This window comes from Neofelis nebulosa, chromosome 2, assembly GCF_028018385.1.
Source record: "Neofelis nebulosa isolate mNeoNeb1 chromosome 2, mNeoNeb1.pri, whole genome shotgun sequence".
Taxonomy (NCBI): domain Eukaryota; kingdom Metazoa; phylum Chordata; class Mammalia; order Carnivora; family Felidae; genus Neofelis; species Neofelis nebulosa.
The window spans coordinates 43174760-43246848 of NC_080783.1; the positions used below are offsets into that span (position 1 = coordinate 43174760).

A 72089-nucleotide genomic window follows, 5' to 3' on the forward strand; every position below is an offset into this window, starting at 1 on the left:
GAAATCAGTCACTTCACTTCGATAATTATGGTCTTCATCTCACTCTGTGCAGTGAATGAATGCAAACTCTGTGGGCCACACAATCTTCTCAAGACCCGTTTTCTCCCCTCTCCCCCACCCAGAATCCTCCATTTCAGACAAACAAGCCCCTGGAGATTCCATGCGCCTGGCTCTCTCTCCCCTGACTTCCTATCTTTCCCAAGAAGTTTATTTTATTTACTTAACAGACATTTATATCAAGTTCTTTGTCTGTGTCGGTCCTGTTCGAAGTGCCTTAGGCAGGTTAGCCCATTTAATGCTCATAACAACACTCATGGGTAAAATTATTATCAGCTTACAAATGAGAAAACTAAAAGAGAGAGAAGTTAAGTGGTTTACATAACAATTTCAAGCCGAGTGGCAGAGAGAGGATGGGATGTGGGCAACTGGGTCTAGAATCTGTGCTTAACTGGACTCTGCCTCCCCACGAGTCTGTCTGTGACGTGTATTGATCTGCCTGAGGCTCACTTAAGCTCCGTCAAGGTCGGAGCACGGCTCCTCTTATATCCCGAGCATCTCTGAAGCAGTTGTGTTCAACACAGGCTTCGGTAGCTGGTGACCCACTCGCATGGGAAAATAAATAATAACTCGAATTTATTGAGATGAGTTTCATGGACCCTAGTATTGCTGTATTCCGTGAAGAATGTAATTTTTACACCGATACTCCTGAACAGCATCTGAATTTAGAGATGTGAATGCATGGTTTCAATGTGAAAGGAAATAAAGAAGAAACCAAAATAACACTACAAGCCAGACTTGTAACTTCTTTTTCTTGTGGGGAAAAAGCATAACCCGTGTAGGAAAATACAGAGGGAGACAATTTTACAAGAAATGAAAATGTCCACGTCCACTTCATAACCACGTTCTTCTCTTACACTAACCTCTGGTAGTAAAACCCTAGAAAGCACCCAACAATTATACAGACCTTCTATTTTGCCAGTCCAAGTATTTTCAGCTGTAGACTCTTACATTGTTTTTAGTACTTCATCTTGCCTAATAAATTACCAGCAATGTACTGGCCTAAAATATTTATAATCAGGAGCACGGAAAGGATGGCAAATTTCTGTCAAAATAACTCACCCCCATCGATTTTGCATGAAACCAGGCCTTGCCTATTATTATCTGGCTCTGAAAGAAAAAAAAAAAAAGGAGAAATTTTTAATCTTCCCCAGTGTCTCTATTCCACCCACCAACAACCACTGCCTGTTTCTCAAGGAAATCCTCCTTACCTTCACCACTGTCGCAAAAAAAAAAAAAAAAAAAAAAAAAAAAAAAAAAAAAAAAAAGCATTGTGCCACTCAAGAAGCAAATTTTCTCCAAATGAGTAGGAACTGAATATTAAAGCAGGTTACTTCACACCCAAAAAATGTAGCTTAAGTTTTCACCTCTCAGAGACTCAAAAAGTTAAAAACGCAAGATCGGTGGACAAAACATGATATATTTCACCTTCATCATTTAAGTATTTTCCTAAATGTTGGAAAATATTTTTTGTTGAATTGCTGGAGCATATGTTTGAGTTATAGCAGTTGTCGTGTCATTTAATTTCTTCTTATCAATAGATGAAATAAAATACTTCTCATATATCTTATGCCGGTCCTTAAGAGATAAGATCGATAAGACGCAGCCTGTATCCAAGGTATGGTTGTCATTCAATAATGCAATTGCGAAGGAAGGAAAGGATACACCTCAAACACTTAATTTTATAGACACTGTAAAGTACATTCGTACATGATCAAGAAAGAACCACAAATAATTGTGCGAGAAAGGGCTCACTCTCTGTTGGACAAACTGGCTACACAGGGAGAGGAAATACCTCTGCCTATGTCCCATATCAAAATGTACACATATTTCCCAATGCACAAAGGGGTTATATTCCAACAAACGCATCCTAGGTGAAAACAAAAATGTGCTTAATACACCCAACCTCCTGAACATGACAGCTTAGCCTCACCCATCTTAAGTGTGCTCATAACACCTCCATTTGCCTATAGTTGGGCAAAATCATCTAACACAAAGCTTATTTTTATAACAAAGTGTTGGATATCTCACGTAATTTATTGAACATCTCATGTAATTTATTGAACACTGTGCTGAAGTAAAAAATAGAATTGTCGTACGGATACAGAATGATTATAAATGCATCCGTTGGTGACCCTCGTGACCATGTGGTTGACTGGGAGCTGAAGCTCACTGCCACTCGCCCAGCATCACAAGACAGTACCTTACCGCATAGCACCAGCCCAAGTAAAGGTCAAAATCCAAAATCCTACGTATGATTTCTGTTAAATGCATATGACTTTTGTGCCACTATAGTCAAAAATGGTAACTTGCACCACTGTAGATTGGAGACCATCTATATTTAGAAATACATAGTTTAAAAATTAAATGTAAGAATGTCAAACATATATAAAATACCCCCCAAAAATATAATAAATACTTAACCCCTGAGTAGGCAAGAAATTCATAGCAACAGAAACAAATATGGATAGTAATCATTTTACTAAATTACGTTTAATCTTCAAATGTTTAAAACTACCATTAGCATCCTAAGAATAATATATTGGAAAAAATAAGAATATTATCTGACAAAATTCTTGTATACAAAATGTTACATGGAGACTATTGAGAAAGCTTTTCTTGAGTAAGAAAAATAATAAAATATTACTAAGACAATGAGCAAAGAACATGAATAAATATTCATAAAAGAATAAATACAAGTGACCCGTTGACACAAAAGAAAATATCTCCTTCTCACTAAGAATCAGAAATACTTAGTAAAATATGTCTGCCAATTGTCTTATTAAAGGATTTTAAAAATTAAAAAACTCAATCGTAAGGACTATGTGGGGAGAAAGCGATCTCAAAGACTGTGCCATGTGTATAAGTTGCTGTCATCTTTTTTTGAAAGCAATTCGGCAAGAGAGATCGAGGACTTTGAAAACAATTAAACATTTTAGCCCAGTAATCCTCCCAATGAGAATCTAGCTAAAGGCATTAAGAGACACTTATATGCCAGATTGTTTGGTGTAACGGTACTTTGTAACCAATTTTCTGAAAACAAAGGAACAGTTTTAGAATTTAGAATTCTAGTTTTAGAATATCTATGATAAAATACTATGCAACTATGTTTAAATTTATAATTTAAAGGAATATTTCGTAACTTGAAGTAATGTTTTCAATATATGAATGAGCCAAACTAGCAAGATATTACACTGTACATAAAGTGATCTCAATTTTACATAAAAAATAAACACATATTAAGGCATTTAAAAGGCCAGTATTTTAATAGAGATTACCCATTAGTGATTAGATCGTAAATAATTTTTATATTTTTCTTTATACTTTCCTGAATTTTCTATACTTACTATGAGGAAAAAATAAGATCTTATGTATACATTTATTGATAGAAATATACTTAAAGGAAGAAGACTAGCTCTCTGGGATGATTTGAAAAACTGAAGACAGACCCTAGCATAAATAAAGTACATGATTGCCTCTAGTAAGACTAAAAATTTGCCAGAAACAAGTTCCTGAAATGATGTCTCCCAGTCCTATTGATCTGCAGTTATTGTTGAGAGACAAATCTCCCTGGGTCTCTCGTGTTTTAGCAGGTGTTTATTCTTGCCTATCTTCTTAACTATGTTTGCTTAGTGAAAAGCCTTGGAATATACAGTGTCTCCATCCAGAGGAAACAGCAGACACACCTACTGCCCATTATAAAAGATTTGGGTTCACTACGTTCTGGATTCCCCTCCTGTAACACAACCCACTGTATGTGCAGGTGTCACTCGACCCCCTTCCCACCACTCTGTGAGAATTACGACCCATATCTGGCTAGTAATACTACTGTGAGTAATAAACAGCCCTTTGTCACTGACCCTAGGGTTTCGTATCTTCTGCCAGCATCCACGAAACTGACAGGCTAACATGTTAGTTTGCAAGTAGGGTAAAGTCTCAGACTTTTCACAGATCTTCACAATTATCGGATTAAAGATGCGTATCTTTGGTTTTAAATTTTTTCTATTAACATTAACATACATTTATGAAGATAGTACTTAAATTTCTTCATCATTTATAACCTATTAATATGAAAGAATTTATAACATTCTTTGTTATAAACAAGATTCACAGAGAGGAGGATAAGAATGTATCATGCATCATTAATAGTTGAGCTCAGTAGATAATGGTACACACAAAACAGGAGAACTCTTTTGAAGGGGAAATAAGGAGAAGCAGACAACCAGGGAATAAGGTGATCATGTAATTTATTGTCACTTTGGAGTATGAAAAGGGTGTTACAGAACAATAGAAAAGGGTATTAGATTTAGAGCATATAATAAACTACAAAATCACTAAAAAGGGTGTTCAGGCTACTCTGTACCCCATGCCTACTTTCCCACACCTAGAGCGCTTTCAACACTGCAACAGCACAATGTCAAGTTCAATAACACTGATTGATTGACAAATGTGGGACTTTGGGGCAACCTACCACAGAGACTGGAAAGATTGTTTTTTATAGTCTTTGACAGGATGGTTTGGAACTGGTCACAATTTGGATTTTTTTTTTTTTTCAAGGAGGACAGAATATGTTTTTGAGTAGAAGGTTTTTCCCAGTGGAGAAATTTACAAGAAAAAGTAATAAGGTCGACTTGAAAGCAAATCCAGCTCCACTTTTGTTTTCCAAGACTGAATGCTCTCTGTAGCACACAGCCCCACCTAGAGAGCCCTAGGACCACGCCTATGACGATTTCCAGCTCAGCCTTAACCAAGATTGATGGTAGACATGATTCCCATGAAATGCTCTTGCAGTCTGCTTCCCTAACCTATGAATTGTTTTCAGTTAAATTGTTGTCTAGGAGAGAAAAAAAAAATCAATAAATGGATTGAGTTTTTTATTAAAAACTCTCCAAGAAATCAGATTCAAATGATGAAAGAGTTAAAAAGAAATAAAGTAGCCCATTCAAATGGTTGTATCGTAGAGGAGTCATATTATTGTTAAGTGGTGACAAGTGGATACAAAGGTAGCAAGACACTTGAAGACTGAAAATCTCAATTCTTCAAAACTCCACAGGCTTCTCACCTTTCTGTAGTCTTCAGATAAGGGAAACTTGGGACCACTGCTTCTAAGAGAATTCTGCACTTCAGAAAAACTAATAAGTAAAATCAAATTTAATCTTGATGAAAATGACCTCTATTTGGATAGAAAAAAACGTTAGCTCATGGGACCAGAGGAGTCTATTAAAACATGTGGAAAACATCCTTCAGTTAGTACTGTTTTAACTGTAGTGCTCTATCTGCATAATCTTGGATAAAGCCAGTTATGATGCTGGATTTCCCTAACCCACACTGAAGCTAGCTAGCTCTATTTTCTCTCATCTCTGCTTCAAGGGAAAAAAAAAAAAAAAAAGTAAAAGAAAATAGGAAAAGCTCCTAGATTTCTTACATGATGTGTGAATCCACTTAACACAATTATAATGCCCAATTAATCTTAGCAACATGAGTGATGAATCATTTCTCCAGGTGTCTCTCCAAAAGAGAGTAAATTTAGTTCCAACATTTGACTATTGTTTTAAACCAACTGTAATCATGCCATATTAATCAGTAAACTAATCACTGAACTCAAATCCATATTTGAAAATACTCTCTCCCCAGGTACCAGCATAACAGCACCCTCACTAACTGTGGGTACCAATCTTTCCAGGTAATACAAGGAACAATAACTGAATTCTATCGTTTGCTTCCTTTTTTTCATCTTGATTTGATGGAATCTCCTGCCATCTACTGATAGATAAAAATAGATAAAAACAACTTTTCTGAATCATTTTGCCATCACACCATAGATGATCAATTGCCATGTTTTGCTTGAATGTGAAAAATCACCTAATCTCAACACCTGGATTTTTATATCCAGAAACTAGAATAGGTTTGTTTCTAGTGGGAAAAGCTTTGACTGCATTCACAACATTTTGCATTTAAGATAATTATCACGTAAGAAATAGTATCTCTGGCTCTGGGCTCTTGTGTTAGTTAGCCCATCCTGGGGCACAGACCTGATCTCCTCAACCTAGCTTCCTTATTCTAAAATTACGTTGGCAAGGGTGTTGGGGGGCAGGAGACACTTCTTTCCAGCTTCAAAATGCTCAAAGTCTTACAGGGCATCTGAGTTCCTGATAAACACACCTCCAAAGAACAGATCACTCACAGTTTTATATAAGGCTCAACTAAAAACGCCAGATTGCCAACTCCCTGTCACGGTCACAGTGTCCCTCAGCCACCATACCAGAAGGCTCCCGCCCATTTTGCCGATTACATCCAAACACCTCACTTCCAGCCTGCTCCCAGTAGGTAGCATCTTTAGGAGCTGTCTGCTGTCCTTCCTGATGCGGAAACAGCACCTTCTCTATGAAAGACTCCTCTGTATTCACTCAGACCAAGTCAGCATGGGAATAGCGATTATGCCGTTGACTTTAAATGGCTTTGCCACCTACTCTGCAGCTCACTCCAGCTCCCAATTGGGCAATAGATATATTTGATTGTTTTTCTAACCTTTGAAGAACGGTCAGTCCTATGACTCCTTGTTTATCTGAGTTCACTCATCTGGTGACTTCAAATGTCTAAGACACAACTGAGCAACAAAGATGGATGAAAAAAGGTCCCCTGAGAAATGTCTTTAACGGTCTCAAGAAGCTAAAATGCATGTCACCAAACTCATCTCACTAAAACTGATGCACTTGACTCGAGTGCATGTGTCGTCAAGACTTCCAAGCTTATCCATGTTGACTTTGTAGCCATTGCCATTTAAAAGCAGCAAATGAAACATTTGGAGAAAGTCTATTAGAAGCAGAATGGCAGGCATGAAAAGTGACAGCCAAGCATCTGACAGTAAACAGAAAAAATGAAAACATTACATTATCTTAACTGAATCTTTAAAGAAGGCAAAGAAGTGTGTAATTCATTTTGGGAAGATTAGCATTAAAATGTGTTAAAATAAAAAATGATTAAAAGCCTTAAAGGTGTAAGTTTTAAATAAGAAAAATTCTTGGGGCACCTGGGTGGCTCAGTTGGTTAAGCGTCCGACTTTGGCTCAGGTCATGATCTCACGGTTTGTGAGTTCAAGCCCCGCATCAGGCTCTGTGCTGACAGCTCAGAGGCTGGAGCCTGCTTCGAATTCTGCTCCTCCCCCGTTCATGCTCTGTCTCTCTCTCTTTCTCTCCTTCAAAAATAAATAAAAACACTGAAAAAAAATTTTTAATAAAAAAAAGAAAGAAAAATTCTCTGTATAGTTCTTTGCATTTCTGAATGATTTTTTACAAGAGGAAGTATTTTGGGGCACCTGGGTGGCTCAGTTGGTTGAGCGTCCTTTTTGGCTCAGGTCACGATCTCACGGTTTGTGAGTTTGAGCCCCGCATCAGACTCTGCAATGACAGAGCAGATCCTGCTTAGGATTCTCTATCTCTATCTCTATCTCTATCTCTATCTCTATCTCTATCTATCTCTATCTATCTCTATTTCTCTCTCTGCCACCCTCCTGCTTGTGCTCACACACACACACACACACTCTCTCTCTTTCTCAAAATAAATAAACGTTAAAAAAAAAAAGTTTTAAAAGATGAAGTATTCCTGTAGAATTGAAACAAGAGGGCTAACACTTTTGGGTTCTTCCATGGCCAAATTCTTTTATTCAAACTTAATTTCTCAGTGAATCTTCCCAGCTGGCTCTCTTCCCCCACACCCCAATTTCTAGATTCTTAAGAGCATAGTGTATGCAACATAAACTTCTCTGGAGAGTTCAGATTCTTCTCTGTTGACATCACTGGTCAAACCACGATGCCCTCAGGCTGCCAGAGTTGGAGAATTGTGTGGCCCTCTATAGAATGGCCCTAGGCCAGAGCACTTTTGCAGTAGCTTTGCCTGTTTTGTTCTGGTTTGTCTAATCAAGTCCAAGTTTGCTAAATGACTGGGATTTACAATTTAGACTGCGGCCTTCTTCCCTGTGGGGGCCTCTCCTATCACAAGTAGTTTTGCAAATCCTCAGCAAGACCTTCTTCCCCTTCTCGACCATCCTAATTCTAGCAGGAGTCTGGGTTTACCCCACCTGAGTTTGAACAGTCATGCAAGGCAGGCCAGGCAAGTGTCTCATCACTCTTGACCTTAGTTTCCACATTAGTACTGTCATGTGAAGCAAAGTGTGTCAAAAAACAATAATGTGTAACAGATTGCAAGAAAAAATATGAATATGCTTTTGCCTCCCTCGGATTTGCCCTTTTACTGTCATGCACTGGGGTGTGAAGAAGCACAGCTTGGGAGGAATTTGACCTACTCAGTAAAGGTCATAAAAGTTTCCAACAGAAAGTGATGACTCATGTTCCATACATCCTGATATTTCAGAGTGTTCAGGAAAAATGCAATCTAGTCCAACACGCCCGTTCTTTCCATCATTTTCTTGCCAGCTCACTGTACTTGTGAATTTCACTACAAAAGGAAGTTCAACAGCCAAGGTGAGGGAAATTGCTTAATGTGAACAAAAGTTCAAAAGCAGGGCAAGAGGAGTGAGTCCTCTCTGTGCCTTGTGTTTATGAAAGAGACAGGTTTCATCCAAACACACAGATCTTTCCCATACAAATATGTGGCTCAGTGTTTTGGCATCTTTCAAAGCAAAGTTTTAGAAGCTGCCTTTCCTCCCCAGTTCTGTACACACACATATGCACGCACACACAAACACCAGCTTTGAAATCGGCTGGTATTGTCTCAGAACTTGAAACACATCCAGCATTTGACCTTAACTTTCCAGCACTTCAGGAAGCAGGAATTCTCACACCCTAAGGCCTCTAGTTAAATGAGCCCACAGAAATCTCTCCCCAGAAATGCTTAATTGTACACACTGCGTATAAATCATTTTCCCTTCTCATTGAAAACACGCAAGGTCATACTCCAAATCTTGATTTAAATTCCTCATTTCACAATCAAGCAATATGGCTACATAACAAACATACACAACTTGTGAGATCAAATTGCCATCTGCATGTGGATCTAGGAAACAGGAACTAAAAGACTTTTCCTTCACGGTGCCCTGTAGTGAAACAATCAGCTCCAACTGTTCTCAATCCTTGTACCATTGTACTCAACACTCAAATTCCCAGGACAGAGTCTGATTGGCCAACTGCGGGTCAGTCCCCGCCCCTTTGCCTGGAAAAGCAAAGGATCTGTGATTGAGGGAAACACCAAGACTGCGTGCAGTGGGAAGGTGGACAATCAGAGAAAATGGGAGTGGATACTGAGTGGGCAAAATCCACAGGTCAGCTCCACGTAGGGGAGTATCAAGACACCAAAGCTCACTTAAAAATCTTAGAAGGTTATTCAGGCTAGAATGAGGACCCACGGATACTTAGCTGATGTGGTAAGTTTTCCTTAATATAGGATTATGTACTCCAAAAAAAGAAAATAACTCAAAAAAGGGGGGGAGGGGGGATATAAAACCAACTTTATTAAAGCCATGGAATAGCTTAGTTGGCTCAATTATCTTATCCTATTAAGGGATATAGGAAGAAAAAGAGAGAGACCTTTCAAGCCTTTATCAATCCTCTGTCAAAATGAAAACTGAACAAGAAGCTTCTAGTTCGGAATGCCATAGAAAAGGAATCTTCATAGGTCTGACCTAACCACTCTCAGCGCAGAAACTCTCTACAAGCTTCTGTAGCCTTTGTGTGCACGTATATATTCCACCATTGCATAACTCTAAAAAGTAGAATGGTCTTCCTTATATAGAATAAAAATCCATTTACTCATGAATCCCACGTACCGACTCTCGTTCTGCCGACTGGACCTACACGTGAAAAGAAAAAATAATTTGCCTTTCAGGCATCTGAATCACGGCCACTACCCCCCTCCCCCATGAAGTAAATAGATAAATAATGGTTCCCTCTAGGCAGAACACCTCCGGTTCTCTAAACAGTTCCTCATAGTGCTTTGCTGACCTCACCATTCTTGGAGCCCTCTTCTGCGCAGTGACTGGTGACGCACACGTGAACGTAATTATTTTTTTCTCCTACCATGTTCCAAGAAATATTTCTGGTGGCTGAGATCCAGTGTCAGTACCCCTTTAAAAAATATGATGCCCAAAACGCAACACAGTACTCCAGAGTCAGAAAGCAAATGTACTCCGTTCGGCACACTTCACAGATAGGCTGCCATATGTCACCGAGTGTTTCAGGATCTGCTGTCATTGAGGAGGAGGAAGCACAAGACTGCAGGGGAGTTAAGACAGAGTCCTGGGTTGTGTTCCAGTATCATTCAGTGTGAAATATACCCTATATAAGGAAAACAACAGATGTAATGGGCTGCTTGTCATACAAAACTCTTCCAACATGGGAATATCTTACCACAGTCACAATCTAATGTCGCCTCACACCCCCTAGGGGAAATTCCCCTGGGATGTGTTAGAAGAGGAAACTGCCTTGAAAGAAATTTTTCAGGCACATTAGAGCTGACAGAAATCAGTTCCGATGTCAGGACTAGGGATGGGTAGGGGTCTAACCAGGAACACAGCCCAGGTGCACTCGATGAGCCATCACAGCCTATATCGAAAACCACCTCCCAGATGCTCCTGGCTCTGAGCATTTTGACAATAGCTAATACAGGGGTAAGAAGGGAAAAGGGGAGTTTGGGAGGTAGGAGGTTGTCACCGAAGGCAGATTTTGTTAATGGGTTATCAAAAGCACATTTCACAAGTTCCACACATTCCCCATGCCTGCTAGAACAAACAACATAGAGGAGCCTCCTTTGATTTGCAGACAATTGTAAACTGTTTCTGTGTGATTTTACAACTGCTTCAGCTAATTCAAGAGATTTTAAAATCCAGTCCCGGGAGCATCTTTGTACATTCATGAAGCATCTGACAAATTACTCATTCTGGAGCCAGAAGACACCTTACATTTTTTCCAACTGTTGACTCACATTTGTTCTGTTCCCTAAGACACACACACACACACACACACACACACACACACACATACACACACACGCACACATACACACTGCTGTGTGTGTCCATGCTGATCAATGTCCTGTGTGTGTCAATGGTCTTCCTTTAATCCAAGCGTAGTGATTTACTTTTCAAATTTCCTACTGAACAAATTCAATTCTCTATGCTTTTTGTAAAGCCTCCTCCTAAACTTGTTCTTACCACTGAAAATAGTAAAATAGTAGTTACAAATTTGGGAAGTGTTACAGAGACCTATGTTTTATTTAGCTGTTTTGAACTCTGTAGTGTCAACAGAAAAAGAAAGGAAAACTCTGCACGGCGGCCCCGGCTAAGCTGACGACACATTGCTTATACAAACGCGAGTCGGGATTGTAGCATCTCACAACCAATGGCACAACCCTGCTCAAGGTGAAAGGTTTGTCACACTGGGTCTCTGGAAGAGCGTGGAAAGCTATCTTGCACATGCATTTCAAGAGGAGCCTGCCAAAGCCCGTTCTGTTTAAAAAGTCACCCTGTGGCGTGACTGGCACTTTTTTGGGAGGCGCGCAATTTCATATCTGACACAAACTGCTGTATCCCAAAGGCAAACTGCAGAGGTATCTGTAGGATGCAGGCAGGCACAGAAATCCACCTGCATTTTTATGTCAATGTGCTAAATGGAAAATAAGCCCCATGTTGTTTGTTTGTTTGTTTGTTTGTTTGTTTTTAGTCTGCCTTGTTGACTGATTTATCCCAAGCATCTGGAACAGTGCCTGGCACATATTTGTTGAATAAGTGATATGAGTGAGAATGACCATTCTAAGTTCAAGTGTGAGAACATAGTCTTCCTGGACCCCGTACTCTGCTCATAAATACTCAGAAGTAAATACTCTCATGCTGGCAAATATCAGCATTTGGATTAACGTGATGATAGGCATCACATGAGGAGCAGCCTTGGTAGAAGATAATATCTGAATCCGTGTAGACATTTTTTAAAAATTGTTTTCATGGGGTGCCTGGATGGCTCAGTCAGTTAAGCCCCTGACTTCGGCTCAGGTCATGAACTCACAGTTTGTGAGTTCGAGCCCTGCATTGGGCTCTCTGCTGTCAGCACAGAGCCAGCTTACGATCTTGTCCCCTCTCTTTCTGCACACCTTACCCACCCCCCACCCCCCCGCCCCCGCTCCCGCTCGCATGCGATCGCGCATGATCTCTCTCTGTCTCAAAAATATTTTTTTTTATTTTAAAAATAAAATAAAAATTGTTTTCATGTTTTAGTGACCAAGAAACCATTCTTCACGTCTTTCTATATTATACAAAAAAAGAGTTTATAAAGAAAAGACTGGCAGTCCTCATGATCAGGTGATCTCTTATGTCTACAAGAATTTAACATGTTGTTAATAACTCTTTTGACTCAAGAGATTACAAGGTGATGGGGCGCCTAGGTGGTTCAGTCAGTTAAGCGTCCGACTTTGGCTCATGATCTCCAGGTCTGTGAGTTCAAGTCCCACATGGGGCTCTGTGCTGACAGCTCAGAGCCTGGAGCCTGCTTCCGATTCTGTGTCTCCCTCTCTCTATGCCCCTCCCCTCCTTGTGCTCTGTCTGTCTGTCTGTCTCTCTCTCTCAAAAATAAATAAACATTTTTTACAAACAGATATTACAAGGTGCTAAAACAAAGAACAGAGCCGATAAGTTGAGCCCTGAGGTGAGTGAGAATCTCTGCTAAATAGGGTGGGGCCAAAAAAGAATTTGGCTGGAAACAAGGACCCAGGATGCCGAGGACCAAGTGCAGGCAGGGGTGTGAGACTGACTTTGAAGAATGCAGGTGTGGCTGCCAGATGCAGTGGAGCAGAGGGCCTGCAGGTGGTAAGTGAATAAGGCACAATGCCCAGCAGCCTCTCCGTTGCCTACCTTGAAGGAGGGAGAGGGGAGAGTTTCCTTAGCAGATGTGCTGCGTGTCCCTGTATTTCTCCTAGCTGTCCTTGTTTACTGTATACTCTTAGCTGTTTAACGAATAGCAGATCAGGTAGATGGGCCGGGTGTCTTTATGAAGACCCTTCGAGAACAAATTAGCATCGGTTTGCCAGTCAACACCAACAACGTTACTTCTAATAGATGTATTAATAATGATAATACTAAGAGTCATTAGATATCTATAAGCTCCTTGTGAATAAGTGACATCTTTCCCCTAGGAACTTCCAAAACCTTATTTTATTACTTGTACATAAATAAGAACGACAGGTTAAATAACCCCTATGTTTACTGCAGCCAGTACCAGGGCCAGAAAATCCATGCTAATCCATGTCCTAAGCATTCATAGATTCTATTAAATTCTCACATAGCTGGTTTTGATGGTTTTACAAAAATTCTATAATTGTGCCATATTTGAAAATGAGAGAAGTGAGAAAAATATTTACTGCAGGATTGTAATATATATATGTATATATATATATATATATATATATACATATATATATATTTTTTTTTTTCCAGTCAGACACAGAGGCCAAAGATTCAGAGCTGTGAGTCAGATATTGCTTATGTACTAATTTGAAGTACTAATTAGTACTAAAATGCACTAACTTTAAGGACCAACATCTTTGGAGTTAATAACAATCATTCTTAGCCTGCCCAGCCCTGAGGAGCAAGCCAGAATATACGTGGAGGGTTACTGTGGAGGGTTAACCGGAGGGGGAAGTCAGGTACATTGGAGTCAACATTATCTGGGTTTTAAAAGTGTCAAAACCAGCTCGGAGGCCCAGAGTGCTGGCAGAGTCAGGATAACGTGGGAAGATTCTCACGTATGTGGGGCTGTGAGAGGAATGGGGCAGAGCCAGCGCCTGTCCTCCCGTACATGTTTCCAAGGGGCAGGTCACAGCCCTCGGGACTGACTTCTCAGACCTTTCCCAGGAAAATCGAATGTCCCTGACAAAATCTGCACATGTGGGAACTTAGGAATCACTCCCCGATGCGATTACACAGAAACATCTTTGTTTCTAAGTCATTATTTCATCCCACATGGAGATGGAAACAGCGTCCGATAAAAGAAAAAAAAAATTGGACTTAATGAACATAGCGTTTGACTTCACTGAACTTTACTCCCATTAGATGTACATACAAGTGAAAATAAGGCTTAAATTCAACCAAATTAATATCTGCTATTTAGACCTCTTTTGTTCTGTAATAGCCACAGAGTAGATATTGGAGGTGAAGATTATGACTATGCCAATATACTCTTTAGCAGTACAAGAGACCATCTCTATAGAGTCAAAGGAAGAGCACAGACCGGGAGTCAAGAGAAATTACTCTGCCCTGCCTCCCCGCTAACTGGTTGCGTGATGCAGGGCAAGTCACGAAACAGTTTTTGTCTATCTCCTCATCTGTAAAATGAAGGGGCTGACTCACGATGACAGTGACTATAACGATCAAGGTTACAGTAGCTGACAAGGAAAGCTTATTAGTTACAATTTAATCCCGTCAACATCCCTCTGATTTAAATATAATAATTATCTCCATTTTACATTTGAGGAAAGCGAGGCTCAGAGAACTTTAGTAATTTGCTCAGCCATATGGCAAGCAGAAGTGAATTTGCCGCGAAAGTAATGACGTTGAAGCTTCAGAACCCCTTATTCTCATAGGCTCCTTCCAAGACTCTGTACCTAAATTTGCATTTTCTGTCTTGAAGAGAGCACCTAAAATTGTACGTACATGGGAGCCTGGGTGGCTCAGTTGGTTGAGTGTCTGACTTCGGCTCAGGTCACGACCTTGAGGGTTCATGAGTTCGAGGCCCACATCGAGCCCCACATAGGGGCTCACCGCTGTCAGTGCAGAACCGGCTTCAGATCCTCTGTCCCCCTCGCTCTGCCCCTCCCCCATTTGTACTCTCTCAAAAATAAATAACATTTTCAAAAATTGTATGTATAATTTCCAGGCCCCACAAAAATTGGATTTGCCCCTGATGCAAGCAAGAGGTAGAGTCGGAATTCAGAGGCAGGTGATCCGAATCTGAAACCTGAGATCCTACTCACTCTGAGCTGGCCCCCTTTTCCTCCATAACTTCCTAGGCTACCTGTTATGAACAGGATTCTGCCCCCTCCAAAAATTCATATGTTGAAGTCCTAATTGCTCCCCACGCACTGTATGACAGTATTTGGAGATGGGGCTGGTTGGGAGGGAATTAGGTTAAATGGGGTCTTAAGGGCTGGGCCTTCATTCAGCTGGATTGGCGTCTCTATGAGAAGTGGAAGAGAGGGAGTTCCTGGCCCTCTCTCCCCAAGCGCGTGTTCCGAGGAACGGCCACGTGAAGGCATAGCAAGAGAGTGGCAGTCTGCAAATCAGGGAGAAACAGAATTTGCTGGCACCTTGATCATGGTCTTCCAGCGGCCAGAACTGCGAGGAAATAAATGTCTGTTGTTTAAGCGGCCCAGTCTGGTGTTTTGTTATGGCAGTCAGAGCAGCCTAATACTCTATTCTACGCCTGCCTTATCTTTGCGCTTTATGTTTCATATAACAGGACTGCTGGCATTTCTTTAAAATGGTCATTCCACAAAATAATATCTTGGATGCAGCCAGAACAACATTTTTCTGAACGTGATTTTAAATCGTTCCTCCTAGAAATGAAAATACTTTCTTCTTCTCTGATTTTGGGGAAGCAGCGCGGTATTAAACGTGGGACAGCAGACAGCAAAAGTCCAAGTTCTAATCTCAGTTATTCCTGATTTGCCCATGACATGCTGGGGTTCAATGTCCAAGTCATTTTAGCATCGTTAGGTTTGATGACTTCATCTATATAGGACTGCTGGGCAGAATAATTCATCAAGATTATACTACAGACACTTTGCTAACATAATATAATACAATGAACACCATTTGCTTTCCCCTTACATTGTGTAATAGTCCCAAGCCCCTCAGTGAGGAAAGTGAATTAAATGGAAAATCAAATCACATGATTGTTTTGAACTCAATATAAGATACTAAACATAAAGCCAATAGTTTATTTTACCTTCTCACTGACTTACTTCTTCTACTGGCATTTATTCATTTATTCATCCACAACTATGTATTAAATATCTACTAAGTATTACATGCTCCTCTAAGCCTTGAGACTATAACAGTGTGGTAGGCAGAATTATAAACTGGCGTCTAGTATCCCCATCCCTGGTGCACCTGCCCTGTATAATCCCCTCCCCTTGAGTATGGGCAGCCCATGGGAATATGATGAGATGTCACTCCTCTGATTAACTTACGTTACATGGCAAAGGTGAAGAGATTTGGGGGATGTAATTAGAGTCCCCTGATCAGTTGACTCTGAGTTAATCAAAACATTGTCCTAGGTGGGCCTGATCTAATCAGGCGAGCTTTTAAAAGAAGGTCTAGAGTTCAGAGAGTCTCCTGCTGAGAAAAATATTCTTCTCCTAGAATAGAAATAGAAAGAAAAGGACTTTCTTCCTTGAAGAAATAAATTGCCATGTTGTGGGAAAGTCTCATGACTGGAACCCTGGGCAGCCGCTGGAAGCTGAGAACACCTCACCAGATGATAGAAAAAAAAAGGGGGGGGGGCGGTGGGGACTTAGGTCCTAGGACCCTTAGAAACTAAATTCTGCAAGAAACCTGAATAAGCCTGAAAGAGGACCCTGAATCCCAGATGAACTTGCAGCTTGGCCAACACCTTGATTTCCGCCCAGTGAAGCCCTGAGCAGAGGACCCAGCTAGCCCATGCATGGACTCTGGACCCCTAGAAACTGATACATAATAAATGTGTGTTATCTTAGCTTCTCAATTTAAATGGAAAAGTAATACGGACAGTGAATGGTATAGACAAGGTCCCCACTCTCGGAGCTTTAGATCTAAGGGGGAGGTGAGCAGTAAGAAGCTCACAAAGAAACAGTATTATGCCAACTAGTGGCCTTTTAAATTTGGCTCTTCCTCAACCTTTGCCAGGCAGAAATTTGCTTTATAGGACACAGTATACTTAGTGCATAATGAAATTCAAGAGGACAGTCATTAGAGTGAATTCAACTTTATTTAAAGTTTCGTGTTTGTTTGATTCTTTGGGGGTGGGGGGTGGGGGGGTGGGGAGAACGTTGTTCCCTCTCAGGAAAAAGGATAGCAGGGTATTAAATTGTGATTTACCCGAGACCTTTGATGATGAACCAACGAATCTCAATTAATACATTAGAGAGACTATACCCAGCGGACACATACAAAATGGGGACACACGGATAATTTTGGCTATCTGGCAGGTAGTTATATATGTGATGTCATTGAATCTGTGAAGCATTGAACAATACAATAGCAATTAGTCGTAGCAGTAGTATCATCATCGTGACAACTTTTTAATGAAGAAACTGAGGCCCAGAACCATTAAGTAATCTTCCCAATATTACACAACCGGTAAGAGAGAATCCAGCCTGCGAGTCGCTAGCTGTATGGCAATTGGCAATAATGACTAAAATTTATTGTTTATCACATGCCAGGCTAAGCACGTTGCATATATAAACTCATTCAATCCTCATAGCGACATTACAAAGTAGATATCCTCAGCGTTTCTCATTTCATAGCTGAGTCTCAGAGGGCTAAGAAATTTGTCCAAGGTCACTTAGCCTCTCCGGGGCTCTGTCCCCTCATCCTGAAATGGAACATCAATAGTTCCTACGGTGAACGGCAGAGGACGGGTCTGATCCCAGCCAGTCTGGCATCACAGCCACACGTGAACCATCGCATAACACTGCCACACCAGCACCAACCTACGACCCAAACCAAGCTAATAACGACAAAACGTATCTGGCAGACAGACATAGACGAACCAACTATATCTGGAAATTTTAACTTATTCTTAATCATTCATTTCTGTAGTGAGTCTGAGTTGCCCTTTCTCCTTTCCTCTGGACTCTCCTACATTCCTTGGTCAGTGTTTGAGGGCTGGAGCAAGGTACCCCTTCCTGCACTCCCCACATCTTGAATTTGAGTAGCAACAAAAATGCCGTACTGTGCAGTTGAGGTGAATAGAGTCAGCGACAACAGATGTGAATCGTTAGTCTGCAGAATAACCTAGTGTAAGATGTATTTTGTAAATGTGGGGCTCATAAGACCAGGGGACTTCTGTGTTATGAAAAAAAAAGACCAATGTGACCTCTAAATCCAAAAGAAATAGAGGCTATTTCTCAATCTCAGCAAAGTGGCAAGAGACCATCCTAAGAACAAGGATATAACTAACATGAAGAAAACTCTTATTTAATCAGTTGGATTGTCACCTTTACTGGGCAACAAATGTGCAACAGGAGGGATGTGATCTGAGTGGAATCTAGAAAAGGAGATCCAAAAAGGAAACACCTGTCAGTGTTTATTCGCTATGTCCCGGACAAAAGGGCTCCGAGTCTAGAGCAGTGTTTTTCAAATTGTGGGCTGTAAATTGAATTGTTGCATATCAACTGACATTTTAAACAGGATAGAATAGACCAGAGTGTATTGCATGAGGTGAAGTTAATTATTGTTTTGTGAAACTTTTATTTCTATTGTAAATATTTGTATATACATATTCATGTGCGTGTGAGTTGCATGTAAGCATGTGTTTCTCTCTGTGCATCTTGATCAAAAGTCTAAAAGCCACCAGTACACAGGTCTTATTTCAGCTTTCTAAACCAGTGATTCTCAAACTTTGGGATTTCATGGAACCATAAGTCAGCCTCCAGGAAAGGAAAAATAGGGAACTGTCAGAGAGTTGCCAATATTTTCATTCTGCCAAATTAAAAAAAAAAAAATTTACATAGGATTATAATTCCCTAAAATCAAAATATTTTCCATTAAAAACAACCAGGACATAATCACAGAATACAGCATACTCTTTTAACTTAAATGCAATTGGGTTTGGGTATGTCAGTTTCACTCCCTCTTTTGTCTCCATCTTACTGAAGATTTGTGAAAACAGCCTCATGATCGTTGACCTTGGACAATAGACTGAGACATGCTCAAAATGTGAAAAGGCAGTACCTACAGTTATTCTCACCTGAATAAAACATTTTTGGGGGATGCCTGTCTTCCTCTGCTCTGTGGCGGCACATCCTGACCTACCGCGTGTTCGTTACGTGATTTTGGACCTGAGGAGGTACTACCTCCAGGACAGGGAGCCAGGATGAAGGGAATGACCACTGTTTGTTATGTGGGGTAGCTCTCTCCTCATTCATGGATACACATGCCTTCCAAATCACTGTCTCATGCCTTTGAAGGGCATGAGTCAATTTCCCCCAAAACTTATCACCTAAGAGTGGATAAAAATAAATCTCAGGACCTAGAAACTGGAGACCTGAATGTTGTAGACCACATGACTCTGGTGTCAGGGTGGAAGTTCAGCTCATGGCAATTCCTACCTTTTTAATGGCACCATAATAAGTTTCCGAAGGTGCCCCCAGCTGTTTACGGTGTGGCCCACATCTTCAGATGCTCTTGGAGAACACTGCCCAGTCACTCTTCGCTCCGGCTGATCCTTCATCCAGACATCCTCTTTCAGGATGCTGTTCAAACTTTCCATCTCAGCACCTTAGCCCTTGCCTGCACAGGACCTCTTTCTTTCCTGACCAATAGCCAAGCTTGAGCAGACTCTGCAAGGAACTTGCCTTACTACTTTGTTTTACTTCCATCTTCCCAATGTCTGTCAATGTTTTTGTGCCCAAGAAGAGTTTCCAGAAGCTCGTCAGTCACGCCCTTCGCTATGCCATGGCATATGACAGCTTGAAGCAGCCAGCTGGCCTCCCTCTGTGATATCTCTTTTAGCAACAACTTTTTAGAGATAACAGTTTCAGATCTGATTGTAATAAAATTGCACAGTGTCTAGTAAACAGAAACCAAAGTGAGACAGCATTTGCTCAGACTCTACTAATTCATAAACTTTTAAAAGCCAAAAGTATACTGGACTCAAGTTTACCTCTGACCCGTTTACATGAAAAGGCGGGGCAGGTGGCAGGGGCGGTGGGGGGGGCGGGGGGGAGGGAGGTCATTAAACAAATGAGCAGCATGAATAAAATTTAAAAAGCTTGATGAGTCATTTTATTTTAAACATGTTAACACACGAATTATACGTATACAGTCCTGACAAATCCAAAGTTACGTATTCATTAAAAAGAAGAATCTAATATCGCTTTCACTTAGAAACACTTTTCCAGCAATTAGTTCAACTTACCACACATACTTGACAATAATATAATTGCATGTCTTTTTTTAAAAAAATCCTGTAATTCAGATTACATTTTTCTCTAATTTCGATGGGGCTTCCTTCCATTTAAACTAAATTAGCTCAATCTTATGTCAGGGAGATTTACACCAGTTCCCTCTACTGGCTTCATTACCCTCTCTCTGCCCTGATTCTTTTAAAGGTCAATCCATGAACTGGAAAAACTCCATCTTCCCACGTTTTCATTTCTCTTACACCCTGCAGAGGAGTGCAATTAGCAGTGCAAGATGGACATACCTAATCACCATCGTAGATTGTGGTTCCCGTAGCAGCTGCAGTGAACTCTATACGCTAGTTACAGTGTCCAAAATGCAGACCAAGTACAACTTTCATTGAAAGGGTCTTCGCCATAGGTGAACATCAGCTTTCATAACACTTGAAAACCCAAAAGCCCATCGTGCCTCCTCTGTGCTCCTAAAGCTTTGTGATTTCTTTTTCCTTTTTTGTTTTTCTATTACAACGCTTAGCTCTTTCTTCCTGTTGAGAGCTTCTCCATGTCTCTATCTTTGGACTTTTCCCAACTTCAGCCTCATGCCTTATTGAGAGCTCTCAAATGTAGGAAACCATTAATAAATGTCTGCTGAATTGAATTAGATCATCCAGTCAAACCCTTCACGTTACACATGAGGAAACTCAGTCCCACAAGGTTGAGGGCTCAACGTCAACCAGTTAGTGTCCGAGCCGAAAATCAAGTTCGGTTCTTTTGACTTAATCCACTCAAATGCTACATTTGGTCAGACAATCTTGGCTGTGAGCAGAGGTGAGATCCAGTGACTAAAGGATGCTGGGTTGTTTCTGATTTCTAATCATATTTTATTTTTGTATCTTCTTTGTTGTTGTTGTTTTACTTAACTGGCTTTTATTAAATACAAGGAACAGAGGGAGAAGAGGGCCTATGGTATCTTGGACTATGAGGGACAGCCATGGCCCTCCCCTCCCTCTGTTCAAATTCCATTGCATGTTAAGCTTGAGGTATAAACTGGGCAGGGAAGGCAGTTGGGAGTGCTGGGAGAAGTCAGAGGTCTGTACCCGACCCAGGAAGACTCACGGGCAAGGAGGGAGGGTCCCGGACCCCAAATGTAGCTCATCCCAAGGGCCAAGGGCTGGGGGTAGCGGAACCAGGGCCTGGGCTCCAGGCCACAAAGTGAGACCTCAGTCCTGACCCCGGCCCCTTCCCATCCCAGGAGAAGGAAGGGGTAACAAGGTCCACCAGTTGGAGGGTACAGGCCCCTCACTTGTGGATGTCCCAGATCCATGAGTTTGTTTGTTTATCTGTATTGTTTTTAAAGCTGAGAATCTGAGACAATGCTAGTAAAATTACTCTGCGAAAATGTTAAGCGTTCATTAAATTGCAAAGTGTTATCACTAGAAAAGGCCTCAGAAATCAAGCAGACAAGTTTTACAAATGAGGAAAGTCAGGCCTGAAGACACAAAGTCCCTTTTGCATTGTAATACATTCCATCAGGTTTGCCATTAATCAGGTCTGATATTATGGCTGTTGTCTATGCAATAGCCTAAAATGTTTTAGAAAGAGATACTGCCAAATATGTTTCAATAAAGCAGTCACGCTCATGAGGGCAACCAGCCAGACCCTTCCTGTCTCTGCTCTTGTCACCTACCTTTGTTACCTGGATTTCAGGCTCACTCAGTCTTTATTCTTTTCAGTTGGAACAGAGTCATAGCTTCAACTAAAACAACACTTCTTTGAGGCCAACAAATGTGAGCCCGAAGAGATAGGAATTTGGAATCACACATTTTTAGCATTCAGAGATTATTCAAGATAGTTCGAGCACTTTCCGAGGGTTGAACCACCAGGCAAGTACTTATTTCTACCACCTTTCATCTGTAAAAATATTTTAGTGCTAAGACATGTTGCATTGCCAAACTATTTTTGAGAAAAAGCATTTTTACCAATGGGTGCTATATAGAAATAGCCTCAATTTAATCCGGGCTCCTAAATTTTAACGTGAACGTGTAGAAATTACAAAACTATGATTAATAGGTAATTTGTAGAAATCCATTATGTTGATGTTCATTAACTCAAAAAATAGAACGGAATGAGAGGAAATGGTTTTATATTTCTACGACAGGGATTTACATTATCTATGAAAAAGAGTTTCCTGACAAATACCAGACTTGGTTACCAAAATGGTTTTGGAATTTCCTTCTTTACAGCTCTCAAATTAATATAACTTCCTTTTACGGCAGGGTAAGAAGTTTTTGTTTTTGTCCTCGGTTTTTGTTTGTTTGCTGAACAGAGAACAAAATTGTATGACTTCTTAATGTCTCTTGGTCATAATGCTTCAAGAAACAAATTCACAAAATCGACTTCAACTCACTGAAAAATAAGCCCTATTAAACCCTGAAACAGGTGAGGACCAGAACCTCCAGGATTCCCTTCACAGGCGGGGAGGCGGGGGTGGGGGTGGGGGTGAAAATTAAGATCCCACTAACTGCAGCAGGAAGGAAGAGAGGGAAATGGAGGAGGAGGAGGTGATCTATCTAGTTGAGGAAGGAAGAGTGTCACATAAATCTGTTCACCTCACAGTTCTGTCCCTAGCACTGGGCCTCCCCAAATATCAGTTAGGTCAGAAAAAAAATAGTGGAACCCCTGCCCACTTCCTTTAAGCATTGTTTTTCAAGGTCTTACAGTACCTTGAGACAACATACATGAAAAGCTCTGTACTACAAGCATTATTATTACTAAGTTACTCTTCTAATTTAAATCTCTTTGCCTCAGTTCCTGTTTGCTTTAGGGCTCTGTAATGAGAAAAGCAAACGCTAAGGTTTTGTGAGGTTAAGGGGTTTCCTGAGATTGAGAAGGGACAACTTCATTGCTGCATTAGGCATTTGCCTCGTATTGTCTTCCACTCGCTTCTTGTGCGTAAATCTTGCTTTTCCCCAAACGCTGAACTTCTCCATGATAAAAAACCTTGATAGATATTTTCTTGTGTTGTCTGAGTCTGTGCTGAGCGTGTAGCAACTCACTTGAAGTAATCAGTCCATTGTTCTGTGGGGAAGGCTGGGGCACCCGCACGTACTTCCTTTGGACGTACCACAAAGCGCTCTGTGAATGAGCAAGTCAGAAAGGGGCCCAGAGCAAGTATTAATTTGGAATATTTTGAATTTTGAATATGGCATTTGCAACACAAAACATGAACATATTTTTGGAAACAAAAATGAAATCACATCTTCGAAGCCACAAGGCGAAACTAGACTGTTACATTAAGAGTTTTTACTTATTCGATGCATATATTTCACACATACGTTGCTTACCATATTACAGGCACTGGTCCAAGCAGTTCGCAAATGTGAACTTATTTAATCCTTATAAGAACCTACAACAATTAAGATAAGAATTATTATTATTTGCATTTTATAATAAAAACTTGAGGCCTAGGAAGGAAACGTGATTTGGCCAAAGTCACAGAACCTTGGTGGAATTTGAGCCTGGGAGGTGTGGTCTGAGTGTCCACGCTCTTGACCGTTATTCTGTTCGCAAGCCAATCAGCTGCACAGGGGCAGAGAGAGAGAGAAGGAGAGAGGGAGGGGGAGAGCTATGAGAGAGCAAGAAAGAGCAAGACGAGCTGCCATCTTCCATTCTCAATACATTCATTTCCATTTCTGCCCCCAAGTCAATTTTGTCACCTCCTAAGTAAAGTACGGGGCGGGGGGGAAGAGGGGTAAGGATCAGTGAAGCACACGTCCAATCCTCCGAAGGGCAGCATTTGGAAATGGCCCATATCACTTCTGCTTACATCCACTGATGTAATGGCACATTACACAGAAGAAGGCTCTCTCCTCTCACCTGGATTCCCGCAACATATCTCTGCTCGAATGACCCTGTAACAAAGACTTTCTTGACCACGCTATCTAAGGTAGTGCCCTTGTCACCCTCTGGTCCCTTATTCTGCTTTATTTTTCATCATAGTACTTACCACTGTCTGACATTACCCTGAATTTTTATCACCTGTCTCCACTCCCCCCTCAGAGCATAAGCACCATATAAACAGAGACTTGTCTCTTGTTTGCTGTTATATTCTTCGTACCTACCTGCTACTCAGTAATATTTGTCGATTGGATGAATGAATGATGAATAAACAATGTGTTAAGGCATCCCCCTGCCTCTGACCTTGACAACAAAACAAGATGGGGAAAAAAAGTTTGGTTATCTTAACTGGCACCAGAATTCTTCTCAGGAAGGTAGGAAACTATTTTTTATGATAATAACAATATACCTCTTTGAGGTAAAGGGTAAAACCCAAAAGCCAGTGTTTGAGTAAAATTTCCCTTCATGAAATAGAATGTGGAGGTAAGGAGAAGACGGGAAGGCATAAAACTGGGAAGAGAAGAAGCAATACGATGTCAGAATCCTCCTGACAGGGACCCTGAAGTTGCATTAACATTCACTACACTCGTGAATGCTTTGTGTAGGCAAGTTCTGTGATGCTGAGGGAAGGGCTGAGGTTCATGACCGGCCAGGTATGGAGTCATACAGAAATGGCACATTGGGAAATGGGAGTCCAAGAGGCAGAGAAGGCCTTGAGAATGCAAAACCTCCAGGATTTCCAAAACTTGCGGCATTCCCTAAATGGCAGCTCAGGGGAGTGAAGTAGAATCTACCTTTTATGTCAACGTTATATATTATTTAGGCTTCATCACTCATTTATACAGGATTCCCTTATATGTTGCTGTATTTCCCAGCGACATCACTGATAGGTTACACGGGGACTTTCGTTGGGAGAGACTAGGGTTATGTAAAATTATGCTTTTCATCATTAATATTTCCAGTGAAAGTGAACATTTAATTCCTCTCCATTGCCTCAGCAAAGGGTAAAAGGACCTGCAGGCCTTCTACAAACTACACCTTTGTTTTTTATCTGCACCCACTACAAGATCAGCGCAGAGGGAAGCCGGATATGGTCAAATGATCATTCACCTTCCCAAAAAAAAAGTTAACCTGCCACAGTCTCATGGCAGAAGGTACGTGACTCCTGGCTCAGAGACAAAGACTTTATTATTCAGGGCCCAGGACGCAAATAAATGTCATGTTCGCATCAGTTCCCTTTCCTTCCCCTCCTCAAGTCACACGGGGGTGATGCAGAGAGGCACATCGGTAGATCCTGCACATGTCATGGATTCGTAGCCCATGTGAAGAACCTCAAGTTTAGGAAACTCCAATCTTTTATAAAAAGCTACAATCTGGGGCACCTGGCTGGCTCAGTCAGCTGAGCATCCAACTTCAGCTCAGGTCATGATCTTACTGCTCATGGGTTCGAGCCCCGCATCAGGCTCTGTGCTGACAGCTCGGAGCCTGGAGCCTGCTTTGGATTCTGTGTGTGTCTCTATCTGCCCCTGCCCCTCTCGCACTCTGTCTCTTCCTACCCCCCCCTCAAAAATAAGTAAACTTTTTAAAAAAAGCTACAGTCTGCCTGACCTTTGCCCAAGAATCTGCCCACCCCTTGCTTTATTATACTGGACATTAAATAATCTTACCCTCTGCTCCTTCTCCATCCTCTGCTACTATGTCTGTTTTCCAAGGTTATTCACTCTTCATTCTTGAAAATATAGTCCAGAACAAAAGACTGTCAGTATAGCTGCTCAAAAGACATTCATAAATATAAAAGATCAATGGAGAATTGCTTCTTAGCCAGGAGCTACCCACATAAAGGAGACATCACAAGTATATGGTAGGTGGTAGAAAGAGTTTTCATCAAGAAGAATAAAAAGGTGAAAATATTCCTCTTCCTCCTAGAAGACACCTTCCTTTTCTTTTCTTTTCCTTCTCCCCTCTTCTTTCCTTGAGAAAAAAACCAACATGTCATCAGGTTCTTTCTTCTCATCATGTTAATAGAATCATACAACCTCCTGCTCAAGAGGCAACTCAGCCTTTGAAAGGCTTTGAATACCACTATGGAGTTCAAAGGAGAAGATATACAGAGTGGCCAGCTTAGCTTCTCTGATTCTTTAGCCATTGAGGAGAAGGGCTTTCTTTTCTGTGGGATCATCATTCTTCGACTCTTATGGTTGTCACAGTAGTAAGACCAAGAATGAAGGATTCTTGGCCTTAAGAGTTTAAATGGAAAAGGCCATATGAGTTTAAATGGAAAAGGCCAACCAAGAAGGCCATTCAGCTGCCTCTGGCACAGAGATTATGCTAAAAGATTAACCAAACCTTACTGAGTCAGTTGGAGGATTTAGATCCCTAATCATACCCTGTTGTGACTCATAGTACCCAATTCCAGCACCAAACCTAATGTCCATACCCCATATTTGTCTACCTGCCTAATTTGCTGTCACACCAATTCTTCTTAAACAGGTCCCTTTCACATGTTCAGATACCTCTAGGAGACTTCTATATGCCATTGTATCAAGTCTATTTTTTTAAGTTTATTTATTTATTTTGAGAGTGAGAGCGTGTGCACTCACGTCGGGGAGGGGCGGAGAGAGAGAATCCCAAGCAGGCTCTGCACTGTCAGAGCTGAGCCCAACACGGGCTCAATCTCACCAATGGAACCATGAAATCATGACCTGAGCAGAAATCAAGAGTCTGACGGTTAACTGACTGAGCCATCCACGCGCCCCTCCATTTTATCAAGGCTAACGTCTCATACCTAATTTCTAAGGAACACATTAGTATGTAATGAGTAGACTTAATTTTTCAAAAATGTCTTCCAAGAGTTGATTGCTAAATGTCACTATTTTCTCCCAGACAGAAATAGGACTTAACTTAGGTCAACTAAACGGTGAGTGTGGCTACTCAGGGTTACCTCAAATTCTAACCTATCACCAGTGCTTTCCTTTATTGCCTTTGTTTTTCCCTTGTACAAACTTTTGATGCCCTTAGAATTTGTGTCAAAGTCATTATGTACTTCCATGCCATTTTGCACAGGACAGGTCCCCATTACACAGCTCCTCATAGTCGCCATTGCTTATAAAGTTGTACGAGAAAGCAAATTACATCACAACATAAAACTATTCACTTGTGATCACATATAAATATAATTTCCAAAAGATATACTCCAAATCCATAAAGATGATTACTTCTGATAAGAGGTGAAAGCGAATGGGATGAAAATGGTGATGGAAAGGGCCCTCAGCTTTACTCATAACAGAATTTTGAAAGAAGAATGTATTCTTGTTGAGGTGGACTGTTTCCAAAGATGGCTACAACAATCTGTCCCATGAGGCTTAGCCTTTATCCTGGGCCTCTGCTGCTCCTCTCATAGAGAGGGGGTGTCTATTTCCTATCTCCTTGAATCTGAGCTTGGTCTGTGACCTACCTACTTGGACCAATAGAATGCGGTAGAAATGACAAGGGAAGAGTTCCACAACCTAGCCTTGAGAGGTCCTGAAGATTTTGCTTCCACTCCCTGGGAATCCTGAGGCACCATGTAAACAAGTTTGGCCTCCCTACTAGAGAGACTAGAGGGAGAGTCCCTGGAGGCTGAAAGATGGAGGAGAGAGAAATCCCAGCATTCTAGTCAACCCAGCTAAGGAGTCAGACATGTGACTGAGACCATCCTGGGATCCATTACCGGTGAACGAGTGTGTCTAACCAGATGACCCATTCTAACTGTGCCCTGCCACATCAATCACAGAACCACGAGGACATAAAAGTCAATTGTCGTTTTCAGCCACTGAATTTCAGGCTGGTTTGTTACATAGCAATAGACAACTGTTATGTTACTTGTGTTATGCAAAATTACTTTTAAAAAAGTAAGCCCACATGCAAACCTTTCTTCCTATCTAACAAGGAGTCTCTCTCCTCTCCCCACCTCAACTTCATGTGTCTAGTGTCTCCACTCATCTAACTGATGACACCATGTCTAACAATGCAGTGCAAAATCAATGCAAATCAATGCAAAATCAGGGCAAAGTGATTATAATGTGAAACTGAAAATCTTTCAGAATACGTAAGAAATCCCGAAGTTGATGAGGGTAATGTTAAAGAAACCCCTGAATCATGGACAACTCTTCTGACAAACGAGAGTCTGCAGCTGGAAATAGTTCACATTTAAAGAAGAAGAAACAAAATCCATGCAGATGATGAAACAATAAGCGCTTCAAAAGGGAGTGTTTTGAATGTCAAAATTTAAGAGAGGCTCTCAGAAAACTGATGAAGCCCTCAAATATTTTTGCAATAATGACCCTTTTTATATTTGTCCACAGAAGTCAAATGGGAAGGGACATTGTATCATGATACCATATAATTTTGTTAGAAAATCATGCTTCTCAAAGTCAACATTTTTTTAAAATTTTTTTTTAATGTTTATTTATTTCTGAGACAGAGAGGGACAGAGCATGAGCGGGGGAGGGGCAGAGAGAGAGGGAGACACAGAATCGGAAGCAGGCTCCGGGCTCTGAGCCATCAGCCCAGAGCCCGACGCGGGGCTCGAACTCACGGACCGCGAGATCGTGACCTGAGCCGAAGTCGGACGCTTAACCGACTGAGCCACGCAGGCGCCTCTTATTGTCCCAATTTTAAAAGTGGATTTGGGGTACCGATTATCTGAGGAAATTGGGGTCTCTGTAAATATCTTCATCTCCCTAACTAGCAGATGTAGTCTTAGAGAATGCTTTACTAATGTCCCCTGGATAGTTCATCAAACCTAGAACTAAGCAGATAGCGGGGACTCAAAAATTCAATAAATGTGATGACAAATGACCTGCCGATTGATTGGCTGACCTGTAGATTTTGCCACCAAAGAACAGCACTTTTCCATTATCAATCCCTGACCCAGTATGAGCTGGCATTTGTTCCTCTCAAAACTGTTCATAGAAGGCCTATTACAAACTTCCTGCTGAAAGCACTTTCAAAGGCTGGATACATTTAAAACCAATTCAAGCATGTAAAGTCGTTTTAGGAAATAAGCCCCACGTCCCAAGGGCTCAGCTGAGGAGGGCCATGTTTCAGAACAGGTGCGCCACTTGACTGAACAGGAATTTGGAAATGTCAAACATTAGAAGCACTTCAGAAACTCCAACTCAAGCTGCCCGATGTTGCACTTCTGGGCACGTGTCAATAAGTGACTTGCACAGATAGGTATTTGAGAAAATCTCTCAGTGCAGATCCAGAATTAGCTAAACCAAATTGGCATGGTAGGTTCTTAAAGAGACCATACTTTGGCTTGTTTGTTTGTTTTTCCTTTTGCAATTTTACTTCTCCAAAGAAACTCTGTGTTTTAAAAACTAGTCATTCAAGGGGCGCCTGGGTGGCTCAGTCGGTTAAGCGTCCGACTTCGGCTCAGGTCACGATCTCACAGTCTGTGAGTTCGAGCCCCGCGTCGGGCTCTGGGCTGATGGCTCAGAGCCTGGAGCCTGCTTCCGATTCTGTGTGTGTCTCTCTCTCTGCCCCTCCCCCATTCATGCTCTGTCTCTGTCTCAAAAATAAATAAAAACGTTAAAAAAAAATTAAAAAAACCTAGTCATTCAAAAATTCACCTTCTACTACATGATAACCATCCGTAACAGCATGACATATTTGAATATTCCTTAAGTTCAGGCACTTGCAACTTATTTTGCACCCCCAACCACAAGAGTCATAAGAATTGGGCTACTTTCCTTGCCCTTATCAGGGTTACTTCCATCCACCTGAAAATTAAAAATTAACAGTGCAAGCTTGTCTGCAAGTACCTTTTAAACTTGGCCCCTCCCCATAGGACACCATTCCTTCTGCAGCCCACCAGTCCTTCTAGGGCAAGTGCAAACAATACTTTCTGTTACAATAACTTGTATGCAGGAACACACACACACACACACACACACACACACACACGCACACGCACATGAAGCAGTGTTTCATCTGTAGCAAAGCAGCCAGAGAAAAGTTTACTGGCTCTAGCCAATTGGAGGCTGTGGAGCTGAGCCAAATTAGCATGTTTTTCTCCGCCTCTAGATGAAGTCATGATTGAAACATGGCCTTGAACTTCTTTCATAAAGGGATAGAAGAGTAGGAAAGAAAAGCTAAACCTGCAGGAAAGTGCCCCGTGCCGAGGAGAACGCGGTTAGGAAGTGTGCGCCTGCTTCTGAACCCTGAGTGGTTCTCAGTTCTGTAACCTTCGCCTCCCACTGGGTGGAGTAGGGCTTTTAAGAGCAGCTGGAATGCAGTTCCCCTGATCAGTGTAGCCAGTTGTTGCCTGTCTGAACCTCTGCCAGTCCTGGAGAGCGGTGCTCTGAGCTCAAGCCAGCAGGCCTCTTTCTGCCCGCTCGCTGCCGTCCTTCTTGCCGGAGAAGAACGTTCCCACCTGTCCAGCCATGGGGGAGGACGCCGCCCAAGCTGAGAAGTTTCAGCACCCGGGGTCTGCCGTGTGGCAGGAGAAGCCAGCCAGCCCCAGCCTCGCGCCCTCTTCCACGCCGAGCCCCAGCCTGAACCTGGGGAGCACGGAGGAGGCCATCCGGGACAACTCGCAGGTGAACGCCGTCACGGTGCTCACGCTCCTGGACAAGCTGGTGAACATGCTGGATGCCGTGCAGGAGAACCAGCACAATATGGAGCAGCGGCAGATCAGCCTAGAGGGCTCCGTGAAGGGCATCCAGAACGACCTCACCAAGCTCTCCAAATACCAGGCCTCCACCAGCAACACAGTGAGCAAGCTGCTGGAGAAGTCCCGCAAGGTCAGCGCCCACACTCGCGCGGTCAAGGAGCGCATGGACAGGCAGAGCGCGCAGGTGAAGCGGCTGGAGAACAACCACGCCCAGCTCCTCAGGCGCAACCATTTCAAAGTGCTCATCTTCCAGGTCAGTGCCCCCTCCTCCTCCTCCTCCCGCCCAGCTGGGATTCCTCAGCCTTCGTGGCCTCAGTCAGCCTGGCTCTCACAGCCACTTCTACATCTGTCCTGCCTGTCAGGGATCCCACACACACCAGGCGTTGTCCCCATCCGCCTTCAGCAGTAGTGTGACCCCGCACCCGGGGGTGGGAATTTCTCAGGTCACGGCAGCCTAAACCCAAGGCAGTTGCCCCAGAGGTTAGTACGCCAGGCTCATTTGTTAGGGAGCACCTGGACCCACTCCATACAGGTTGGGATGGTGAGCAGGTGCGTGCACCCGAGTCAAATTCATGTGTCTCCTTGCATTATGAACTTGGGGCTCTGACTGCAGCTGTTAGCTGGACAGGGCATATTAATTCAGTGCCTGTTGATTATCTCATTTCCACAAAGAGTTAATCATCTGATTTTTTTTTTTAATCAAGAACTCAAATTCATGACTGCTTCTCTCTTTGTCTAAAGGCTGAGAATGTGTGAGAAGCTAACCAAGTATTGAAGACTGATTGCATTAGAATTGAACTAGTCTCTTCCTTTAAGATTCTTGTCACCAAAGCAATCTTTGTTATTTTCTGGCAAATAATGCACTAAAAATACAGAGCATAACTCTTTACAGATACACGAGGTATGCTTCTTATTGCTCAGAGAAGCCACAACTGTAAAATAAAAGCAGTGTTATCAGTTTTAGTTGCAAAGGCTAGTCTCGAATATTTTCTCTTTCCGATGGTTGCCTTAGAATAAAAAGGCCACTTAATTTTTTTTAATGCATCAATGATGCAGTTAATGTAGCAAGAGGGTATCTGGGGACAGGGAGGTTGCGTGGGGCTGTTGTTCCGCCAAGTGGTGGGCATTTGTGAATCCAAGGGTAGCCCTGCCCAAGGCTGGAAGTCCTTCCGCCCAATGGAACGCAGCCAACACAGAGCCCAGGAAGCAATTGCCATGCCTGCCCCAGGGCTGTCTCCTTGTGACCATGTGAATAGGAGAGGATTTCAAAGCTATGGAGGGGAGAGGCTATAACCAACTGTTTGATTGTGAAAGGCACACAAGAAGAGCCTTCATCTCCCAAGGGAGATTTAGAAATTGGAATTTAAGCCGAGGGAGCCTTCTTTTTTCTAAATGAATCTGCTCCGCCAAGTTAGAACCTAAGCCTCTTTCCCTCCTTAAAAGGAAAGACTCATCTGGCTGTTTTTTTGTCCTCCCCAAATTGCACTTGATGTAAAGCTTCAGGCAGCTGATGTCCTCCTATACCTTGCAGGCTTTTGCAGCCCAGACATTTTTTAGCCTTTAATGCAAATGGAATAGCTTTTCATGCACCAGATGAACTGAAAAGAGATACGGTGACTGTGCCTTTCTTAAGCCATATAAGATCCTTTACTTTATTAGCCTAAAAGATATTAGAAATCTCAGCTCTCAAGGCATTTCTAAATTAAATACTGATCTCCAAACAAAACCAAACATGTGCAGACATGTTTAAATCTGAGTCATCAAAGGAAATTTTCCTCCCTCCAGTATGAATCAGGGAGATTATCTCTTGTCCTCTATCCTCAGTTAAGGGAGGAAGAAGTATCTAGTAGAGGAAGATCATAATTTGTCGGGATCGGTTTATGTTTCATTTTGCCGCGGATGTTCTGTAGTTGTTGGAGGCAGGGACGGAAGAGATATGTGAGTAAAAATTCAAGAGAATGGTAAATCTGACATTTGAAAAAAACAACAGGTGGGGAACTTAAAGACTCAGGCTGCTGTTGAGCCATACCCCGGTCTCCTCTTTTGTCACATTGGATCGACAGGTGTGAAATTGCAGCCAGAAGTGGTCGGAATTCTCCAGAGAGTGAGTAAAAGGTGAAACAGGGGTGCGCAAGACCAAGGTGGAAGCTAAGAGAATCCAAAGCAACATATTCAGGCTCCATTCTGCGCCTCTTAACAAGCCGCCCCCAAGGACCTTTTTTTTTTTTTTTTTTTTTTTAAAGAGCAGGTTAGGAAGCAAGGACCTAAAGGCAAGGAACTGGAGCTTTCTTAAGCCATGTAAGGTCCTTTCGTAGCCTGAAGGATATTAGAAATCTCAACTCTCAAGACATCGTAAGGTGGTTATTTTGCAAAAACAAATGTGGATGCAGTCTCTTCATGGAGAGTTGTTCTTTCTCTTAAAGTAGGGGCTCGCAGGGTAGCAGTCATGCCAGTGGATGGAATACTAACTTGTGCTGGAGAGTGCTCCAGTCGAGGGGTTGGGGTTGAGAAGATCTATTTTGTCACATAGACACTGGTTCAAATGCTAGTTTCACCGCTTGCCAACTATGTGATCTTGTGCACATTTTGCAGCTTCTCCAAGCTTCTGTTTTCTCATCTGTACACTGAGGATATGAATAGGAGCAAAACATTTGTCAGCTCTTTTAGCAAGCCCTGCATGCTCTAAGTATCCTTCTGTGCATTCTCTCATTTGCCCTCAACTTACAGACGAGGAGGCTGCAATTCGAAGGTATCTATATCTTGTTTGAAGTTATTTAGTAACGTCAAGCAGTGAGGCGGGGATTTGAACTCACATATTGATTCCATGCTCTTAAACTTGGATGCTTTTCCCTTTGTATCTCTCACAGGGTGAGGAATAAATGCAATAACCTCTTTAAAATGGTTAGTGAGTTACATGGTGTAAGAACTCAAGGAATGGAAGCTATTCTTGGGTGGATCTGATATGCATTTACACAGTGAAGGTTATACTTTAGCTTATTTAGAAACATGGCTGCTGAGTGAAAACTGACCCCACCCTACTCGAGATCTGACAACAGCCAGGCCTATGCTTTTTAGATGGGACTCATTAAAAGCTACATACCTGCGCACGCACACACACACTCTCTTCCATTCCCTGCCATACGTCATATGGCAACTACCATGTCGAAATCAATATTATATCCCCGATACACCATGAGAGCAAAGGACTCTGCCCAAAGGGCCTACCCAAAATAGCCCCTTCTAGTGGCAGGCTTTACTGTGTGGCTGAGAGCGGGTGGGTGAGAGAGTAAGAAGGCAGAGGATACACGAGTTGCCACTCCATAGGTCATTTGTTGTTTTCAATCCCCTTGAATCCTATGCCAGACTTTCCTCTTCTAAATTCATTGGTTTTCTAATTCAAGACAAAAAAATGGGTGTGAAAATTTTATGTTTTTAATGTGTATTTATTTTTTAGAGACAGCGAGAGTGCAAATAGGGAAGGGGCACAGAGAGAGAGAGGGGGACCGAGGATCTGAAGCAGGCTCTCTGCTGATAGCAGTGACCCCAAATGCGGGGCTCGAACCCACGAACCGTGAGATCGTGACCTGAGCCGAAGTCAGACGCTGAACCAACTGAGCCACCCAGGCGCCCCTATGTGAAAAATTTTAAGACAAGAAAGTGAGGAAAGCAAATCTGTCACCTGGGCAGATGTAGCACTGTCATGTTTAGAAGATGAGGTTTCCAGTTTGTAAGGTCCTGTCATGTCCTCCAGAATCTGCAGGTGCTTTTTGGTTGTTGGTTGCTCGGTTGGTTTGTCTACTAGACACTTCAACGTTCGCATTTTATTTTTAATTCCAACTTTTGTCCTTAATTTGTCCTATTTAAAATGTGTTATTTATGCATTTCAATGTGTGCTGAACTTACAAGGTCGTTGTGGCTTTAAAGCCCCCTCCTACCTTTAGCAGTTACTTCAAATTATAGCCACTAGCACCTAAAACTCGAGAATAGTCATCTCCCTTTGAGTGATGAAGCAAATTGTAAAATCCTTGTTAAACTTAGCAGCTTTTCTTTTTATATATAGTTTTTAGGATAGCCTAAGATCAATGTTTGAACTCAAAATACTGTGACAGGACCCAGTGTAAATGAAATAAGACTGAAAGGGGTTGGTGATCAAAAAGCAAATGCTAAAAACTAACAAGACTCTTGCTTTGCCCATAAGCATGGCTATCTTTAACTAAAAATAGAGTTTACACAGAAAATCGGTGCATTTACCATTAAAAGGAAATTTTCTCTGTTGATTCATGAGCCTAGCATTTCACAGCTAACTGGCCCTGAGGGTGTGGCGCCCACTTATGCCTTAAGGTTCTAGTAATGATTATCCCGAAAAAGCGATGTGGGAATGGCTTCAAATCCAGGGAACGAAATGAGACTCCTCCTGGACAGCTTACACTTTCGTCCACATAAAATTGTGAAATTGGGTGAAAAGAGTAGAAGTTGGGTATTTGCTGTGGATACATTCGTAGAGAATCAGGCCTATAAATGTGTTCAAATAGTCATCATTTGGCTTCCTTCAATGAGATCAGAATTTTAGAACAGTGCTAAAAGTATAACATCTTCAGACTATTTTCAAGTTGATTTTTTTTTAAAGACTGTACTTTCTCTATCCAAAACCACTGCTCTGAAAACTGTTAAATTATTACAGACGTAGAAGAAATGGCAACATAGGAAATCAAAGACACCTTAATATGACAACTCACCATGTTCATGTCCCATTGATTAATGTTCCCATAATGGGATATCGGTTTTGATGCGCTCCTTATCCAGTGCCCTTTTAGTTTCTAAGACCAAATACTTGCTCTTATTGTTATTATTTACACTTATTGAATGTCAGCGCAGCCTCGGGCCTGTTAAGTGAATAACTGATTATTGTTTCTTCAAAAGAATCCATACTTTTTCTCATTTGTTAAAAAACTGGACTGTTTGTCAGATGCAGTCCTTCCAGGTAAATGTGGCCCCTTCCCTTGTTTTGCAAATCTGTGTCTGTTGGAATTGAGTGAAAAGCATTGTCCGGTGCAGCTCAGGTCCTGTGGTTTGAATCCTTGTACGAAACAAAGCATGTTTGGTGTTAGTGCTTTAGGAGATCGCGTCTACGATTTTTTAGTTATTGTTCATGGGATTTACATTAGTATCACAAAATCAAATATCTTGGAGCTGGAAAGTACCTTAATAATCATTTAGCTTAACTTCATTTTATATCAAAGAAACAGACGCCCAGAGAAAGTGACTAGCAAGGTTTCATTTTATTAATAATAGAAATTATAGAGTTGAACTGTAAAATGAGTAAAAACAAACACTGTATTCCCACTATGGCAAAGTTCATGCTTACTGGGTTTTCTGCGTCAGCTTTTAAATAATTCAGAATGATTTGTTTTGTTTTGGTTTTTGTTTTGTGTTTTTTTGCTTTTTTTTTTTTTTTTTTTGTGGGTAGCAAAGAATACCTAACCGGTGTGATCTTAAAAAAGAATTGAACCCTTGGTAACACTGAAAAATAATGAAACTTTTAAATCCTCCACAATGTGAAAGACTGCTCAGGGATTATAACTAATGCATTTTATTCTTATGACTTGCTGATTCTACCGACAGCTGCCTTAGGGGTGCAGTTCTAATCAATGGCTTTATCCACTTGGCAATCTATACCTCAGAAACACAAATTGGAGAAAACCATCAATGTGTAAAAGAGACCTATAAATCAGAATGTCAGGTGGGCATAGTTCCATTTTAATAACTAGTATTTAGAGATTATTGGATAAAGCATCCCATGGACACAAATTTATGGTCCTCATATCCCTCCAGGATGCCACCACATCCCTCTGGGTCTATGACAGGCTTCGCTCTTTTCGTCTAACAACAGGGATGATAAGTCTGTGACCCAAGAACACACTGCTGGCTTCTCTCCCCTTAGTCAAGCTTTTACGGTCGGCTTCCTTTTCTAACGCGAGTCATAGAATCTCCTTTAAAGCGTATGCATCTATATATGTGCAAAGATTTGCTTCCGCGAACTCCAACACAAGAAGTGCTCAGCGTGTTGGCAGGCTTCTCTGTGCTGGTATCTACATGCGCGACTGGGACAGCCAGTTCACGAGAATCAATAGAAATAGCAAACAAGCTGAAGTGTAAGGAAAAACGCCACTTCTGGAGAGTTCTTTCCTTCCTTTTCTCTTTAGCGCTGCAAGCACATCATTCATATAGGTTTGAAGTGTGCCGTTTAATTCTCCCTTCCTTTGAAAAACTCCTAAGGGTTCTTGTGAAAGGTCAGAACCCAGCGCAGCTGTGTCAGTGGCGGCCGAGTATCTTTTGGAAAATAAATCTGTAGAGCAAACTGTCAGCTGCTTCTGGGGGGGGCCTCTGCCGGGTAGAAGGGCCCCAGAAGTCAGCGCCAGCCCACGAGGGATTCTTGGTGCCCTGTTAGGGAGTCACAGGCCCTAAGCAGATCTATGAGTCACTAGCCCAGGTAAGCGGTGATAGAATGGAGGACGTAGAGTTGATCCTCCCCTGTGAAAGAGCTGTCAAGATTGGAATCTGTAAGAGAAAGCAGATCAGAACCATTACGACAGGAGGCTGAAGCGGCCGGAAGTGTCCCTTTCCCCGTAGACAGGTGAAGTCTCAAGTGTTTCCATGAGGCCTGTGTGAGAGGACTGAGCAGGGCACGTGCACAGGTCAGATTGGGTGCCTGTGGACCGTGTTGGTATAGAGGACGTACCGCCACGACATGCCAGTTGAATATCCGCCAGCAAAGCGCTTACGTTGTAGCCCGGCACGACGCGTACGTTCAGTTGAAACAAAAATGGAGATTTTTGAAGGGTGTCGGTATTTTGTTGCTTCTAAAACAAACAAAAACAAAACAAACAAACAAAAAAAACAGAGAGGAAAGGTAAGGCCTCCGTGTGCTTAGACATCCACCATTTCTGTGTGACAGGAAGGGGCTTGCCCTCAGACTGGATGCCATGAGCAGCCACAAAATAGATGCTGTCCAGTAGACAGAACACAACGAACTGCTCGAGCAATTAAAATGACAGCAGAAGCATAAAGCAGTTAGCCAAAAAAAGAGATATCTCACTCGTTCCCACTTTTGTAAAGACACAGCCAGCTCGTCTGGATTGTGTCTGTTCCCACTGGGTTTATTTTCATAGCCGGCGTTGAGAGCCCTCGTGTAAACGTCCCAGGCGCTGGATAGAAGAGTTCGGTGGTTTCCCACCGTCCCTCAGCTGCCCTCACGCGTGTGGTATCTACCACACAAGGCCGCTGCCTCCCCTGACAGCGCGCTCTCCTCAAACCTGTCCTTGACGGACATGTGCCGAGAGAGAGGGACAGGAGTCTCCCGCTCAACAGTAGCTGTGCTTTTGTAATAACAGACTTTACATTTAAGAAAAAAAACGCAGGATTGCTGAATTCTTTCGGAAGCACGGTCAATATGTCTACCTTTTTGTTAAGGTTGAAGAAAGGGACGTTAGCAGGGTATTCCTGTGATTACCCGGAGAGATTAAGGCATACGAGTTGTACCTTTTCTCTGGGAACCAAGGCTTATTTTTGTAGTTTCCCCTGAATTTCTGCTTCCTTCACTGAGGACTTAACTTTTCACTGAGTTCTTAGTTTCTTCCTTTCCTGCAGGCAGCTCCTGTCAAACCCTCCCAAGCCTTTTGTCAAACCCCAGGAGTAATTTTGCTTCTGGACCAAGCATCAGGGCCTTAGCTGTTGCTGTAGTCGGCCTCCCTGTCAGTAATGCTCATCCACTGAGAATAACCTCCTTCCTTAGAAACGGAAACCGCAGCGTCCCTTAGGCCTCGGTTCTCATTTCCCAGTGGCAGCAGCAGTCACCGAACTTCCTTAGAAGAGCAAAACCCGTTCTTTTGTAGTCCTCAGGCCTACCCAGCGGAGGGGCAATTTCTATTCCGGCCACTCTCTCAAGGCTTTCTTAGAAAGCCACCTTAACCACCATGTGTTCATTCAATAAATAGCTGTTGAGCTGCCAGGAACTATTGTGACGGGGGCACAACAGTGAACAATAGACCCAAATTGCCACCCTCATGGGGAGTACGTGCCAGCAAGATAGAGGCAAGTTGAGACTTGAAACATGGGAAAGTTGCTCTCTGGAAAAGTCGAGGTCATAAATGACTCGTGGGAATGCCATGTTTCTTTCCGATTTTTTTTACTTGGTCCGTCGTACTATGTTCCTGACCGTCTTTATGACATTAAAAATGGGTGGTTGTGGAGAGGGCTTTGGGAAACAGAATCTGTGATTTCTTTACTCTAACAAAGGTTCTATATAACCACATTTTCTATTAACCTCTATCCAAGATGTTATCCTTTGTTTCTAACCAATTTATGGAATGGACTGTGGTATGAGTGTATGTGCAAAAGAGGGAGACACGGGGCTGTATTTTTTCCAGAATAGCGTAACTATTCCGTTCAGTGGTTAATAAGGAGAGGGACTTCTAGGGGCGCCTGGGTGGCGCAGTCGGTTAAGCGTCCGACTTCAGCCAGGTCACGATCTCGCGGTCCGTGAGTTCGAGCCCCGCGTCAGGCTCTGGGCTGATGGCTCGGAGCCTGGAGCCTGTTTCCGATTCTGTGTCTCCCTCTCTCTCTGCCCCTCCCCCGTTCATGCTCTGTCTCTCTCTGTCCCAAAAATAAATAAAAAACGTTGAAAAAAAAAATTAAAAAAAAAAAAAAAGGAGAGGGACTTCTAGGTTTCTCTGTATCAAAACTTTGTTCATTTAGTTTCTGTAGGCAAAAAGTTAAGAAATATGCAGGTACACTCTTAGAATATGTGTTTGACCCTAACCCCAATGTCACTGACTTTTCAATCAATTAAAAGAAGGGAAATTCTTACTGTTAACATGAACCTCACCTGAAGTCTAGATCCCAGACAGACTTGTAAATGCACAAAATCCAGTTATGTTTCAAACTGGGAATTTACTGGGCAGTCCACTGTATAATCTGGTAAGGTTGAAGCTAAGGAGGAAGTGGGGCTCTGAAGCCTGGCCCACCTTGGCATTCCTACAGAACCCCGAGTGTCCCTGGGAGTGTGGTTTGAAAGTTGCTAATCGAGGTCAAGTCCTCTTGTTCATATTTGGGAGAAACTGAGACCCAAGGAGATCAAATAATTTGCTGAAAGCCACACAGGCACTCAGCAGTACAGTAAAGACTGAGACTCAGGCTTCTGTTACACGTTCTTTCCACTGTGCTGGTTCTTTTGATGAAAATGTGAAGACACCTTGCTGGCCAGCTCTCATTTTCCAATATTCAAAGAAAAATTTTAAAAAAGAAAGGGATTCCTTGGGCCCCTGGGTGGCTCAGTCAGTTAAGTGTCCAACTTTGGCTCAGGTCACGATCTCACAGCTCATGAGTTCGAGCCCCGCGTGGGGTTCTGTTCTGACAGCTCAGAGCCTGGAGCCTGCTTTGGATTCTGTGTCTCCCTCTGTCTCTGCCCCTCCCCTGCTCACATTCTCTCTCTCTCTCTCTCAAAAATAGATACACAGTAAAAAAAATTAAAAATTAAAATGAAAAAAAAAAAGGGATTCCTGTTCTGTGTGACCCAAGCTACCTGAAAGCAAATCCACCCACTTAGAAGAAGTGGAACACCATTGCCCTTGAACTCTGGAGGCAAGTTCTCAGGCTCTGCTCCCTGAGACACAGAGAGGGTCAGACCTTTGCCTCTGTGTCCACAAACTGAGGGAAGAGGTATGCTGGGAATAGTGCAGGGAAAGGGACAGATTCCTGAGCTTCTGTCCTCACTCTTAGCTCTAGGTGGGGGATCTAAGTATTCTTGTCCAAGGAAGCCCTGTTTAACAAGAGAGCCTTGATAAGCTGCTTCAGAGACCTCCCTTGCTCCTCTAAGAATGGCCATGGTATGCGTCCTGTCCTTATTAATGCCCACATAGGATATCCTGAACTGCAGGGCTTCATGGGTGAGCCCCCAGTGAGGCTGGCCCTGCCTTCTCTTACACTAAAATCATGTCATCAGAAAAATTAGTGTGCACTTCTGAATAGATACCAAGGTTGACCACACTTTTCCTTCTGATTCCTAGCGGGGGAGGAAACCTGATCAAGGCTTTACATGGTGCCTGACTCTTGAGGACTTCCCAGTTCTCTCCTTTGCCCCCATCTTTTATCTTCTAACTCCACCTCCAGTGGGATTTTGACAGGAGCAGAGCCACCTGACCTTAAAGGAAGATGGGAGACAGAGGCCTCTTGGGTTCACAGTAACTTACTTTAGCTCCTTTATCTAGGCAACTTCCTGGTCTGTCAGAGCCACAACCCACTTCCTCCCCTGCCCGTCACTGATAGAGTCCTTGTCATCTGCCCTCATAATATTCCCAATAAGCATCCCTTGCCCTTATCCAGCCTCGGGGGAATGACTTGACCAGTTTAGAATTCACTCTTCATATTCTAGAAAACTGAAGCCACAAACGTGTGGTTTCTGTCATCCCCGTGTGCCAGAAAGATACACACTGCAAATGACAGCAGCTCAGGACCGTTTGTAACATCTGTTATTAACATGAAATCTATCTACATTGTCCATCTTTTCAGGAAGAAAATGAGATCCCTGCCAGTGTGTTTGTGAAAGAGCCAGTTTCCAGCCCAGCGGAAGAGAAGGAGGAGCTTGCTGATGAAAACAAGTCCTTGGAGGAAACCTTGCACACGGTGGACCTCTCATCAGATGATGAATTGCCCCACGATGAGGAGACCCTGGAAGACAGTGCAGAGGAAAAGATGGAAGAAAGCAGGGCAGAGAAAATAAAAAGATCCAGCCTCCGGAAAGTAGATAGCCTCAAGAAAGCGTTTTCTCGCCAGAACATCGAGAAAAAAATGAACAAGCTGGGGACAAAGATCGTGTCTGTAGAGAGGAGAGAGAAGATTAAGAAATCTCTCACTTCCAATCACCAGAAAATATCCTCAGGGAAAAGCTCCCCCTTCAAGGTTTCTCCCCTCACTTTTGGCCGGAAGAAAGTCCGAGAGGGAGAAGGCCCTGCAGAAAATGAGACCAAGTCAGAAGACACGCCTAGCAGCGAGCAGATGCCAGATGACCACGAGGAGAGCTCATTTGCAGAGGGTCTTTCTGAAGCGTCCATCACCGGTGCCCTGGTGGAAGGCAAGAGCAAGGAGGAGGATGCAGAGAGGGAGGCCTCCAGAGGGAGTAACTCGGGCAGGGATAGCAACATCGACTTGACAATTGTGGAAGATGAAGAGGAGGAGTCGGTGGCCCTGGAACAAGCGCAGAAGATTCGCTACGAGGGAGGCTACCTGCTGACCTCTGAGGATGCAGAGCAGTCGGATGCAAGCCCGGGCCAGCCTGCCGTGCTCCAGGTGGACCAGACCGCCTAAACGCGCGGCCTGCCGGGCCCGGCCTGTGCTTCCGTTCCGGCGGGTAACCAGAGTCTGGAAACAAAGCCCTACACATGTCCGCACTACCCACTCACTACCGTGTTGTTGTCCAAGCAGCCCTCACTCACTCCATAGGAGCAGCGCACAGATGGACCAAGATCTACTATGAAGGCGACCTGTCAGGAGCGTCGCTTCCAACTTGTTCTTCGGTTCTATTTTTGTAGAATTTCTCCAAGATGGCATGGAAGAAGAGAAGGGGCAGCTGCAAAACGCTGACCAATCTGGCTTAGTTAGAAAAACCAGAGGCTACTTGAGATACTAGTCATGAGATGGGATTCATTTCTTGTCATTCCATAGGCTTGCCAAATAGTGTACCAGCGCTATGTTGAATTTCCACTGAACTCTGTGAAGCTAATTATTGTATTTCAAGTGTGCGATATATAATATACATATGTATTTAAGCTAAGGACATACCTACTTTATATTATAAGAAAAAAACACACACTTTTTAAAAGAGGTAGAAGAGACAGTCTGGTCGCTTATTCACTTAATAGAAACCAATGTTTTAACTTCAAATGAAAACATTGAAAGACTGTAATATTCAGCTAATCAAGTAAGATCTAGGAAAGTCAGGACTATCAGAAAAAGACAACTAAGAGGGAGAAGTTGGAAAATAAGAGAAACAGGAAGGAAGGAATGCCAAAGAGAATGAAGGCCTAGAAAAGCCATGCACTTAGAAGTAAAATATTTACTGTATTAACTCAAGTACTCTTTTCCTTAAATAACAATTCTAAAGAGTTTCATATATCCTTGAACAACATGTTATATCTTCACAATATTTTTATCTCCTAATATTTTCAAATAATATAAAAATATAGTTTACTGTGTTAAAGCTGCATTTTGCTTAATAAATAAAAGACATTACAGATCTTTCACCAAGGAGGTTTAAAAGGATGCCGTGTCTTTAACACCGGAACGAACATAAATCTCTGAAATTAATATGTACTGGCTTTTGTAGGGAGTTCGATCAGACGACTCTTTCATGCTTTCCAAATTTAAAATGACCTTTACACCCCAAATGATGTAATGTAGGTGTGTAAGATGTCAAAAGCAACAGGTTTGAGAAGGGAAGGGTTGTTTTTCCTTTTGTATATGATGGTAATTTCATTCTAGGTCATATTTTATTTATATATTAATTTCACAGAATATTAATAGGATTCTTCCAAAAGCATGCTAGTGTTTATGTATCTGTGCACCCTTATTCGGCCGGGATAATTTTTACTCCGGTCTAATGTTATACTAAAACATTGCTTTCTCTATTTTTGATTACAGAATGCTAATGTTTTGAGAACACGACTAAATTATAGTGTAGAGGCAATTGTGCCAGGGAACAAATTCCCTACCTTTAGTGTGTACCACTCACTATAAGTAACCTGACAAATATAAGTAACCCAAGACAGTATTAACAAACAATGCTTTGTTTCCTAAAAGGAAAAACAGGCTCAAGGTATTGATAGCCTAACCTATACAGCTGTGTCCCTATTTGCCGTAATGTACCTCAAACATTAGATTGTTGAACTAACGATGGCTGTGTTAAAGAAGACTAAATAAACCAGAGCATGAAAAGTGTGTAACGATGTCCGTTTTTTCGGCAGAGCAATTTTAGAACAAGCAGAAAGAATTGATTTGTAAACTCTCCTCCAAACGTAGCTGTGATGTCGATTGTCTCGGTCTTGATGTCCCCTATTAACTCTGCTTTCTTTTCCCCCTGATCTCATTTAGAAATCCAGGTCTCGTTCTTCAAGTTTAACTTTCTTGACATCACCTTGCCAGCTCTGGAGAGCATCTGAATTTATTGCGGCAGCTTGATAAATTTGATAGTTCCATCTGCATTTTTATTGTTTGGTACCAGATCTTATAATACCTTAAGTAGCCCTGCAAACATGAATTTATTGAACTGTGCATTCAGTTTATTCACACAGATAAACCTTTGTCTTCGGCAGAACCGTGGACTGGGTAGAAGACTTAATTTCACTCCGGGACCTAAGCATGCCTGTTTAACCTTTATGAAGTTACTGTCACTTCTTGCAGTCAGAGTTGGGGGATCCAGGACTAATGTGATGTTTACATTTCCTTTCCAAAAATGCTGCTGCCGTTTGTTCCTATAAACTATCTGCATGTCAGTGAAAAGCTATCCTTAAATCTTTTTAGATTTTACTGACAAACGTTTATTCTATGTTCCAAATTCAAAGCATTACGATTCTAAGCAATAAAGCAGTGAATGAGGCCAGATCATTGTTGGAAAACACATACTATAGGGATTAGAGGAAGCAGCAGTTGAGGAAATGGAAGCTATTTATTCTGAATTATTGTTGAATTATTTGCATACCGGTGAGGCTAAAAAGTCCCCAAATTCGATATGTCTTCTTTCCACCCACCCAATAACCCATCCCTAACTTTATGTGCCTGGAGCTCAAGAGCTGGATTAGTTTTCCCCCAAAGATTGGTTATGCATTAATAAGCACTGAGATCCATATCTCAGAAATATAATTCAGGAGTAAGAAGCGTCTATTACATGGATCACAAATCTCACAGAGATATAGCAAAGATGTCACTTTACTACAAGATTTTATTTTTAAAATATACAGACATATATATTCCAACAGGAATATTTTCCTCTTTCCACTTAGGCATCTAGTACATGGCTGAATTTCATCTTATACGTGAAAAGACCCACACTGAGGCCAGTTGTGCACAAAATAAAAACTTTTCACATGCATTGTGTGATAACCCAAAATACTCCTGGTTTTGGCACTGCTCGTGCGTTTGAGTCCACTATCAAGAGACTAGGGGCTCCTTCAATATAGCCAAGCTCCTAGTGTAAGTAAAGGTTATAATGAAAGTCATTTCCTGCATTAAGACACGAATGCCCAAGCCCAGTTAATTCTTGCTTGAAAGTTTGTTTACTGCCCTACAGCCCAGGTCTAAATGATTTTATGTTGGAGACTGGGAGTCTGAGGGATCGAGGTACAGGTAGCAATCATTATTAACAGTTCCATAGCAACCACGAATCTTTTTCTAAAAACCAAGGCTGTGACACTGCAGAGCAAGTTTCCGAAGACACTGGCATTGTGACCTTTGTATTCTGCCCGATCTGGGCATCCACATAAAGACTTGTGCAGCCAGGAACTCATTCCTAAAGAGAACAGGCAGTAACTCACATTATTACATTATTACATCCTTAAGATGCATCCTTCTTATTTTTGTTTTAACCACCGCATCATCCTGCAGTATTCGAAACTACAATTATTTTTAATTCTTCACACAAACTGCCCCAATTAAGAAGCCACACTTTTAGCAAAATAACTTGACATTCATCCCTGTCAAGACTTTGCACCGTAAGGTTGATTCATTAAATACATACTGGGCAATGCAACTATTTGCTACAACTCTTAGTGTCCAAAGCAGTAAGGCACAAGCATCAGGGAGAGGGAGCCAACATTTCTACCAGCTCACTTTAATGCCAGGCTAGGTACTCGTGGGGTCAGCAGTGCTGTGCCCCGACCACATGCTGAGCACAAGCACCCTCTCATTTAATCACACAAATCCTATTAGGACGGTACCGTTGGTTTGTTTTGTTTTTTTTTTTTTTTTGCAGCTGAAACTCTTCAATTTAATTTACTCCAATGAGTAAGATGGAGGGAGGGGGGATCTCCAGAGTCCGTAACAGCCCTAAGTTCTCACTCGTGTTAGAATTTATTCTTCCTTTGAAGTTCACAAAATTAAAAGACTTGTGCAAGTTTATGTAACTTCTGAATGTCAGAATCGGTGCTTCACCCCAGTCTGAAATCTATGCTGCTGCCAAGACAGATGCCTAACGATATCACCCAACTGTGCTTAATTATGAATCACTTTACAAGCGCTCAGATGGTATAGTATTAACTTCATTTATCGTCCCTTATACGGCATCAGGTACAGCTGCACTTTATAAATGATTTTGGTGATTGTCATTCCGAGGCTAAGGAAAAAACAGCTCCCGGTTCCCGGGGAGCCGTGGAGAGACTATTATTCAGGTCTGCTGAGGCCACAGAGGGGCTCCTAAGCTCCTTGGTATCGACCATTGTCAGTAGCCGCAAGGCTCACTTTGGGCATGGTTTAATAAGGGCAAGCTGTCAACAAAGATAGGTACTGGAATCAGCTTATTCAAAGACGGCACAAGTCTGCCTCAAAATCTTTAAGTAAAAGCAGTCATATCCCTGTGCCCTGCTAGAGAAATTGCTAGCATCGTCCCTGCCTGCACACATCCTCTCATAGGCTGAAGAAATGAGCAAATATCCGATCAGCATGGGGCGTTGGGGGAGTGTGGAGGTTCAAGAAATAGGGTGAATATTGAGGACATAGAAACCTAGCCTCTGAATATAATGCCTACAAAATCATCTTCTTGAGGAAAACAGGAGCTAGGCCACACAAATGTTGGCGTCTCCATTTCTTCGGGCAAGCAAACGAGGAAAACCCCCCAGGCCAGCTCTCAGTCACCAAGATGTATGCTGCAGGCAGCAGCTTCTTCCAAAGGCTTTGAAAGTGGGCACAAACTCAAATGCCCATGGGGCTCACGCATGAGTAAAATGATTCGAGGTGGTGGCACCAGTTGAGGCAAACTTGTCACCTGTGGGCATGATGGGGCACCCTTATCGTATGTCCAGAGGCAGTCAAGAAAGGCCCAAATTCTGCTATCCTTTTATCATGAAAACCTCCTGGCTTTTCACTGTTGGCAACTAGCTCAAATCATTTTAAGTATTGTGCGAGCCAGTCACGACTGTCCGCTGCCTGGATGCAGTGTAGACACAGACCATCAGTTTCTGACTCCTGCCCCACAGAGAGGCACTCTATGTGCCCGACTCCTGTCCCTGTCCTGAGGCACACACAGAATAGAAAGCTAGTAGTAACTGGATTGGATTTGCCTCGAGAAGAAGCACAAAAACCTTCTTAGGGAAATACAAAACACAAAAATCACCTCGCCAGAACATGTAAGGAGTGTTTTCTGGCTTCCTAGTGAGTGTGTGGAAAGATCGCCCTGATGCTGCGTAGTTAATGTAACAAGGAGACAGTCGCCAATCACACTGAAAGATGGCTATACGTTCTCTAATGGGAAAGCACCACTTCTTGTTCTCCGAGTTGCCAGCTACCTGTGGGCTACCTGCAGACCTCTTGGGTGTCTAACGGGTTTAGTATTTTTGGTAAACTAAGCATAGGATATGAGTATCCCATTTCTAAGTTCCATTTAAAGAATACCTACTCCTGTCAATAACCCGAAGTTTCTGCAGGTGACAAAAGGCAAGTTTGCACCCTGCAATGCCAAACATCATGGCAAAATTGCCAGCCCACACCCCAATTCTTCAACTCTTTGTTGCCAGTAATGAGGTACTAAAGGGAAAAAACAGGGCTCAATCTTTTTGGATTCTAAACTCAGCCTTCAGAGCTCAGGGTTGGGGGTAAAAACTGGAACAGATTTAGCACAAGGGGCAAGACGTCCTTTGTTAAGGAGAAACCTGCTTGTAACCACTTGAAGCTCTAAGAAAGCAGAGGCATTAGCTGTGTTCCCTGAGGTCCACTGCATGCTAATTATCTCCGAAACCTCAGTGACATGCGGAGAAAAACAGTGTATTCTGGTGAGTGTGCCCTTATTTGAAAAATAAAATTTCCTAAGGACTTTAAATCAATAATTTCAAATTGCTACATAAAAAAGCCCCCTTCCAGGATGGATGGGGGAGAGCAATATCTTAGTTTATGGGGTTGCCCCTGAAATTAACCAGAGAAAGGGAGACTGCTGGATATTGGGTGTAATTTCACTATGATCTACAGTTCTCCTTTTTCCTACCATCACTCTTTTTATTGTCAGACATCAAAAGATCCTTCCCAGCTACCAGGTAGCTATATTTTCAGAAATTTAATAAAAACCGTTAGATCTGAATTATCCAATAACCACAGGGAGGTTGTTTTTTTTTTCTAAAAGAAACATTTAAAACTAATTATATAAAATCAACGTACAGAAATCTGTTGCATTTCTATACATCAATAATGAAGCAATAGAAAAAGAAATCAAGGAATTGATCCCATTGACAATTGTATCAAAAACTATAAGATACCTAGGAATAAACCTAACCAAAGGGGTAAAATATCTGTACTCTGAAAACTATAGAAAACTTATGAAGGAAATTGAAGAGGACACACACAAAAATGGGAAAATATTCCATTCTCCTGGATTGGAAGGACAAACATTGTTAAAGTGTCTATACTACCCAAAGCAATCTACATATTTGATCCAATCCCTATCAAAATACCACCAGCATTTTCCCCAGAACTAGAAAAAAAAATCCTAAAATTTGTATGGAACCACAAAAGACCCCAAGTATCCAAAGCAATCTTGAAAATGAAAGGAAAGCGTCACAATTCCAGACTTCAAGCTATACTACAAAGCTGTAATCACCAAGACAGTATGGTATTGGCACAGAAACAGACATATAGATAAATGGAACAGAACAGAGAACTCAGAAATGAACCCACAGCTATGTGGTCAACTAATCTTCGACAAAGCAGGAAAGAATACCCAATGGAAAAAAGACAATCTCTTCAACAAATGGTGTTGGGAAAACTGGACAGCGACATGCAGAAGAATGAAACTGGACCAGTTTCTGATGCCATAAACAAAAATAAACTCAAAACAGATGAAAGACCTAAGCCAACAGGAAACCAACAAAATCCTAGAGGAGAACATAGGCAACAACTTTGACCACAGCCATAGCAACTTCTTACTAGACACATCTCTGGAGGCAGGGAAACAAAAAGCAAACGTGAACTATTGGGACTTTATCAAGATAAAAGCAAAGGAAACAATGAACAAAACTAAATGGCTGCCTATGGAATAGAAGATATTTGTAAATGCTGTATCTGATAAAGGTTTAGTACCCAAAATCAATAAAGAACTCATCAAACTCAACATCCAAAAAACAAAAAAATCAAGTGAAGAAATGGGCAGAAGACCTGAATAGATACTTTTCAAAGAAGACATCCAGGTGGCTAATATGAAAAAATGCTCAACATCACTCATCATCAGGGAAATACAAATCAAAACCACAATGAGATACTACCTCACACTTGTTAGAATGACTAAAATTAACAACACAAGAAACAACAGGTGTTGGTGAGAGCATGGAGAAAGGGGAGCCCTCTTGTACTCTTGGTTGGAATACAAACTGCTGCAGCCATTCTGGAAACCAGTATGGAGGTTCCTCAAAAAGTTAAAGTAGAACCAGCCTACAACCCAGCAATTGAGCTACTAGGTCTTTACCCAAAGGATACAAACATACAGATTTGAAGGGGTACATTTACCCTAATGTTTGTAGCAGCACTATCAACAATAGCCAAACTATGGAAAAAGCCCAAATGTCCATCGACTAATGAAAGGGTAAAGAAGATATGTTGTGTGTGTGTGTGTGTATGTGTGTGTGTTGTGTGTATATATATATGTCTATATATATATACACACAACACACACATATATATACACATATAATGTGTATATATACACATATACATATACAATATGTATATACACATATACAATATATATATAATAGAGTGTATTATGCTAAGCAAAAGAAGTCAGTCTGAGGAAGATAAATACCGTATGATTTCACTCATGTGTGGAATTTAAGAAACAAAATAGATGAACATATGGGAGACGGAAAACAAAAAGAGAGAAGGAAACAAACCATAAGAGACTCTTAAAGATACAGAACAAACTGAGAGTTGATGGAGGAAACTGGGTGGGGGATGGGCTAGATGGGTGATGGGTACTAAGGAGGGCACTTGTAATGATGAGCACTGGGTGTTGCATATAAGTAATGAATCACTGAATTCTACTCCTGAAAGGCAATATTTCACCTTATGTTAGCTAATTAGAATTTAAATAAAAATTTGGAGAAAAAAATAATCATCTTGTTTCATTAACATAATGCATTTATTGGGCATCTATATATGCCAGGCCACGTGCTGAGTCCATGGATACGAGAAAAGAATAAGAGAAGAGTCTTTGTCTATTGAGAAAGGGGAAAGCACTGAGATAAAGAATTTGAACTTACAGTAGCAAAGCAAGAGGGAACCAATAATTGGAGAGAAAAATAAATCTTCAGCCTTAAAGAAATTGTTATTTGAGAATTGGGCACTCAAGATAGCAAATGGAGATACGGTAGCTTGGCTGGCTAACGTATCATAAATGTCCGGGATAGAGATGGAAGGAAGCTAAACTGTGGATGGTATGGACTGAAAGAATACACGGGAATGGGAATTTCTCTGCTCTAAAGTACAAAACAAAATGGTAGAGGGGAAACTGAGTGGAAGAAAATCTATAGCCTTTAAAATGCAACATTGACAGCAAGCACATTCATTTGTTTTGATTAACAAGTAAATATTGAACACACACTGTGCTAACCCCTGTGAGAGGCCCCGGGCTCACTAAATAGATGGGAACAAACCCAACAGACGTGCTCTCCCCCTCCTACCCCAGCGTGCCCCGCAATAAACTGCTTGCTTAGCCACTGTCTGGCCAAAACCAAATTGGTTTTGGTTTTGGTTTTGTGTGTTTAATTTAGGGAATTTTTCCTCCTGAAAACACATTACTAATGTATAATGTTACATAATATCTTTTCTAGGATGAAGCAGGGATGAATAAATAAAAAATACGATGAAAATCAATGAGAAGCTTTGACTTAGATACAGTAACTTAACGTGCAACTTAAAAAGCACATGTTATCCTTACAATAAGGGTTGGGGTTTTTAATAGCATTTATTAAATTTCTTTATTTAATTAAAAATATAATTAAGCAGGGAAAAAATGGCCCACAAGCCTAGGGGCCAGATAACCTCTGAGGTAACGGTTCATTTTCTTAAAAACATTACAGAAAACTAACAGGTTTTTGTCACCATGTAATAAATGACCACAAACTTAGCAGCATTTAACAGCACCCATTCATTAGCTCACGGTCCCGCAGGTCAGAAACCCAGCACTGTATGGCTGAGTTCTATGCTTAGTGTATCTGAGGCTAAAATCAAGGTATCAGCTGGACTGAGTCCCTGTCTGGAGGTTCTGGGGAAAATCTGCTGGCTATCAATCAGGGACTGCTCTCAGCTCCTAGAGGCCACATCCCTTACCATGCAGTCCCCCCATCTTCAAGCCAGCAATGGCACATTCAGTCCTTCATGTCCTTTGAATCTCTGACTTCATCCTTTTGTTCTTCTTCTCCCCCTCTCCTTCCACTTCTCCTCCACCTCCTCCCCCTCCTCCCCCTCCTTCTCCTCCGTCCCCCTCTCCTTCTCCTTCTCTCTCTTCTTCCTCCAGCCAAAGAAAACTCTCTGCCTTTAAAGGGCTCCTGTGATTATATCAGGAACACCTGGATAATCTCTCTTAAAGTAAGTTACATCATATAACATAAATAAAATCACAAGGGTGAAAACCCTCACACTCACAGATCTTGCAGATCGCATGTATTCCAGGAAAGTGGGAAATCTTGGATCTCTCTTAGGGTTTTGCCTACCACATAATGAAACATGGGGAGGAAATTCAAATAATGTGAAAAGGTCCATATTACATGGAAATTGAAGCTAGCCCTTTCCCACTTCTTCCAACATCATACTCCGCTGCTAACCACGGTCTACGGTTTTCCTACATATCCTTCTAGGAAAAAATATAAGAGATATATATGCATCTCTATATTTGCTCTGTATATTCAAGTATCCAGGATCTTGTTACACCTAGCTGTTCTCACGTACTCTCTCTCAGCACTACTTTCTTGGTGGTAAATGTGGATCTACATTATTCTTTTTCAGCTACATAGGAGATTTTTCTTTTCTTTAGTAATTACATAAGATAAGCAAAGGGATCAGCAGTGAATCATCCCTAAGGCCAAGACAGATTATTTATTATCCCAAGGATTTTTAAACCGTAGAGACAGTTTGCGTAAGATCCATTGTTGTGCCTGAAACGCTTTCTTTTCTTAGAGCAGATGGGTTCTCCTGGAGTCCCTGTTTTGGAAGAGAGTCAACTAATTTCTCTCCAAAGTAAATTTAAATAATCACTTCTGGAGGAAATGATCTGTTAAGACACAAAAGAATTTTAACAGAATTTTCTCAAATGTAAAGGAAAGGCCCAAAAAAAGAAGAACAAAGATGAGGAGGGAAAGGAAGGGAAGAGGGAAGGAAGAATGGGGGAGGGAGAGAGGAGAAAAAGGAAGAGAAAGAATAGAAAAGCAGAATAAATCAGTTGGTTTGAAACTGAAGTTGGGAGTTCGTCTATGCTTCAGGACAGGAATAGAGTTCCGCCCTCTGACCATTACCTGCTCTTTTCTCCACAGCAACACCAAAGAAAGAAAAGACTGTTGTATTTCTTTTGCCTGCAAAAGATGTATTTCTTTCTAATTATTGTCATTCTAAAGTTCTTAAGCTACAATGTTTGATCTATGGCTTTAGAATACCAATTGTTCATATCTGTTTCTTCTAAGCACAAAGAGACAAAGAGACTTCCACTACCTTTCATTGTTCTTTGAATGGGACTAGACATTAAAAAAAAGAGATTTACATTACTAGTCATAACTTGCAACTCCTGAAGTGCCCACAAAACTCACATATTCAATTTTTCTACTGAAGTGACAAGTCGCTCTGCTTTCATCAATTTCACTGAAAACGCAGTAAGCAATAATAATGGCCCCGATTTCCATGAGCATTTTCTCTGTGGAGGGAATCCATGAGCTAAAAGTTTCTCTTCAGGCCTTGGCCCACTGCTCTGAAATGAAGATAGACCTCCAAACATAACTTGAACCCTTGTGAATTTGTGTTAATACTTGGAAAATGTGTGATTTGCTCTTAAAATCAGAATTCCTCATCTCCACTCGAGAGAGATGTCCTATAAGCACATCACTAAAGGTTGCCTACCGGGACTTGGAGGAGGGCACTTTCATAGTAACTTGGCAGCAATTTTCGAACAAGCCCCAAGATCGTCTCAGGCAATTGCTAGTGAGATGAATTACAGCAGAGAAGCTATGAATAAATTCCATACTGCCCTTAGACCCAGGCAAGAAGGGACCCTGTCCTCTGCCTGTTCCTCAGGGAGCCCCATGCCCTAAAGTAACTTCTAAAATCTTTCTAAGTTCCCCTCTGGTGTTTGGGACAAGCCAGGACTGGGGTCATCAGACAAGAAAACTCAGATAAGATCAGGGCCCTTGTAGGCCCCAGTCTCCATTTTTACCTTTCAGAGTACTAAACCTCTATCCCATACAAGGGGTAAACCAGATGCCCCAAAGGCCTTCAGGAAGGAAATTGGCAGGGCATTTATTTTACGAAGGCGGGAGCGTCCTCTGGAGATTGGTCCTCTGGATTAGTGCTGACACGCTAACTTAAGGAAATTCACATTTCTAAGGGATACAGACAAGTTCAGGGCTCTGGAATATGGATGATACCACCAATCCCTGGGCCTGAGCCACCTGCGTGAGCTGGTACAAGAGTTCTTCAAACAGAGATGCCACCTCCAGTCTGTAGCACCAAGAAACCAAGATGGCAGCAGGTGTCCTTTACCCAGAGTCATCATTCCACTTCCTCCTCAGGTTCCACATCATGTATCAGGCTGTTTGCCCAGGGTTGTCTCATTTGTCTCCTCCAAGACCTTTGGAGACCTTTGTTCCCCTGTGTCCAGTGATTCCCCTGAGCCATGTTCTCTCTTGCTTTATATCATGTGTTGGTGTTCTTCCCTGCCAGACTGGTCTTAAGGCATGCTAAACGAAGGATGGACATTTCCTGTTCAAATGGGACCACTCTCCTTGTCCCTATGGATCTCACTTCTCCTCTCCACGAGGTGGAAGTGACAGAAGGCAGGAATACAGACAAAATTGAAAGAGATCATACTCTAGGAAAGCTGTGGTCACCTTCTAAGAGTTCAAGATAAGACATAATTGGAAGATGTTTCATTCTATATTTATGCTATAAAATTTTGAACACTAATTTTTTTAAGTTTACTTATTATTATTTATTTTTGAGAGAGAGTGAGAGTGCAGGGGAGGGGCAGAGAGAGAGGGAGACAGAGAATCGCAAGCAGACTTTGCACTGTCAGCACAGAGCCCCCTGTGCGACTCGGACCCACAAGCCATGGGGTCATGACCTGAGCTGAAACCAAGAGTCAGATGCTTAACCAGCTGAGCCACCCAGGCATCCTTTGAACACTAAATTTGACATAACCATAAAAAACAACTTATCATTCACATTTTCCTGCATGTAACCAGATAAAACTTGAATTTGTGGTCATCATCAACAAAGCACAATAACAACCTTTGAGACAGTCAGGGGAAACCAGTGTTCATATCATGATGAATGATATAGAATCATGAGTAATGATGTAACCAGCATTAAATAAACGATATTAGAAAGTACAAAGGCAAGAAGATCTATATTGCTTCAATTCAGACAGGATCTGAAGAGTCATGGCATTGTGAATAACAGCTTTACTACCTTTTTCTCAAATGGTGAAAGATATGAAATTAGCCAGGAATCATTCATTTGACAATAAAAAACAAGATACAGCACGTAGCTACAATGAAGAATATTTATAGACAACGATTAGACAGAAAAACAAGTGTGTAAATAACTCTACTTCATCCATTATTCTGAAGGTTTATTGGAAATTACTGTCATTTACATAGGCCCATGAATTTTATAACACTTTTTTAAATCAAGTTTTTTTATGTAGACAGAGACCCTACAAAAAAGATTTGCCTGGGACCTTTTACATCCTAAAGATGGCCTTGAGGAAAATTCCTGAGGAAAGGTAGGAGGTAATTTACCAACGTACAATTTCATCTTTTTTCTCAGCACGGATATAGTAGGTTTCACATCACATGGTTTGGGATTCTGCATGTTGTAATTTAGCAAATATTTTATATACACAATGAGATCATTGCCATTAAGCAGTACAAAGACTTGGGGATTTTTGCAATTTTTTGTAGCTACATACTTTTGTATTTTTCCTGCTGGAAAGTAATTCTCAATTACCCAGTTTGGGTTTATTCACTTAGTAAATTAACTGCATCAAATAAACACTTTATTTCTAGATTATCTGATCTCCAACCTTGAGTACTCTTAGATGCCTTCACTGTATCATTAGTTGGTAGAAACCCAGAGAACGTAAATTAAACATTTTAACTATGGAAGGAAATTTGCTCTAACAATCAGATAAATGCATGCTAACATATCAGATTATTTCTGAAATATCAATCACTTGGATTATCTTTGCCTTTTTTTTTTTAAATTTTTTTTTCAACGTTTTTTATTTTTATTTTTGGGACAGAGAGAGACAGAGCATGAACGGGGAGGGGCAGAGAGAGAGGGAGACACAGAATTGGAAACAGGCTCCAGGCTCCGAGCCATCAGCCCAGAGCCTGACGCGGGGCTCGAACTCACGGACCGCGAGATCGTGACCTGGCTGAAGTCGGACGCTTAACCGACTGCGCCACCCAGGCGCCCCTATCTTTGCCTTTTTAATGAACATTTCTAATTGAGGATTAACCATTTTAAGGCTTACTATATATCAATGGTATGTTTTCCCATACATGCCTCATATTTGTACCTATAAAAAAATTACATATTCACAGGTGATTAACAGTTAATCTGATCAATTATTTGGCCAAACTCCTAAAAGAGGTTGATAGTGGAAGTTCTAGTTACAGTTGAAGAAATCATGGTTTATTTCTAGAAATGGGCAAGAAAAAATTAGGAAGAGAAAATCAAAGGATAACATTAAATTTTAAACCAATATGCTAAACCAACTCAAGAGATGACATAGTTATTCCATAAGCATGTGTCTTTTCTCTTACTAATGTTTTACCCCACCATATTCTGACTTAGAAAACTGCTACTAGAAATGCTTTAGTTAGTCAAAGTCAAAGTTTTATTCTTATGGAATTTAAAAATTTTAAATTCCATTGAATTTCCTTTCAGTGAGTCTTACAAATATATAAAAAGAACAAAACATTCTAAGAACTCAGCACCTTAAAATGTAAAATTTGAAGTTCATTTTTACATTCCAAAGTTGTGTCTAGTATAAAACTTAAAGACATTTTATCAGTGCCACCATTCTTGTTTTCAAAAATTAAACAGGTTTTTCATTTAGATAGAGATGATTATAAAATGCATGAGGGCCGTGGAGAAAATAGTAGGGCAGAATTCAGATTTTCTGGAGTAATTCTTTTTCTTTTGACTCACCAAGTCTTGCCTCCCTCCTTCTATCAGACAGGATACAAAATACCTATCTATCCATTTCAAGCGGCATGACAATCATATGGTGAGTGAGGAAAGAATTTTTAATAAGGACATTAGCGGCCACAATAATTCCATCTACTTTCTTTGTAATGAGCAGCAAGTTCCAAGCTTTTTTGTTTGGAAATTCAAAAACAACAAAATGTGTTTATACTTTCTTAAAAAGCAGTGGGTTTCGGGGAACGGAATCCCTGGGAAATAGCTTAAAATGTGAAAGTCCGTGATCTTCACAAATAAACCATAAGTCGTCTTGTATTAAAACCAATTACCTGACTTTTCGGTCATGCAAGGGGATGCATCCCAAAGATTAAATGCTAATGACTTTCCATCCTCCAAATCCAGCAAAAATCCCCTGTGACCATGAAGAAGTTGAACCAAAATAATGTCTACATAGAAAATAGCAAGCACCTGCTTGCTTTAAAAGACTGTTTTAGATTTAATGAGAAGATATTGATTATAAATAAGCAATAACATCATGGAAACAAAGAGCCAATTTCTTTAGACCAAAATATTGTGTTGAGAATCAATAATATTCAATTGGGTACATCAGTCAGCCTTTTTAGACATTATGTTTGGTTCAAAGCAAACATATGTTTGGGGTCTGTGAAGGATTGAAACTTCCCCTGTGGAGTCACCTATCTTTGCCCCACCCAACAGAAATAATTCCTTGAAAACATTTCAGTTCCTGGGTCTTTTTTCATCACCTCTATGTACGCTCTGTTTTTCTAAGCAGCAGGGTCAACCTGGCATTTCCTGGAGGACTGAGCCTGTGAGCTAGAGTCACCATTCTTCCACCTGCTGAATTCGCCCGCCTTGGTACCACTGGCTGGTAGAAATGACAAGGAGACCTTCCAAATTTGCAAGGTTGTTGTCTTGACTGGAACGGGTTCTAGGCCAACTTCTTTAAAACCGGTACAGATTTTCAGACATTTACACAATCACATTTCTAATGACAAAGAACTCTGAAAATACCTGTCATTTCAGACATGGATGGACTACTTGATTCCAAGTGAAAATCTTTTCTTGTGTCACCCAGATGACACCCATGCACGAAGGCCCTAATGGCTATTCCTGTTGGGGCAGCACATGATTCCAACATGAAAAGCCACACTTTTAGAAGGAGCACTATAAATAGAGTTAATATTAGATGAACCTACCAAAATGGGAAGAAAGGAGTAGGAATAAGTCACTGAGTTCAAATTTCCAACCTCTGTGGCTTTGACGGTCTGCCAACCATGCTTCTTTCGTGTAAGCTAATGGATAAAGGTCGCGCAGAAAACAGTGCCAAACTGAAGGAATTTTTCTTCTGCTGCTGCAAAGGCTTATTAAGGGATCAACAGAACAGGCTTCAACAATCTGGAGACAATAGTTTGTTTTCAGAGGAATTCTGGTTAATAATGATATTGGATTGGCTAATTTATCATGACAAAATAAGTTAAATCATATGGGCAAACTCCGTGTCGTAGGTCTGGACGCCCTACAATCAAAGCCTAAGACAGTAGTTCGGTGCGTGTTTATTGAAGAGTGTTTCTTCAAGAAAAACTCTTCAGGCGAGGGTATGATAAGCAGGAGAGGAATGATGAGAGGGCTGAGCAAGGGCGAGGTCCCATATACAGGCTAGTCTTGACCTGATTTATGGGATCACACCACAAAGTGGATCAGCACTCTCTCTTTGATGCAAGGGGGCCAACCATTTGTAGCCCATCTCCGTCATTTATTGGCTGCTCCTGGTTGGAAGATCATAACCTTTTGGGAGATGCAGCTGCCAACAGCAATTCTCAGGAGGTGGGGGTGACAGCTATGGATCATTAGCTGCCAAAACTCACAACAGTGAGAAGGGTGCAAGAGCCTGGTAAAGGAATACGGGGGGGGGGGGGGGGGTGGCCATGACATCTACTACACTCACTGACTGTGATCCACTCCGAGGTTAGAAAAATACCTAGGACTCTGGCAAATTATACTCAGACTGGAAAGGGTCACCTCTGGTATCAACAGGTGAAGTCATCGGGATGGAACAGCTGGCAATCTTACCCAGCCCCTTTAATTGTATTATACCCTATGACTTGTGCTTCCTTTGCTTGTTAACAATCTACAGCCTCTGACATAATGTATCCTTAACCGGTTTTGGTGCTCTTAATTCAGAATTATTCCTTCTTCCCGCATGAAAGAAAAGCTGCCAAGTTTTGAGAATATCCATTAAGTTGAGGGCACAAGGCAGAATGTTAACATTCGACTCAAAGAAAAAAGCCATAAGACTCTATAAATCACAAAACACCATTCTTTTTTTAATGGAAGGATGAAGTTTTCGATTGAGAGATTTGGGAGGAATAGAAAGACGTTTCCTTCCCTCAGGTATAAGTTGTATTTGCATTCCATGAGTCCTGTTACATGGACATCCTTCACCCAGTAAGAAATGTACACTTTGCTGTGGTTTGTGACCCCCCATTTTTCAATTACGGGCACTAGAAATTCCAAACATGCTGTAAGTCATTTTTACCTTCTTTCTTCCTAGATATTGTGCTGGAGATGGAGTGACTTGCATTTTCATTGTTGCTCTGCGGTGTATTGAAACAGTCAAAACAAATCTAAGTCTTTATTATCCAACAAGCAGATAGGAAATAAGAATCCAAAGGCCGGATAGCAACACATTTGGCAGTCTTTCCTCAGATGGGTTTTTGAAAGCACACATACACACACACAAAAAAAAACCCTCAAATGTATTATTTTGTCCTTCCAACTTTTCTCCACTCCATTTTGAGGTGATTAATTTCATCTGGATGTCTAGAGAACAGACGGCTTTATATTTGAGTCCATTATAAAAAGAGAGAAAGAAAGAAAAGATTTGCCTATCTCTATAGGAAAGTCTATCTCTTTCTCTATTGACCTAATCAATAAGAGAAGGTATTACATATAATAGTTTCAAAATCTTAACTAGAAATGCCGGTTTGGCCACAGAAGTCTTTGTTAAAAGGGCATGTGGGAATTCACGGGGAAGGTCATCAGGATAATAATCCATCCAGGATGGTTTGCTTTCTGTACCTCTGAGTCCGGATATTTGTACTGGATTCTGCAGCCAGCCAAGTCAGTGGGAAATTTTTTTCTGAAGCAAACAAATCTCCCTGTTTCATACTGATCCAACCTAATTCTAGCCACCCAGCCTACACATTATATATTTCCTATTTTGAGAAAAACATTCCTGGAACAAGGAGTGGGCAGTGGACTCAATTCTATTTTCCACTAAATTAAGACACCTTACAGATAAGGAAAGTCACATTTTCTGTGGCAGGGAGGAGGCAGAATACTTGCTGCGGTGAAAAAAAAATCACAAACCGAGAATCAGAGGATAAGAGGAAAATGGCAGATGGACTTCTGGTTAAAGGACAGCTGTAAGCTATCGCAAGGCTCTCTCTGGCATCCCTCCCTCATTCCTCGGCTCCACCCATATCCATAAAGAAATAATTTCCCAAAAGTAAAATGAAATTCCAGCTTTACAAGGGCTTCTAACCCTGGCCTCATACCATCAAGACAAGACCCTCAAATTATAATTAGCTTTCATTGACCCTTCTTCAAACATCTTTTAGCCTGGGAGCAACAAATGTGGTCAGTCAGCACGACCAAGTCGCTGCTATTTTTATCAGCGCTCAGTGGCCATTCTTGTGGCCACAATCGTGTTTTCTGACCTTCTCTAGATGGGGAATACTGAGGATCAGCATAGTTTTGTTCATACTCCGATCTAGTTGATATGTGATGTTTGGGGATTCGAATCCTGACTTGACGAGTAAATGGCAGCCTTTGGCTTTATTATTGGACCACAAGAATAAGATTTTATTTTTAATATTTGTTATTTCGTGGGGGATCAGTGACTACATTTATGAAATGTAGTCATAAAATAAGTAACAAGGAGAGGAATATGGAGAAGAAGAAGTAAAGGAGTAAAAACTTCTCATTAAAATTTTGCAGAGTTTACAGGAGGCTAAGATTAGACCAGTTTTCTGAATTAGCACTAAGACAAATTTACCTCTTTAATGAGCCAGAGCTCAGTCTCACAACAGAAAATTTTACCTCTTCAGAAATTCAACTGGGGAAAATGCAAGTTAGGTGGACACAAGTGCTACAGCCAGAGGAACTGCCTCTTTGCTAATAGAATGAACTGACATTTATTTCGTTTTTAAAGGTGTCAGGCAATGTTCAGAGTTCAGTGCTAGTATGAAGTGTTATCACTTCCAGAACAAAAACTAGTCAGTGGAATTAAAGCCCAGCTGGAACATATACTAGCAGTGGGCCCCCAGAAAATGTATTTTTGGGTTTTTCTCCATGTTTTGTTTTTCACTTGTAAAATGGGTGTTGGAAATAATCCCCATGTCACAGGTTGTCATAAGGTTAAAGGAGTTAGTACATGTAAACCATTCGGCATAGAATCTGGCACATGGAAAGAGTTTAAATGAATGTTGGCTATTACGATTAATCACTTACTAAAGACAAAAAAAAGTGAAAGTTTAAAGGTTCAGTAACTTTCTCAAGGTCACACAGTGAATAATGAGCAAAACTCCGATTTGAATTCAGATGATCCATCCCCAAAGTCCACGTGTTTATATAATAAACCTTCACACCTCCCTGACAAGCATATTCCCCAGGACCCAGTGTGATTTGAACTCAGCCCTTTCTGACAAGGCAAGAGCCACACAGCCACAAGATGATGATGGATTCTTTTGGCCAAGAGCTTATGGCAGATCAGGAGTCTAAGTATAGAACTATTCGTCACTACAAAGCGGACAATACCACAAATTTGAAGGCAGTGTTAATTCCTCAATGGAGGAAGGGTCAATGCAGGAAAATTTGTTGGCTGAAACTAGATTTCTCAAGCATTATCATGAAAGTAAAATATATCATGAATTCATAGCTTCAGTGAGGGCATAATGTTTCACCCAAAGTGAATAGAAATTACCTTTTGTGGTAGAAAGGTATGCAAGTTCCAAACTAGGAAATGCATTGTATATTCATACTGTACTAGACACTTTCTCGTAAGGTATCTCACTCAGTCTCCGCCAAAACTTCATGAGTTAGAAATTATAAGCTTTGTTTTATGGATGAAAAAATAGAGAGGTTAAATGACAAGGTCACAAAATGGCAGCCCTAGAATTTGGAACCCTGTCTCCAGAACCTAGTGTTTTAACCATGAAACAGACACTGCTTTGTTGCTTGTTCTGTGATGATCTGTTTGTGTCTAAAAGTTGCAAGTAAGAAGTGTTATAAACAGGGTCTCTCCTTATACAATAGTGTTGCCTTAGCATGGCTTGTCCCACAGCTGAAAGGCTTAAGAAATGTTATTTTTCTTCCTAACCACATACTTGTAGAGCGCTTTGGAATTTTAAAAGACTTGTGCTTCTTTTGTAAAAAGTAGAGCTAGGGAAGGCATTACTATACCCACTTTACTGATTGAAATACTAAGACTTGTAAAGAGTAACTCTCTCCATTCAGAAAGTTTTTTAAGAGGTGCCAAGGGCCTCGCCCTCTGGGCTTTTTGCTGTACCCCTTCCTTACTTTTGGCAACACTGTCCCAAATATGTGACCAAAGGATCTAAATATACAATTGTTTCTACAGATATAAATGATTTTTATCACAAGGCAAATAGTTCAGATGTCTGTACAGCCATACCAAAAACATTTCCGTGGAGACAGAGGTTTGAACGTATGAGTCTCCTAAGATTGGTAGATCTTTGGGATCTAACTAAAGCTATTGACTGATATCTCTGGGCTCTCGTTCTCCTAGAGCAACCACAGAAATCATGTGGTTTACAGGATGGAGACACCTTAGTGACCGAAAGTGCCTGTAAGCTCTTGGTGGGATGCCATGAGGCATAAAAGAGTGACGGTGGTTGTAGGAGGTGTGGTAATAGAAACAATGCATTCTTTTTCTCTTGGCTATGAAGAGATTAAAGGAAAAGAAAAAAAAAAAGAAAGAAAGAAAGGAGAAGAAAAATGAAACGACCAATGTCTGCCGCACAGCACCCAACAGCAATCACCTTAGAGGAGCTAGTTGTACGGACGTCAGCCTTAGCTCCAAATTGAACATTCAGGATCAAGAGAGGGGAAAGACTAGATTGCAGAAAGAAAAAAAAAAATAGTTTTGATCGTCCACACACATTTATTTATGCAGGAAGGAAAATGTCTTGGCTGCCATCTCTAGATGGAAGAGTGCCATGTGCCAGTTGAGACCTCCCGTCTCATAATGGGCACTCAAGAAAGGCTTCTTGGATGAGGAGCCCGGGGCTCTCAAAGTGATGGAGATGACATCAGACCTATCCTGGAGGGAGTTGCAATTCAAGACTTCTGACATTAACGCAGACAAAAATGGACAGGCAATCCAGATAATGCACTGAGAACTTGGAGCAATCAAATAAATATGCAGCTTGATGTTTGTTTTCTTTTTATTTTTTACATCACGTTGTAGTCGCACACTGCTCAATTCCCAACCACCCCACGAGCAGACTTAGTTCAGACTATTAAAATGAAGTCACAATCCATTTTGAACAGCGGCCTTCAGTAATGTAAATATGAAGCCATTTTTGACTGGAGATGAGTAGAATGTTTTTAAAGAACCATTAGAAGACATTTGTGAGCGAATCTTGCATAAGATTTTCCTTTCAATTTTTCTGAAAGGTAGGGAAGAGCTGCAGTTAAACTAGATTTCACTTGGATATAAATTTGATTATTCTGGCTAGCTCAGAAGAGATCTAATGATTCTAATGGGTTCTTAAACTTCCCTAAGTAGTTCTCCACACTTGACTATTTCTACGGTCACAACAGATTCAATCATGTGCATATGGAAAAGGAGTCAAGTTGGGGGTGGAAATACCCCCATTATTTTGCTTCCTGGCATTCCCCATGAGCTGATGTTATACCTAATACGCCTTTATGTCCCTCTATGTTAACTTTCTGTAATTTCTCATTCTTCTACAGCCTTTATATGACACCTTTCAATGGAAACCCACAGCACAATCACTCAAGATTATTTTCTATTGTCTGAAACTCTTCTTGTGAACGTCTTCTGGGACGGCTGTACAGGGCCTCCTTACATCTCAGCGCAAAACCCTAAAACATGAGAAGAGAAATGAGGTTGTAAATGCAGCCTGGAGAGGCCAGACTAAATATTTTGTTAAAGGTGGTCTCAGGAGTGATATTTGTTCATGAGGCAGACATGCACATTTCCACTAAGAATCAATAGTGAACCCATTTGTACTACGCTTAGTGTTCAAAGTGTTTCTGTGCATTTATCCCACCTTGTGCACTTTCTCTCTATAAATAAATGCCAGTGGCTGTCTGAGTTTCAGGATGCTTCTGCGGGTTGTGTTGTTATCCTTGCCTGAGAGAGGAGCTGAAAAGACCAATGCATCATTACCCATCCTCCACACCCTGTATTCAAGCAAAGATCTTCCCAGTATGGCAGTACTAACTGCGTTTTGTTTCTCTGCCTTTAACTCCACGGTCTGTCTGCTGCCCTGAAGCCTTTGCTCAGAACAAGCCACCCCATTTCTGTGGGCTAAACCTTCAGGCCATGCCTGCTGATTTTGTTTTCCAGCATTCCAAAGCTCTGCCGACCATGTGATGGGACCCCTCAGGGCCTAATATATTATGCCTTCTGCCTGGCTCCTTTACATCTGTGATGCTCCCAGCACAAATCGTGGGATTGCTGCCTCTCTCTCTCTTCCATCCCTGTTCTAGCCAATGGAACAGTGTTAGAGCAAACAATGCTTCAATAGAGAGGGTGCAGGGCAAAGTGGGAAGGTCACGGACAGACTTTTGTTAAACTCCAGGGTTGGCTATTTACCAGGCACGTTAATCAACCTATTTAAGCCTCGGTTATCTTATATGTAGAAAGAGTATCAAAATGTCTACCTTGAATAAATGTTATAAAGGTTGAAAGAACACCGGGCCAAAGCCTGGCTCATACTGAGTATACTATGACAGAGTCATTGTTACCCAGTTCTGATAAAAAGGAACAAATTCTAGGAGCAGGTATCACATTACTGAGGAAGCTACAGTAACAAACATTCAGTAGACCCCAGATAATTTGGCAGGGATCTTACACCCATGCTCACTCTGTCCACCCAACATGTGAAAAACAGACTGGCCTTTTTTGTTGGCTTTTGGGGTTTCTCCCTGTCCCTTAGTACCTCCTTGGACAGTGTGTTAGCTGCTAGTAGAAGCCAGTGACAGATTTATGACAGTGTGCTGCTGATGGAATTCTTTGACTGGGGCAAGATGGAATATGACCCCTTTCTCCTTCAAGTTGAACATCAATCAATGGTCCTCTGCCAGCCCTATAAAGAGGATCTTCATTCCTTTTTGCCCTTACACTTCAAGAAAAGATTAGGCAGCAATCAAGTTTTTGCCCAGAAAGTTCACAAGGACTTTACAGCACCTGGAACAAGAGCAGGCACCTGGTAGGCACTCCATAAGCCTTAGATGCAAAGGAGAAAGAAGGATGACTTTGTGGGATACTTTATGTCCTAGAGAAAGAATTTCCTATGGACCTGGAACTTGAGTTGCCCAAAAGTCCCTCTTTGCATTTTCACGTGTTTGAACGTAACTCCGTAAGATAATATTGGAGCTCAGTCTAGCTCCATTTCACCCCATTGACAGGTCACTGTCGATACTTGCATGAATGATAGCACCTGAGTCAATGTCAAGACACTCGCATTTCAAACTGAATTGGGGCCTTAGTGGTTTGCCCTCACCTATTTTTCCTGCATACCTACAGTACTGGCCACGTAGCAAAGCTCACATCAACTTTTCCACATTTCATTCTAAAGACATATTGTTTCCCATGCGCCTTTAAGGAATCATTCTTGATCTCAGCCATAAAATTGGAAAGCTGCATAACTGACAAGATGATCCCCGAAGGCAGCTGACACGGGGTAGATTGAAACCGACAGTTAATTTGTAGCAGTGAAAAATAATGATATCACCATAAAACAAGTTTAAGATTAGACCGGCCTCAAACACTCTGTGCCCACAGAATATATAGATGGGTATGGTCAAGCTTAAATAGCAAAGCAAAACAAACCTGAACCTCCCAGCATCACCAAGCCCAATTTATTTGCTTTTTCATGGTACGCTATCACCATCTGCTGGCTGCAGTTGATAAAATGCCTAGCATTCCTTAAGTCCTGGAATATTCTAGTGTGCAGCTACTGTTGTTAATTACTATGCACCAGAAAACATATTTTTTAACCTAACAATATCATTGCAATGGCACAAATAAATCAGATCTTCCTAGCACACCAAACAAATGAAAGAGCCCAGAAAGCTTGTCACTGCCAAAGGCATCCTGGTCCGCTACGCCCAAAAGCTGCATTTGCTGAGTGCGTAAGTCCCAGCACATTCCTTTTTTATTCCAGAGCTTCCTCCTGACACACATTCACTTTCTGACTTCCTCCTCCCCAGCTGCCTTCTCTACCAGGCATCCTACACAGCACTGCAGTGATAGGCAAAGCAGCAGCTCTCAGCTAAAAACAGCCTCCTCCTGGAGATCTCAAAGGAAGAAAACCACTGACACTTGGCTTCTTTAAGGAAAGCAAAGCTCCAGTGGGCCTCGGCAAGAAAGAAAGGATATTGTTGGCTCCCAAGACTTTGAGAGCACTATTTTTAGCATGGTTTCCTTAGGGTTACGTGTCTGCGTTGTGCGCATCTTCCTAACTCAGCAACAAGTTTGCAGGGAGAAAGAACAGAGTCTATATAAGCGAATAAAATCTAGCAAGCTCTGGGGAGACTGGGTGGCTCAGTCGGTTAAGTGTCCGACTTCGGCTTAGGTCATGATCTCACAGTTCACGAGTTTGAGACTCTGCTCAAGCTCTGCTGACAGCTCGGAGCCTGCAGCCCGCTGCGGATTCTGTGTCTCCCTCTCTCTCTGCCCCTCCCCTGCTCATGCTCTCTCTCTCTCTCTCTCTCTCTCTCAAAAATAAATAAACATTAAAAAAATTTGTTTTAATCTAACAAGCTCTAAAACCCTGCACATTTTATCTAACTTGTTCAGTCTTACCATTCCAGGCCCTCTGTTATGTAACATCCCAGGCCTCTGACTTCTCAACCATCCTGAGAATAAAGAAGGCTTTAGGAAATAGTGCTTCTTCATCCTGACTTGTCTCTGTCTTCTTTTATTTGGCTTATCCGAATTTAAAATTTTTATTCAATAAGCAAGCAGGAGTTGTGTATTATAACCATTTACAAAAATCCTTCAAATGTCCATCTACTTAGGAAGTTTTTGTGACGCTCTCATTTTTCTAATTATGATGCAATAATTGTTCTCCGACAAAAGAGCCAGTTCTGACCGAGCAATGATGCGACTGCATCACACGATGCTTTCCTGCAGAGGAGACCACACCCTAGTGCGACAGCAACAAGTGACCCCCTGCAGCTCTGACATGCACCCACGTAGGACCAGGCTATCCCAGATAAAAGGCCATAACGACTCTCTACATGAGCCACACTGGCCTGAATTAAGTACCTCTTGAACATAATCATCCTTGAATTTATCTAAACAGTTACCTCCCTCTCCTAAACATTCTAAGATGTAAACTTCAACTCAAAGGCATTCTACGTTTTCTTCCCGATGCTGCAATTTTAGAAAGGTACCACTTATGGGTTAGGTGGTTTCTATACAACAAAGTTAAGCCCAAAAGCAATATATCCTTAACAAAATTATCCCCTGAAGTGTTTTTCTTTTGTACACATGACCAGGAAATATAGTTTAAAAGGTCCAATGTCCTCAAAATATTTAACCTCAAATTACCTTAAAATAAAATTTTAATTTTATTGTTAACAAAATGTTTTTCTCACTAAATAGCAAAGGATTTTTAACAAATAATAATACCCATTGTGGTCAAGGAACAGGAAAATTTACTCTACACACTGTTTTCATGAGTGCAATTTGGTACAACCGTTCCAGAGGGTAACTTGGCATTGGAAAGCCCTTAAAAAAAAAAATACGTACTCTGTGGTTTATACATTACAACACTAGAAGTTTACCCTGAAAGAATAATCATTTCTGATGACAGTTTTTAGTATTCAGATATGGTAGGCTGTATAATGTCTTCCCCAAAGATGTCCGTGTCTTTATTCCCAGAACCTCTGAATATGTTACTGTACATGGTGAGAAAGATTTTGCAGACATGACTAAGGATCTTGAGATTATCCTGGACTATCTGAATGAGCCCATTGTAATCATGAGATACCTTATAAAAGGGAGGCAAAATGAGCCAATAATATAGAAGGTAATGGGGTAATGAATGCAGGGGTTGGAGTGATGCTCTTTGAAAATAGAGGAAGGAGCCATGAACCGAGGAAAGTGGTGATCTCTAGAAGCTGGAAAAGCCTGGGAAACAGACTCTTCTCCATAGCTTGCAAAAGGAACATAGCTGAGCTGACACCATAATTTTAAGACTTCTGATGTTTAATATTACAAGATTTAAAAAATTGTGTTCTTTTAAAACACGAAGTTTGTAGTAATTTGTTATAGCAGCAAATAGAAAAAGAATATACCAGATATCAAGCAATAGAGAATATGGCCAACTTAGGTTTCCAAAAGCTTTATATTCGAGGGTCTGAGTTATGAAAGAAGTTTTCTTTTTTTTTAAATCTTCTGTTTTTATTTTGGTGGTAATCTAAAAAATGTCAATGTAAAGATATTCTGGGCCATCTGGTAGACTAACTTATAACTCACAGCTAAGCTATGATTTCAGAGTCCAAGTGTGTGTTCGTTTTACAGTCACATTGGTAGTGACAGTGAAGGCTAACTCCATGGAACAAAGATGGAGGGGCAGTTCTGAGAGGAAAGGTGGGAGGGCTGGGTTATCACCTGGCAAACAGCCGTCACCATCACACTCACACTGTGAGGAGCTCTCTTTGTGTATAACAGGAATAAGTGTAGTAGCAAAGAATTTTTGTTTAAACTTTTGTTGATATCATATTTTGAGGTGCACCATTAAACTGATTGGCCCATGATAATAATAGATCTCTGGTTTAAAATAGGTTTATTATTAGAAGGAAAAATAACGATGATGATAATCAAGATGATTCAGATGATGGTCCATCAGGCTCAAAATCAAATGAACCATGTCAAGAAAGAAAATATAAAACATTTATCATCCTACTATTAAACATCAACTATCCCCTTAAATGACTGTTGGCATTTTAATTATATTGATTTTATATCTAAATTTAAATGTAAATTTGTGTTGGGTTTATAGGTGTTTGCAAGTGAGGATCATGAAGGATTAATCCTAGTTTTATATTTCTTCATAGATGACTAACAACATAATAAAAATAATCTAAGTCAACCCTGAGGGGAGCATGAGAATTTATTTTTCTTTTGAAAAGGACCCATATATTTACTCAAGTCTGAGAAATGTATAATTAATTATGGTACCTCCCTCCAATGGAATACTATTCAATCATTAGAAATAATGTTGTAGAATAACATTTAATGAAATGGGGAAATGATCAGATGTATTGATGAAATTTAAAAATAGTTATCAACAGTAATAGTCAAATTCCAATGTTAAAAAAAAAGAAAGTAATTTCTATACATAGAGAAATGCATAGAAGGATATACAACTAGGTGGAAATATATTGCTTATTGTATTTTCCTTATCCTTTTTGATATTTTCAAATTTTTCTACCACAAACACTTTTATAGAGAGAAAATAGACCTTTAAGTAGTATATCCAGAGTTAAAACACTATTCTCTTGGTCTGACTTCAGAGCGTTTAAAAATTGAAATGACAGATGTTTCGCAACACCTGGAAGACAACTTTGCAGAAGATAGCCTATGTTCCCCTAAAAGAGAAGAGTGTCAATAAAACAACTCAATGAATCCATCATTTGTCCCCTGAACAACTGTGAGAAATAGACACACACACACACACACACACACACACACACACACACACACACATTATCATTCTCCAAGAAACCTGTTTACTTAATGTTTAAAGTACTTAGCGCTAAATCATCTTCCTAGTGAGAAGTCTGGAAAACTTTCATTCCTTGGGCTGCCACACATTCTCTTCTTATTATCAGCTAATTATTTTCAATCCATGAGCTTTTGAGAAACAGTGTATCCCTTCTCATATTTTTCAGTTGACTTCTAGAACTTTTACTGTAAGTTTATTGCAGAGGACGTATTTACCTACATATTTTACATTGACACATGCTTTAAACATATATTTGTCAAAACTATGGAGTCAAAATTTAACTTCTTAAATTCATAGAAAATGTCTGCCATAGAACTGATTGGCAAAGGTTGTCCTCACTGTCAAACCAATCTACCAAATCAAACTTACTTTCTAACAAAAAATGTCTGATTTCCTTGCTTATTTTAATGAACACATGAAATCACATCCATGTCTTACATCTCCTATAAATTCAAATTCATTGTGAAGTAAACTGAGACAGGAAGACATGAGTTTGTTGCCGAAATAATGTGGAAATAGGCTGCAGCATGCATCTGTAATTCTTATCAAAGTCTGCTCTGCTTCTCTCTTACAGAAGCCTTCCTCAGGAGCCAGGCAGTCTCAAATATCACTGTTCTGCAGTACAATAAGATTAGAGATGGGTCAGACGCATGCTTTTCTTTATAGAATAAAGGAGAGTGATCGTGAAGAGCAGTGAAGAAGGATAACTGGCTTACCACAGCCATTCTCTCTGGGAGATTCGTTTTAGGAAAGAGGCAATGTGGAGACTGAGGATCAGGAAATTGATTCCCTTAAAGGTTTCCTTGACCTTGTAGCTTCCACAATGTCTTATGTACTTCCAGGTTGGTATGGACTGTTACTTGAAAACTGTTATTTTAAATCCAAATAAAATAAATAAAAATTTTCAATTCAACCAAAACCAGGAAGGGATTCATTAAGTCAGAACACTGGCCTTGCTACTGGAACATAAGAATGTGTAGGAGCAGGGTGCCTGGGTGGCTCAGTTGGTTAGGCGACTTCGGCTCAGGTCGTGATCTCGCAGTTTGTGAGTTTGAGCCCCGAGTCGGGCTCTGTGCTGACAGCTCAGAGCCTGGAGCCTACTTCAGATTCTGTTCTCCCCCTCTTTCTACCCGCCCCTGCGCACACTCTGTGTCTCTCTGTCTCTCAATAATAATAAATAAACGTTAAAAACAATTTTTTTAAAAAAGAATGTGTAGGAGCACCTCTTTAGTGACTTTGAAGTGTTTTTCAGATGAGATGCACCTTTTGAAGGTAAATCATGCAGACAAAATTCTTACAATCATAAAGTCTTAGGGTTTAACATCAAAAAATGCTTCTGAACTATCCCAAAATTCCAGTAATTCTTTAAAAAAAAAAAACAAAAACAATTGCATTGAATGTGTAAATTGCTTTGGATAGTATTGACATTATTCTTCCAGTCCATGACCAGAGAATATTTTCCCATTTTTTTTTCATGTCGTAAGTTTATTTACAAACATATTGAGTATGAGGAATTCAAGACTTTGATCCATTTTTCAAAGAGACTGCACCTCTTAAAATGCTCCTTTTCACATCTGTTTAATGGATTAATTAAAACATCCTTATTTCTTCAGCAGTTGGTGCCTTACTATAAAAAAAAAAAAGGTGCAGCAAATCCAGATCCAAAGTACATAGTCATCATAATTAGTAACCGCCACTTGTTTTCCACTGAAAATGGCAAATTCTTCCCTGGGCCCTCCTCATGGTGGCTCCTATGGACCACAGAGGTTGTGAACTTCTGGATGCTCTGTCCCAACATAACACTGTTGGAAGTTCTGTGAAAGGCGCAGAGACCCCAGACTGTAGAAACGATAGCACCACACCAAATCCTCCTCTTTCCATGACCTTGTTCCCCGGTCAATCCCAATCAAAATTGCACTAGCATTCTTCTCGAAGCTAGAACAAACAATCCTAAAATTTCTATGGAACCACAAAAGACCCCAAATAGCCAAAGGTATGTAGAAAAAGAAAACCAAAGCGGGAGGCATCACAATCCCGGACTTTAGCCTTTACTACAAGGCTGTAATCATCAAGACAGAATGGTATTGGCACAAGAACAGACACATAGACCAATGGAATAGAATAGAGAACCTGAAATTGGACCCACACATGTAGGGCCAGCTAATCTTTGACAAAGCAGGAAAGAGTATCCACTGGAAAAAAGACAGTTTCTTTAGCAGATCGTGCTGGGAGAACTGGACAGCAAAATGCAGAAGAATGAAACTGGACCCCTTTCTCACACCATACACTCAAAATGAATGAACTCAAAAATAAACTCAAAATGAATGAAAGACCTACATGTGAGACAGGAAACCATCAAAACCTTAAAGGAGGAAACAGGCAACAACCTCTTTGACCTCAGCTGCAGCAATTTCTTGCTTGACACATCTCCAAAGGCAAGGGAATTAAAAGCAAAAAATGAACTATTGGGAGACCTCATCAAAATACAAAGCACTGCAAAGGAAACAATCAAGAAAACTAAAAGGCAACTAACAGAACGGGAGAAGATATTTGTAAATGACATATCGGTTAAAGGGTTAGTATACAAAATCTACAAAGAACTTACCAAACTCAACACCCGAAAAACAAATAATCCAGTGAAGAAATGGGCAGAAGACATGTCTTCCAAAGAAGACATCCAGATGGCC

General features: G+C 41.2%; 2 protein-coding genes and 2 long non-coding RNA genes across 4 annotated transcripts; 1 reads left to right on the forward strand and 3 right to left on the reverse strand.

Annotated features, from left to right (window-relative positions):
• Positions 1-22283: 22283 nt before the first annotated feature.
• LOC131501089 (uncharacterized) lies at positions 22284-23567 on the reverse strand. The gene is made up of 2 exons (XR_009256631.1): positions 23502-23567; positions 22284-23292 (listed from the first exon to the last, which is right to left on the reverse strand). It is a non-coding gene; the product is annotated as an uncharacterized LOC131501089 (long non-coding RNA).
• Positions 23568-30159: 6592 nt separating this feature from the next.
• Positions 30160-43700, forward strand: CAVIN2 (caveolae associated protein 2). Its single transcript, XM_058710815.1, has 2 exons — positions 30160-30965; positions 41279-43700. The coding sequence occupies exons 1-2, from the start codon at positions 30483-30485 to the stop codon at positions 42071-42073; spliced, it is 1278 nt and encodes a 425-aa protein (XP_058566798.1). The 5' UTR covers positions 30160-30482; the 3' UTR covers positions 42074-43700.
• On the reverse strand, positions 35983-38032 carry LOC131501100 (uncharacterized). Its single transcript, XR_009256632.1, has 3 exons — positions 37809-38032; positions 37452-37572; positions 35983-37270 (listed from the first exon to the last, which is right to left on the reverse strand). It is a non-coding gene; the product is annotated as an uncharacterized LOC131501100 (long non-coding RNA).
• A 27166-nt stretch (positions 43701-70866) lies between the features above and the next one.
• LOC131492911 (cytochrome c oxidase subunit 7C, mitochondrial-like) lies at positions 70867-71245 on the reverse strand. Its single transcript, XM_058696835.1, has one exon. The coding sequence runs from the start codon at positions 71198-71200 to the stop codon at positions 71030-71032; it is 171 nt and encodes a 56-aa protein (XP_058552818.1). The 5' UTR covers positions 71201-71245; the 3' UTR covers positions 70867-71029.
• Between the last annotated feature and the right edge of the window lie 844 nt (positions 71246-72089).

Bases quoted from the DNA above. Each gene is read 5' to 3' on its own strand.
- CAVIN2 (XM_058710815.1), top strand. From the start codon at position 30,483: ATGGGGGAGGACGCCGCCCAAGCTGAGAAGTTTCAGCACCCGGGGTCT. The intron at 30,966-41,278 runs GTCAGTGCCCCC...CCATCTTTTCAG, and splicing joins TCAAAGTGCTCATCTTCCAG to GAAGAAAATGAGATCCCTGC.
- LOC131492911 (XM_058696835.1), bottom strand. From the start codon at position 71,200: ATGTTGGGACAGAGCATCCAGAAGTTCACAACCTCTGTGGTCCATAGG.